At 42.4% G+C, this 64,073-nt stretch overlaps 16 protein-coding genes across 16 annotated transcripts; 8 read left to right on the forward strand and 8 right to left on the reverse strand.

Moving 5' to 3' along the window:
• Positions 1 to 7,877: 7,877 nt before the first annotated feature.
• BDW43DRAFT_294886 (ankyrin repeat-containing domain protein) lies at positions 7,878 to 9,800 on the forward strand. The gene is made up of 3 exons (XM_032043998.1): positions 7,878 to 8,043; positions 8,131 to 8,305; positions 8,368 to 9,800. Exons 2-3 carry the CDS (start codon positions 8,185 to 8,187, stop codon positions 9,174 to 9,176), a joined length of 930 nt encoding a protein of 309 aa, XP_031893933.1. The 5' UTR covers positions 7,878 to 8,043; positions 8,131 to 8,184; the 3' UTR covers positions 9,177 to 9,800.
• On the reverse strand, positions 9,153 to 9,800 carry BDW43DRAFT_294890 (uncharacterized protein). Its single transcript, XM_032043999.1, has 2 exons — positions 9,328 to 9,800; positions 9,153 to 9,275 (listed from the first exon to the last, which is right to left on the reverse strand). Exon 1 carries the CDS (start codon positions 9,637 to 9,639, stop codon positions 9,385 to 9,387), a length of 255 nt encoding a protein of 84 aa, XP_031893934.1. The 5' UTR covers positions 9,640 to 9,800; the 3' UTR covers positions 9,153 to 9,275; positions 9,328 to 9,384.
• Positions 9,801 to 11,895: 2,095 nt separating this feature from the next.
• BDW43DRAFT_294892 (GPI ethanolamine phosphate transferase 1) lies at positions 11,896 to 16,169 on the reverse strand. Its single transcript, XM_032044000.1, has 5 exons — positions 15,782 to 16,169; positions 14,167 to 15,722; positions 13,931 to 14,118; positions 13,628 to 13,881; positions 11,896 to 12,834 (listed from the first exon to the last, which is right to left on the reverse strand). Exons 1-5 carry the CDS (start codon positions 15,948 to 15,950, stop codon positions 11,999 to 12,001), a joined length of 3,003 nt encoding a protein of 1,000 aa, XP_031893935.1. The 5' UTR covers positions 15,951 to 16,169; the 3' UTR covers positions 11,896 to 11,998.
• Positions 16,170 to 18,487: 2,318 nt separating this feature from the next.
• BDW43DRAFT_20842 (ADC synthase) lies at positions 18,488 to 20,030 on the reverse strand. Its single transcript, XM_032039227.1, has one exon. The coding sequence runs from the start codon at positions 19,933 to 19,935 to the stop codon at positions 18,583 to 18,585; it is 1,353 nt and encodes a 450-aa protein (XP_031893936.1). The 5' UTR covers positions 19,936 to 20,030; the 3' UTR covers positions 18,488 to 18,582.
• Positions 20,031 to 20,495: 465 nt separating this feature from the next.
• Positions 20,496 to 22,008, reverse strand: BDW43DRAFT_20843 (uncharacterized protein). Its single transcript, XM_032039228.1, has 3 exons — positions 21,940 to 22,008; positions 21,294 to 21,893; positions 20,496 to 21,212 (listed from the first exon to the last, which is right to left on the reverse strand). Exons 1-3 carry the CDS (start codon positions 21,940 to 21,942, stop codon positions 20,931 to 20,933), a joined length of 885 nt encoding a protein of 294 aa, XP_031893937.1. The 5' UTR covers positions 21,943 to 22,008; the 3' UTR covers positions 20,496 to 20,930.
• Positions 22,009 to 23,335: 1,327 nt separating this feature from the next.
• Positions 23,336 to 24,989, forward strand: BDW43DRAFT_317141 (uncharacterized protein; the record flags this gene model as incomplete). Its single annotated transcript, XM_032048465.1, has 2 exons — positions 23,336 to 23,620; positions 23,676 to 24,989. 2 exons carry the CDS (start codon positions 23,336 to 23,338, stop codon positions 24,987 to 24,989), a joined length of 1,599 nt encoding a protein of 532 aa, XP_031893938.1.
• Positions 24,990 to 25,058: 69 nt separating this feature from the next.
• Positions 25,059 to 27,071, reverse strand: BDW43DRAFT_317970 (cytochrome P450). The gene is made up of 5 exons (XM_032048620.1): positions 26,505 to 27,071; positions 26,354 to 26,453; positions 26,231 to 26,299; positions 25,578 to 26,177; positions 25,059 to 25,518 (listed from the first exon to the last, which is right to left on the reverse strand). The coding sequence occupies exons 1-5, from the start codon at positions 26,859 to 26,861 to the stop codon at positions 25,094 to 25,096; spliced, it is 1,551 nt and encodes a 516-aa protein (XP_031893939.1). The 5' UTR covers positions 26,862 to 27,071; the 3' UTR covers positions 25,059 to 25,093.
• Positions 27,072 to 27,386: 315 nt separating this feature from the next.
• BDW43DRAFT_294909 (uncharacterized protein) lies at positions 27,387 to 28,279 on the forward strand. The gene is made up of 2 exons (XM_032044001.1): positions 27,387 to 27,718; positions 27,770 to 28,279. Exons 1-2 carry the CDS (start codon positions 27,553 to 27,555, stop codon positions 28,216 to 28,218), a joined length of 615 nt encoding a protein of 204 aa, XP_031893940.1. The 5' UTR covers positions 27,387 to 27,552; the 3' UTR covers positions 28,219 to 28,279.
• Positions 28,266 to 29,978, reverse strand: BDW43DRAFT_294911 (polyprenyl synthetase family protein). Its single transcript, XM_032044002.1, has 3 exons — positions 29,291 to 29,978; positions 28,669 to 29,238; positions 28,266 to 28,618 (listed from the first exon to the last, which is right to left on the reverse strand). The coding sequence occupies exons 1-3, from the start codon at positions 29,963 to 29,965 to the stop codon at positions 28,301 to 28,303; spliced, it is 1,563 nt and encodes a 520-aa protein (XP_031893941.1). The 5' UTR covers positions 29,966 to 29,978; the 3' UTR covers positions 28,266 to 28,300.
• A 65-nt stretch (positions 29,979 to 30,043) lies between these two features.
• On the reverse strand, positions 30,044 to 30,813 carry BDW43DRAFT_294912 (uncharacterized protein). The gene has a single exon (XM_032044003.1). The coding sequence runs from the start codon at positions 30,647 to 30,649 to the stop codon at positions 30,332 to 30,334; it is 318 nt and encodes a 105-aa protein (XP_031893942.1). The 5' UTR covers positions 30,650 to 30,813; the 3' UTR covers positions 30,044 to 30,331.
• A 105-nt stretch (positions 30,814 to 30,918) lies between these two features.
• On the forward strand, positions 30,919 to 33,176 carry BDW43DRAFT_20871 (putative P450 monooxygenase). The gene is made up of 4 exons (XM_032039229.1): positions 30,919 to 31,451; positions 31,517 to 32,150; positions 32,235 to 32,808; positions 32,891 to 33,176. Exons 1-4 carry the CDS (start codon positions 31,196 to 31,198, stop codon positions 33,116 to 33,118), a joined length of 1,692 nt encoding a protein of 563 aa, XP_031893943.1. The 5' UTR covers positions 30,919 to 31,195; the 3' UTR covers positions 33,119 to 33,176.
• A 1,962-nt stretch (positions 33,177 to 35,138) lies between these two features.
• On the reverse strand, positions 35,139 to 37,694 carry BDW43DRAFT_20884 (flavin-containing monooxygenase). Its single transcript, XM_032039232.1, has one exon. The coding sequence runs from the start codon at positions 37,549 to 37,551 to the stop codon at positions 35,545 to 35,547; it is 2,007 nt and encodes a 668-aa protein (XP_031893944.1). The 5' UTR covers positions 37,552 to 37,694; the 3' UTR covers positions 35,139 to 35,544.
• A 7,158-nt stretch (positions 37,695 to 44,852) lies between these two features.
• BDW43DRAFT_317149 (uncharacterized protein) lies at positions 44,853 to 45,206 on the forward strand (the record flags this gene model as incomplete). Its single annotated transcript, XM_032048466.1, has 1 exon — positions 44,853 to 45,206. The coding sequence occupies one exon, from the start codon at positions 44,853 to 44,855 to the stop codon at positions 45,204 to 45,206; it is 354 nt and encodes a 117-aa protein (XP_031893945.1).
• Positions 45,207 to 47,213: 2,007 nt separating this feature from the next.
• Positions 47,214 to 47,597, forward strand: BDW43DRAFT_317151 (uncharacterized protein; the record flags this gene model as incomplete). Its single annotated transcript, XM_032048467.1, has 1 exon — positions 47,214 to 47,597. The coding sequence occupies one exon, from the start codon at positions 47,214 to 47,216 to the stop codon at positions 47,595 to 47,597; it is 384 nt and encodes a 127-aa protein (XP_031893946.1).
• Positions 47,598 to 56,698: 9,101 nt separating this feature from the next.
• Positions 56,699 to 56,985, forward strand: BDW43DRAFT_317152 (uncharacterized protein; the record flags this gene model as incomplete). Its single annotated transcript, XM_032048468.1, has 2 exons — positions 56,699 to 56,898; positions 56,946 to 56,985. 2 exons carry the CDS (start codon positions 56,699 to 56,701, stop codon positions 56,983 to 56,985), a joined length of 240 nt encoding a protein of 79 aa, XP_031893947.1.
• Positions 56,986 to 63,685: 6,700 nt separating this feature from the next.
• On the forward strand, positions 63,686 to 64,059 carry BDW43DRAFT_20910 (uncharacterized protein). The gene has a single exon (XM_032039236.1). The coding sequence runs from the start codon at positions 63,722 to 63,724 to the stop codon at positions 63,926 to 63,928; it is 207 nt and encodes a 68-aa protein (XP_031893948.1). The 5' UTR covers positions 63,686 to 63,721; the 3' UTR covers positions 63,929 to 64,059.
• The last annotated feature ends 14 nt before the right edge of the window (positions 64,060 to 64,073 follow it).

Raw genomic sequence — 64,073 nt, forward strand, 5'->3', positions numbered from 1 at the left:
AAAATATTCTATAATATATATATAATACTATAGCTCTAGATTAGAGTTCTTTAAATAGCTAATAAATTAAAACTATCTTAATTAATATAATCTTATAAAAAAGACTGTATATACAGGATATATATTAATATAATTTTAATAAAATATCACTAGTAAATTACTGTGGTAAGTATTATAATCCTTATAAATATAGTCTTATTATTTCCATATATTTAAGAATCTACAGAAAAATCTAGTATCTAATAAATATATATTTATTATATATTTATATTAGATTATATTAGAAACTTACTCTTCTATAACTACTTTTAGAAGATTATTAATCTTGTTATTTAATACTGTACCTGATAATTCATGAAATGAATTAAGATTCTGAATATTAACTTAATTATAGATTCTGTCTTTACTAACTATATATAGTATATACTCACTGTATATCTTAACTAAGCTATATTTATATACTTAATATCAAGTTTATTATATAGTATTATTATCTGACTTTAAAAGAATTAGTATTTTAATAATTTTAGGTTAACTAGTATAATATATTATAAATTAAATCTATATATATTTAGTATAAGTAATCTATATACTCTATATACTAGAATTATATCTTAGATATCTCTCTAGTAAAGATCTTATATATAGCTTGTTAAAGCAAATTAGTAGGATCTATATAAGAAAGATAGAAATTCTGACAGTATATAAAATATAGAATTCCTGGAGATCCTGTATAAGAATACTCCAGTATTAAGAAGTAGTTCTAAATCTTATTTATTATAATTTTATTATAACTACATGAAGCCATAATAATTCTATTATAAAGAAAGATATTCTAGCTTATTATTAGAATATATTTTATATAAATATAGTATATACTAAGTATAGGCAATGACAATATCTACCTTATAAATCCCTATTAAAAGTGTATTTAAAGAAATATCTAAATTAAGTATATTATTATCTGATTTAGAATCTAAGTTAGTAATACTATTGCTAGTTATACTTCTGAAGTCTTTATCCTGGTCTAAGTATATATAAACTGAAGTAGCTGAGTCTAGAGCAGTCTAGAATTATATTTTAGCATATCTAATATATATATAAACAGAAAATATATAAATATATCTTATTAACTAGAATATTGTTTATTTAATTAACAATTCTTTAGTCTAAAATATCTTTAGATATACTGCTATTTTTATCTGAATCTTATAGTATATTAAAATACAGATAATCTACTCTGTACTATAAAAACCAATTTAGGTATATATATATACTAAAATTAAGCGATAATAACTAAAGGTGATTATAGTCTGAAATACTCTTGGCATAAGCTTAGCATAGTTCAAAAATATGTCTGGAAGAGGTTATTATGGTTTGAATGCTTAGTCATTTGTCGGACCACGATGAGCATTTTTCCGGTTCCGATGTTGAACCACGCCGAGCTAATTTCGAACCACGCCGAGCTGTAAGCCCGACTGACCTGACTAACCTGACCATGACTGACCTGACCAACATGATCATGACTGACCTGGCCATGACCGACCTGACCGACATGGCCAACACGACCATGATCGGACCGGACAGACCGGACCAAACTGGCCAACTGGTTCAGGACTGACTGGACCATACCCGAGCGGACGGATTGAATCATGGCTATAGGAACCGGGTACAGGCCTCCAGAGATTAGATGATCAATCTGGCGGCTCACAGGGAATCTGGTGGGCTGCCTGAGGCATGCCATTATTAAGGTAAAAGGACCGGGTTCTAACTGGATCCGGTATAGACTACCCGTTCAGCGGTGCTTGGCAGACCCCAACAAAACAAGACCCTAATGAAATTGGACCGGGACTGGTCAGACCACAATAACACAGCAGGGTGAATCGGACCGGGATAGAAAATTAGAGTAAAAATTCAGAAAAATTCACATCTAAAAATGATGCCGATTGACCCCGAATGGACTGACTTTGGGGGTGGGGATATGAAAACCCTTATCCCCACCCCCCCGGGTGGAGATCCTTCCCCGGCCACCGGCCACTCAGAACCCGTCCCGGGGACGGACCCACCCATCCCCTCCCCTGGGGACGGTCCGGACTAGAAGTAGGAAGAAATGGACGACATTGACTCTGATGCTGCGGAAGAACCTTTTACAAGCATTCTGTCGATGAATGGCTTGGTAAGGTTCAATGAACGCGACCACAGCTAAAGCGTCAGGTCGATCATTTCCTGGAAACCATCCGGTCCTCCAGCGGGGTATCTGGGCCTGAAGGTCCGTGAAGTTCGAGATCTGGAAAGCATATTTGCTCAGCCTCGAATTGACCACCACCTTGCGTACGGCACGGGTTTGGCCTTATCAGGTGCGGATAGGCTGTTGATCGATGTAGGTTGCTTCATGGGCACTGACATTCGAAAATTGATCCTCGATGGTTACCTCGCTGAGATTAGTTGGAATATCCCAAGTAACTCCTGAATCTGCTGGTAAAAGCCAACTAGAGCGCTAAAACTGACGATAGTTTATCTTAGGTCAAGATATCGAGAGGAGTAAGTTTTGCTTAGAAGCGCCCTGGATATTGTATATCTAACTTCCCTTCGTGTTCCCAGGGTTCTTAGTCTGAGACATATTCTTTGCAAAAAGAGATGTTGGACCCCAACTTCTCCGAAAAGAACGGCGATTTCCAGGATGCATACCATTCGTCTCCACAGCGAACGTGATCCATTTGTTTGGTCTCAAGTTCAGGAGACTTTTTTCCGAAGCCTAGCATATTTAGCGAAGCCATGGGGCAGGATATGGAGCTGTTAAGTTGGCCTGCAAGAGGATGAGTTTCAATCTGGTTACCAGCAAACCAAAGGAAAGGCGCACGATTTACGACAAAGGAATTTCGCAATTCTGCTTGGAAACACCATGGAGCTTGGCAGACATCAATTTTGAAGTAAACTCGTGGGATACGAAGAGATACGGGCCCCTCGAAAAGACAAACAATGGGTACTACAATGGAGCATCCACATATCCTACATCATTCATGAGATTCATTTGTTTTGAGAGATCACAACAGAGTTCCATATCTCGCATGCCCATTACTTCCTGCTAGAAGAAATAATCTTCCTCAATCCATCAGGAAAGTCTGTTTCTGAGGGTTCCCCTCTTAGCAAAGAGTCTGGGGACCGATTGTACTATAGAGGTAGTTTCTCTTCTGACTGGCAGTAGGACGGATGATCTCCTCAAACAGAATGATGTCCTGATCGTTCGAATGGGAACCCTCCGGAACACGCACGACTCCGCTCTACCCGGCTCATTACGGAAATCCCAGTGTATCTGCACATTGGCCTGTCCACGTGGTTGGGCCGCTCGCGTCTGGTTTCAGTATCCGGCTCAGCTGGCCTGCTTCATCATTGACTCCCGCTCGGATGGTATGCTGCGCCGCCGCATATGCGAGAACATTAACTAACCCTAGCATTTTCATAGGACGGATTCAGCCCGTGAGAAATTCGTAGATGAATTTGGTAGATCAGAACATCTGGAGAGCATCTATACCTGATCGTTATGCTATTATTATCCTACAGCAAACTTTTCACCGAGCAGAAGACAGTTCAGGCTACACAAGGCCTGTTGACGCGGGTTGAGCTCTCTGTGCCCTCCCGTTCATTTTGTTCATTCGACTGACATCCATCCCTTCACTGAAATGCAATCAATCGTCATATTGACAATTCAGAGCAATGAGAGTGTCTTTTTAACAGTTGATGCCCCTTCAATTCGTAAAGTGATCAAACAAGCGCCATGTCTCTTCCCGCGACATTTGCCCCTGCAAGAACACCCACAGATAATTACATCCTCTGCTCTTGTCTCCTTGCACTCCCCAGTGATTTTGTTAGTATGCCTTTCATCCCCAGGGTACGCAGGGGTCATGTCCTAAGATGTATTGCTTTTCAATCAGTTCTGGCAGCAAAATTTCCTTACCTATCAAAAAAAGCTATATTTATTAAGGCAACGGCCCTTAATTATAATAATGATGGAATAAGTGGCCTGTTCCCCCCGTACTAAAGAGTGCACCGCCTCTGCACTATCGGGAAAGTATCTCTCCTTACCATGCACATGTTAAGTCGCATAGTAGACGTGCGTCCACTGGCTGGATAGCCAAAGCATAAAGATCCAATTTTAACGACAAAACACGGAAGTTCAACAAACAGATCAACAAGCAGACACAAACAGTCTTGGAGAGTTCATCTGACATTGTCAAAATCTCCTTGCGCGACCAATCAAAGGTTCTCTACATGTTCTTAAGTGAGATTCAGATGTTGATGTGATCATCCCCACAGATTCCTTCTTATAGGCTAGCATCACATAATTTTTCTTTGGGTTCTTACCTTTGATGGCCACGCCACAATTCCGGAAGGGGACTAATGACCGCCACCAAAACTTCTAGGGTCCAAATATTGGTTACCGTCGCTTATCCTGACTATGGAGCTCCTTTTGCGTTCGAGACAAAGGAAGGACCACATGTGATGTATATAACCTTATCTCACCTCTTCTCAGGGGAGAAAACATAAAGAATGAAAGTTGGATCGTGTGGTTATCAAAACCCCTAGGAAATCTCCATCCACGTTTATTGAATCCACAAAGGACGCTCCTATAGCCGTCGCTACTGTTCGATCTGTCTTTGCGAAATTTATCAACGGCAAAGAATACAGCGTCAGACACTTCATATTTACAGTTGGGCCTCATAGAGTGGAGCAAGAAAGAGGCCTTTTTGGCATACCACATCTGGCTTGATGCTGTGCCCTTGCTAACCGACCGGGATGTGGGGGCTTGCTACCAGATACCATGGTACACGGCATTCAGAGACCTGCCCCGGAGTAACAAAGCAGAGGCCCATTTTGAAGATTAATCATACCTTATCAGATGTACTTCTCGATGATCTCTGTCAAAAGGATCAAACCTCCGTCGCGTCAGGTTCAAGCCAAGACTTACTTGGAAATGTATCCCGTGGGAACCAGCTCCTCGAGGTCCTTCCTGAGCCCCGTGCCATCGTCACTACCATCGCCACTGGGGTCATCCATCCTACAGGAGCCCGTATTGTGGGACCACCATTTTCGCCGAGCTGATCTACCCCGGTCGTGATGTTCTCACGAGGTACTCGGGATTTTGCGTCTTGCAAAACCTTGCCCAAGTGTAGGAATAATGGCACAGCTGAATAAGGCCATCGAGCTCGTCCTCTGTCAGTGGGTACGAACTACGTCATGCATACTGAGACGCACAATACGTGGGTAGAGTTCTTCCTGCTTTCCTTTAGCTCGAAGGTGAAGGTAATGCGAACCCAGGATTCACCAGCCGGTGGTCAGAAGGCAGCCAGAAGCTTTGTTTCGAGGAGTTGAATGTGTAAACTCCATTCTTATGCTCGACAAGGATATAGAAATCACACATATGTAAGACAGACAAGTCGAAAGCAGCATTTATGGGACGCTCAGCCTTCTCCATCAGGGTAGAACGTTGGCGACCATCGCAGCCGGCCATTTACAGAGGATTGTCTACCTATCGCCGAGTTCAACGCGATGCTTTAACACCGGTGCTGGGTGGTGAGACCTTGGTTGGAGACTGTTTAGGCTGCAATTACCCCCTTCAACAGTCTCAGCTCTACTATTATCCAATGAAGGATCATTATTGATACAGTTAACCTTGGTATGACGTTGAAGCTAATCTACATCCGGTAGGAGGTAAAAAGCACGAGATTGGTTCTCGGCCCGAGCCCTCCACAACACTCTTGTTTGCGGGATGACACTGTGGACGAAGGTTTATGCTTCCGCCTCCCCCGTGAGAACCATCACAGCCAGTGCAAAGCTGCGGCGGCTGGACGTCCATGGTCCGATCGTCTACCATGACACTAAATGAGCAGTGGAACACCCTGCCAGGATAGGTAGATGGTCCCTAAATTTGACCATGTTGAGGGAACATTGGCTAGAACTACTGGAACTGGGGCCAGCTGCTGAGCACGAGGACGCGCAATTGCGTTCACGGCTAAGACAATCCCAGTTTAGATCTCTGACGGAGATATGTAGGTACCCCAAGGGGATTCCCCCACGCATTTCGCTCCCCAATCGCCAAGGTGGTCGGATACATAGTTGTGCGCAACACGTCAACCACTAGCTCCTCCCGTGAGCGGCCAAGAAAAAAGAAACCAAGACAAACCGGATAAAGCAAACCGATATTGCGCGGCAGCAGCTTGGCTACCAACAACTGCGCACAATTGTCACAGGCCGAGTTATGGAATCAACCGGTCACACTGAACGAGGCAGACACAGATTGTGTGTGATTTCGTCTTCCCTGGCGATTGACAGACGTAAGCGTTTCCTGTTGGAGATCCACCAAATTTTAGGTAAATATAATATAGGTAAAGATCGGCATGGAACCGCGGGACGATCCTGGCTCCACCAGGCCCCTGTATCGTTGATTGGTAGCTCGCAGACCAGGGGGAGGACCGTTCTCCACTGGTAAGTACAACTCTGGCCGTGGGCGAACCGCCGGTGGAAGGAAGGCCGGAGAGCCATTCTATTCTTGTGCGCCCCACCACATACTCTGCCATAGAGGCTAGATCCTGGACGTCAATGTCAAAAGATACAGATGAGATCGATAAACGGGACAAAGAGACGGGAGTAGAGGGGTTGCAGGGCGGATAGTTTGAAGTAGGAACTTGTGTGGCGTTTTTTTCAAGGTGAACTTAAGGGCAGGATCCTCGTAGCTTCCCGAAATACGCTTCCAGGCTCTGGCCCCATTGCCCGCATGGGCTCGTCACTAGAGAAACGATCTAACCCTTGAGCTGGCTTTATTGTCAGTAATCTGCGTTCTCGGAGAAAAGGATATACCCGCATCTGTCTAGCACGATGTAACTCAGGGCAAGGATTATTCCTACCGAATTTTGAGTTCACAAACCGGTCTACGCGCACAGGATCTGCTCAAGTTTCGCAACAGACAAGGCGATGCTATCCATGCTCGATGCTGATAACAGGTGATCGAGATTAAGCGGACGGACGACTTTTATCCAGAGAGTATAATCTGTGGTGTACTTCTCGATCGCAGGGTACTTATGGTTTACCAAGCGTCTCTTAGGTATAACAAGGGTCTTTTTCCTGAAAAGAGAAACCAGGGGTTATGGAGCTCGATTATGGGGTAATGCGATCCTCACCAAAAGTACTAGACTGCGCCGTAATATCCCCCTTAGCTTCCACCACAAACGGCCTGGGAGGCGATTGGACGTTAATTCTGATACTACATTTATATATATAACTGTTAGCTGCGCTAAAAATACTAGGATAATATAATAGCTATAAACTAGGTTAGGGAAGCTAATATAACTATAAGTAGCCTTGCTAAGTACTTAGGTAAAATACCATCCATAGTCGCTTACAATCTTTATAGAGGTATTAAATCTCTATCTATATTAGATAATTTAAACCTCGTTACTATCGTATGATCATAGAAGTAGCGAGGCTTTTAGCCCCTAAAGACTTAGTAGGTGGTATGCTTGATATTCAGCCCACCAAATTACCAGAACGACCAGCGGAGATATTCTCGCTTCTCACTTACACGGTGGGGACGCACTAATTATGTATGTATGCATATTCCTAGGCCAGTAGGAAAAGAGACAGTGAGAAGGTGCGTGCAGGGGTGAAATCCAACAAGGTGCTCGACAAATCCCTTAGCAGGATAAGTCTCCAGCTAGCGTTCACGACGCTTGTTGGAAGACAAGGCTGAGATGTGAAGTGGTCCATTTTTGCCAAGGTGCAGGCAGGGTAAAGATGCCAGCATTTAACCATTCTATATGGAGGATAGTATAATTTGCTCAGTCATCCTATTGGTGGCATCTGCAACTGATAACAATTGATCTTCAGAGTCAGCCTGAATCCTTCAGTTGTTTATTGAACAGATTGAATGAACATAAATATGGCACCAACTCCATCCTCACCCACCCGCCCACTGACTCTTTTACTACTTACGACTAATGATACCACGACAACTGGGATATAACATCAGTACCATTCATAGGCGATAAAGTAAGTACTGAACCTTAGCTCCTGTATCAATCCTGGTGCCTGGTATAAGTGATCCTCACCTAACTGACAGGCGTTATCCTTGTATAGACTGATCCTTTGCATATTATATTCTTGCAAGACTACTCAGCAACGCTCGGCAGAATGCTGTGCAGTTCATGTGGTTCACCAGCAACGACACAAGATTCCAGCATCCCTAGAGCAAATACGACGGTGGCGGATCGCCGTCGTGAGCAGAATCGCCTGGCCCAACAACGTTTCCGACGTTAGTCAAACGATCCACCATAAAACGTTGATAATACTGACTTTCCGTCCGCTCGTGATAAGAGAAAAATCGAGGACGTAGAGCCTCACCCGCGCAAGATCAATCGAATCCACAAACCAGCGCCTCAAATGCCCTTGACGACATCAATCCAATAGCCCCCAGCGCATTGACGCCAGTCACACCACCTAGCATAATCTGTTCGAGTCGGAGGCAGTCCTCGATAAGCCGTTTCGAGGACAGTCGAGGAGACAGTGTGATTGATGATTTCTTTCTGGATCCTAACGCCAACTGCGGGACGAACAAAGATATTACGCCCGACTTCTGGACATCGACACTGAAAGGGACGGCTCCCTTTGCTGCTGCTACTACTCCCCTTGCCCTCCCTTCGGAGCTGAGAGACTGTCAAGAACGTCATACAACAAGGAACCCGAGTGATCCTGTCGATAACAACGAAAGTGGCAGAGCGCGAGCAGGACAGACTGTGCTTCATCGAGCAGTGCAGACGGGGAATAGCAAAGTCGTCCGCCTTTTACTCGAGCATAACGCAGATTGCAACTCGAAGGATAACGCTGGTCTTACACCTCTGTTGTGCGCGGTAATTGGGGGCCATGAAGAAATATTAGAGCTATTGCTATCGCACGGGGCCGGTATGGGCCATGTTGATAATGCTCATTGGTCGGCCCTTCATTGGGCTGTGTTCCATAATCGTCATAGGATACTGGAACGGCTTCTGAGCTGCTGCGGTGGGGACTCTTCGTTGCTCAACATACGAAACAAGGATGGAGAAACACCACTATCAGTTGCGGTTGGTGCTGGAAGTGAGGTGGCTGTGAAGCTGTTGCTAGAATTTGGGGCCACGGTCAACCTATAGTGAGTATTTAGATCTCCGCGTATAAAAGTCACCACCATAATCGCAAATAAATTAGCACATATCATCTTTTGCCCCCAAGCCTAAAATCGATTCTTCGTTCTTTCATTCTATCAGTGCGTCCTACCCACCTCTCTGGACGGAAAGTACTGACACCCCGGCCGTATACGTCCTCATCTCGTCCTCCGACGGCGGCGTTCATACAGATTGTTCATCCGGGCGGGATGTACAATCCTGATAGCTCAATCTTAGTCTGATCCATGACTCGAGGCATAGCGAATCCCACACCAGCTTGTAACCGCAATGCCTCGTTGATTGTTGCCTTGAAAAGTGGGAGCTGAACGGCCGGAAAATCGGATAATTTCCCGCTCTCCACGGCTTGGTCAACCACCTTCCGAAGCTCTTTATATATGTTAGAAGCATTTTTGCAAGGTAATAGAAGTAAGATTGCTTTCAGCTTAATCATTGTGGTTGCGTCTGCGCCTGCTGCCCTACCGAAAGGGGTGTAGCAGCAGATTTTAATAATATGCGTGATTTATGTAACGTATTTCCCGGGTCATCCGGCCACCCGGCCACCCGGCCACTGTAGAATAACTGGTAAGATATTCGTATGAAACGATATCAAAACGATCAGATTTTGATGCCTATCCTGCTATCTCACTTGCCTATCTAGGTGGGAATCATGAGGCTATTTATATGTGGTCTGATCACCATAGTATTCACATACTTCCGCAGGTGGTCAATTCATCAAGCATAGGTCAGGTGCCTGCGATACTAGGTAATTTCATGGGCGTATTCAATAGCCACCCTACGCGTTTTGTACGCGCCTCAAATTTTAAAGCAATTCAAGAACCAGTCATACCACCAAAAATGCCTAAATCATCAAAATCTCTAGTGGAACAAGAAGGCATGATCTGCTGGCTATATCAGCTATTAAAAACGAACAATTCGACAGTATTCAGAAGGCTGCTGAAGTTTATAATGTGCCTCGTTCTACATTGACTGATCGCTTAAAAGGAAGCATTTTTAAGTCTCAAGTGTGCTCAGAGAATCATAAATTGACTATCTCTGAAGAAGAATCGCTTGTACAGTGGATTATATCCCTAGATTAACGTGAAGCAAGTTCTCGGTCTGCTTATATATAAGAAATAGCTAATCTTCTGCTTGCTAAGCGTGATCCTACTGTTATTTCTACTCTGATTGGCAAAAACTGGGTTTTAATCTTTATTAGGCGCAGGCCTGAGCTGAAAATGTTCTTTATATACAGATTTAACTATCAGCGTGCTAAAGCTGAAGATTCTAAGGTTCTGCGTGCCTGGTTCTAGCAGATAAACGAGGTTATTCAGCAGTATGGTATTACATCGAGTGATATCTATAATTTTGATGAAATAGGATTTATAATGGGTCTAGTAGCTACTGCTAAGGTAGTTACTAGATCTGATATGAAAGGAAACCCTTTTTTTATACAGCCAGGGAACTAGAAATAGGTCATCTCTATAGAATATATAAGTTCTAATAGATGGGCTCTATCTCCCTGTATTGTTTTCAAAGGCAAAGTGTATATAGAGGCCTGGTATAAGAATTAAAATATCTTATCTGATTAGAGAATTAAAATAAGTCCTAATGATTAGACAAGCAATGAAATTGTTCTACCCTGGCTATAGAATTATTTTATACCTGCTACTACAGACTGATCTGTAGGACGATATCCCCTACTTGTTCTTGATAGCCATAATAGTTATCTTATGCCTCAATTTAATCAGATTTGCTCAGAGAATGATATTATACTAATCTGCATGCCTGCTTATACTTCTCATAAGCTTCAACCGCTTGATACTACCTGCTTTTTATTTCTAAAAAAGGTGTACGGAAAATCAGTTAAATCTAAAATACGCTGTAAAATCAATCATATTGATAAAGATAATTTTTTATCAGCCTATCCTAAGGCACGCACACTTGTCTTTACTAGCAGCAATATCTATAGCGCTTTTCAAGCAACTGAATTAGTTCCTTTTAATCCTGAGCAGGTTCTTGCTTAAATTACTGTGCAGCTTAAAACTTCTACACCTCCAGACAGCAGACCAAGTAGTTAAGGCAGCTCAGCGTCTAAAACACCTTATACTGTGAAACAGCTGAATAAATCAGAATCTAGATTAAAAAAGCTGTTGAGAAATTGATCTAGAAGTCCTGATTCTCCTGTTAAACTGAATTTAAATCAGATTTTAAAAGGTGCTGAACAGGCTCTAGCTGAGATAACTATTTTGAAGCATTAAATTGAGCAATACCAGGCTACTCATGAAAAGCAGCTTAAAAAGCAAAAGCACTCTAAAAAGCAGCTTCAAATAGAATCAGGTATATCAGTTCAGGAAGCAAGAGCGCTTATAGAAAGCAGAAAACATGCAGATGAAGCCATACAGGCAGATGGGGCTTTACCTGCTGAATCGGCTCCTAGACGCGCCCCACCTAGGTGTTCTGGTTGCAATGTACAGGGTCATAGGATTACAAACTGCCCGAATCGATAGAACTACTCATTATTCTATAGAAATGCAATTATATGGTGTTTTGTATGGCTTCAATTTTAGAAGGGCGGCCGGGTGGCCGGATGACCCGGGAAATACGTTAGTGATCGCTTGTTGGAAGCCCTCGGCCTGCCGAAAAACAATGTTTAGACGATGCCGCAGCTGAGACGGGGATAGTTGTTTTGAATATGGCGTCGTGATCTGATTGACTGCATGGCATATTAGTAAATTATTTATTAATATTATATATAGTAAACGTCCGCCTATCTAGGTATCCTTCATTATACCTAGCGGATTCCCTTTACTCTACATATCGTCTTGAAACTCCACACCTCTAACAAACACCTCCGACAAAGCCTCTAACCCCGCAACAAAAACACATAACGCAGAAGCAATAATAAACATGCTAATACTCTCTCCAATCTCCAGCCAGCTCCCCTCATCTCTTACTGCCCAGAAGAAGCGCAGAGTCATGTAGTCACCGATGCCCATGACAACCGTGAACAGACTCCCACCTTGAAGCTTCAGTCTCTTGGTCAGAAATCCAAGGTTGGCAGAAACCAGGGCGAAAGGAGCCAGAATCTTGAAGATGAGAAGAGCCGCCTGGCTGAAGGGATCGAAGATGGGAAGTAGCCGGTAGACAGCGTCCAGCGAGAATGAGGAGACCGAGGCGATGTTTCCAGTGCTGAAGAAGGCGGAGTGCAGCAGGAAGAGGAAGAACAGACAGACTCTTACATCTGAAAGGATGAGACTCCTGTAGTTCCCCTCTACGGCAGCCTTTTCTCTCTGCTTCGCTGCCTCAACGGCTGTTGCAAGCGGTGTTGAAATTTCCTCTTTCAGGGCCTTTTTCGTGTTGAAGGCGTAATCATTAGCTGCGGCGTTCCTGGCGTTGCCCGGTGGACGAGAATCGTCGCTGGACATGATGTTGCGGGTACTGCCGTTCTTAGAGCGTTGATGTATTCTGTGTTCGAGTTGGACCCAGCAAAAGAGGGTGATAACAATGCCGAAGTAAAAGAGTCCTTCGTAGGAGATTGTGAGGATGATGAAGAGTGGCCCGAGTGCGAGGAAAATGATCATATGGCGGTGGAGATAATGTTTTCGTGGACGCAAGACATGGGCAAAGGGCAGGACGAGGGATGCAACTGTTTACATAGTTGTTAGCGTGGCAACAGACTCCAAGGACATATGCAAGTAAGCTAAACGTGATCAAATCCTCTGCGATTGAGACGCAATGTCGAACCGGAGACTGAGCATAATCCATAAGGTTCTCCTCGATTGAAGTAGCGTGCCTGTTGGGGGAGATCCTGTTTTCCTGATTGTTGTTATAGCACGAAGTCATTGATCTGCTGAGGACCAATGTCCCTTGGTAGCATAGCCAACGGCGGCGTATAGATAATCTTGGTCCAGATCCAGGTAGCTGTCCTTTTAATCTAAGCTGATATCCTCTGAGCTCTTTGCACCCTTCTCACATTGAGACTGTCGCGCCACCAAGCTGAGCAGCAGCAATCTCGTCTTGCAGGTAAACGATGAGTTTGTGACGGGGCAAGGCGTATGTACAATCGTACCAATATACTTCGTCTCGTGCTTCCAGCCACCACTTGCGCGCCTTGAAGAGTAGTCTGAGCAGCACTCGGAAGCATATCTCAAAGCCGATGCCGTAGACAATGCTAGTGAGAGACAGAAGATCAAGAATACACCCAGCCAAATCCTCGTACAAAGACTTTGTGCCCTGAACGATCATCAGGGTTGCTCCATGACCGTCAAGGCATCTCCCAGTCATTGCACGTTGCTGGCAAATATGCTCATAGCCCGTAGTTGATGTCGATTCTCGCATACAATAATGTGAATCGATGTCGCGTATCGCATAAGCCATCCAGTTGGCGTTTCCAATGTCTAGCAACAGCTGCAAGGAAAAGAAACCAAAACAGTACTTACCCAGCGTAGCCCACCCAGCAATCTGTGTTCCCAGCGGAAGTCCCTGCTTCGTCTGTAAAGAAGCCACACTCGACCTCGTGACAAGCATTGCAAGAGCAACCAGTCCGACCTGCAAACCAAGAATAGCTCTTGACACACCATCGGCATCTGCTGTGCTCAGCCCATCTTTTGAGGGCACAGTCTGTACCAATAGTCTATTTTCAAACGCAATATACAAAAAGCCGATTAGAAGGATTAGGGTGCCACCGACAGAGCTGAGATAGAGTCAGCTATAGGATAATATGTTGTATGGGCTCTACGTACATGAGGGTTATATCCTCCAATTTGTTAGCTGGTAGAAGAGTGAACACGCTCATAGCAGCGCAGGAAAGTGCCCATGTAGTGCAGAGGAAAAAGTTTGTCTTGACGAAGTCTGTACCGTAGAGCAGTGGCCAAGCGGTAGCGGTCAGGTAGACAATCGTATAGACCTGTCGATTGTAGTAGCTTTGAACCTGTGAAACTCGTAAGCAGGCATTGATTGTTGGAACTCGGGTACTCACCATGACTTCCAGCAATGCCAGATATGCAGCGATCTTCAATGGAAACTTAACTGTATCACTCTTCGAAAACTGCGAAAACAACTTTTTCTTGCCTTCGGCCAACGCCCTCGACCGCGCAAAAACCTCTTCCCAAAACAAGACTGGAAAGAAGGCGTACGCGTAGTATGTGATCGGTGATGCCTGGAAAATGAGCAGACTGTAAAGCCCGACCAGGATCGAGGCAAAAGCTATAATGAGTCCGGGTGGCCTCTGCACATCGATCTTGCCATCGAGCACGTAGACATCTACGGCTGTCGTGAAAGCGAATGCGATCCAGCCAAGATAGCCTGCTGTGACCAGCGTTCGCAGAAATAGCCACGCATAGGTCTGCAGGTACCTTAGACCCTGCAAGGCAATCTTAATCAGCTCGTCAGATTGCTTCATTGCGGTCGTGTAATCTTGTTCCCGGATGAGTTCCTCAATGGCTGCTAGACGATTCTCGACGTTGGTTTCAGTAAAGTCAGAGTAAGGCTTGTAATGTAGGACTTCGGCCATCTTCTCCCGCTCCTTAACATGATACATCTCCAAAATCTCTTTCGCATTAACAAGCAGAGCCTTTGCTTTCTGCTCATCAGTGGCGTCCAGAAACGATAGCGGGAGCTCTCCAACCGAGTTGACCGGAAATTCCAGGCCAGCAAGGTACGCCATAAGAGCCGCGATATCCGCCTGAGCAACATCATGGCGGTAAACATGATCCAGCTGCCAGTCACTCGAGAAGCCATCTTCATGACCCGGGGCCTTGCCACTCTTCACCGTCCTCGGCTTCGCAACTCCAGACCCCCAAGCAATCAGTGGCGTCCTCGTATTATCCGGGTGTCCATCTCCATGACTCCCCCAGTCACTAATCCCATGGTCTGCGGTGAAAATAAAAGCCGTCTTATCATCCCCATAAAACTGATTAACAATTTCCGTAATCTCCTGTACACCCTGATCCACAATCTGGATATTCCTCAAATACTCCTGCGAATACGGCCGATGCGCATGCCCAGTCGTATCCAGGCCCAGCAAATGCAAGAAAAACACAATCCTATCTTGCCTTAGCCTCGCATTCAACTCTTCGTCCGTGCCAGCGTCCTCGAACAGCTTCTTAACGCGATCAAAAACCCAGTGATCCAGCTCCGTAGCATCTTTACTGCAATCCTCAAATTCAGCCTCATACATCTGATCTTCGACTCGGCCTGGTACAGCACCGGCGGAGAACATGGGCAATATATCCGGACTCCCCCAGCTCCAGGTATGTCGACTTCTGTTGAAGACGCTGTCGAAGGTGACCGGGTTGAGTTTCCATCCTGTTGTTACTGCTGCCACGTCTTCGTACAACCCCGCGATGAGGGCGACATGACCAGGTCGGGATTCGGTGGGGACGCGGGTGTGGGAGACGCCGAAAGTGCCGTGTTTGAGGACTCGAGAGCGGAGGAAAGGCGCCATGGGGACGACATCCTGCGCTGAAGAATCGTTTGTCGGCCTTGAAGGGTCGGGAAAGAATTGGAACGCTTTGTCGGCTCGGAGTCCATCACCTGCAAAGCTTAGGTCAGTATGCAACAGTCATGTGATGAGGAGAGAGCGATGAACGCACCGATATACAAAACCAATCGCCTGGCGGGAGGTTCAGGGGTATCGACTTTGTATGCGCGCATTCCATGCACAATCGGCGACACAAAGTAGATGTCGAAGATGGAGTAGATATAAATCACGTGGAACACGAACGCAATTCCAAGGAACCCGATGCGCCCAAGTCGTGCCATGGCGAGAGAAGATAGCGCTTTGCCTTGTGCAAGACAGCGAAAGCAGAGGAAGAGAAGGCGTCCAGGTTTGACAGGGATGGATGGCCGGAATTGGATGGACCGAATGCCCTTATACGGCTAGTACTGATTGGAGAGGAAGCTCGGTCGGAGCAAACTGAGTCCGCTATCCGAAGTCGGCGCTTACTATAGTATAGAGATAGTCAGGAAAATGTACATGCTGTGGAATCCCCAATTATTAGGCAGAAGCTGTTCCAAGTAAGCTGCTAAGCCTACCCTCTTTAATTAGTCTGATCGGGGTAAGCCCTGACGTAAGCAGTAAGCAAGTCGGCCACCTCTGTATCTCATACTAACCCAGCATTTTTCGAACTCCTATATCTCAGCCACCGTTAGCTCTATTGTAATAGGTCTTTACTTAAAGCTATATGTATACTTTTAGAGTATATATTTCGAAAATAATGATATAGAGGGAAACATATAATCTATAATACTAGTTTGAAATAAATTACCTAGCAATACAATGTAATATATCTTACCTGAAGATATATTAGCATATATTCTATAAGATTTGCATATTAAGATTAAATCTACTTTAATATGCCAATTTAACAATATAAAGCTGATTATATAAAGTTTGGCTATGGTATTAGATCTCAAAGATTGCTGGATCTGTGTGGGATACAGAGGTGGCCAACTTGCTTACATGGCCGACTCGCTTACCGCCTACGTAATGTTCCAATAGCTTAATAAGGCATTAACCTTAAACGTAATCCACAAGCGAGCGAGACACCCCTCAACCCCTGAAACTTGTCAACACACTAAATCATCATCATATTCAGCTTTTCATCTAATATGGCCTCAAATCATGCGGAATCAGCAGTTAAATTAGAAGATCGCATATCCCTTGCAGTTAAATCATTCAAAACTAGTCAGTTTAAGAGCATACGAGCAGCAGCAGCAGCATATGATGTTCCACGTTCCACTCTAGCCCATCGAATCAAGGGTCGAAAAGGGCGGAGTACTATACCCGCGAATTGCCAGAAGCTTAGCAATCTTGAGTAAGCTTCATTGAAGAAATGGATTTTGGATATGGATGAGCGCGGCCTACCACCTACCCATACTATTGTACGCAAGATGGCAGACCTATTACTTTCTCATCAGAAATTTGGCCTGACTACTGGAAAGAACTGGGTTAGCAACTTTGTCAAACGACATGATGATCTTATATCAGAATATACTCGCAAATATGACTACCAGCGTGCCAAATGCGAGGATCCAGAGATTATCAGTCAGTGGTTCAGTCTGGTTCAGAATACTATAGTGGAATATGGTGTAACTGAACAGGATATCTACAACTTTGACGAAACTGGCTTCCAGATGGGTGTGGCATCTACCGCACAGGTTATTACTGCATCCCGTCATCGAGCAAGCCGTATGAAAGCTATACAGCCAGGGAATCGCAAATGGGTGACTGCTATTGAATGTATTAATGCTTCTGGAGGGCCTCCTCTCCCCCAAATGATCATCTTCTCTGGTAAGGTCCATCAATCCCAATGGTATCAAGATATCAACACAGATTGGCTGATTGGTGTAAGCGACAATGGATGGACTAATAATGAGCTTGGATTACTATGGTTAGAAAATGTCTTTGAGAAGCATACTGCAATGCGTCCAATTGGGCGATATCGACTTCTGATCCTTGACGGCCACGCCAGCCATGAATCTGCAGAGTTTGATCTTTTCTGCAAGAATTATCAAATTATCCCTCTCTATAAGCCTTCTCATTCATCTCATAAACTGCAACCTCTTGATGTTAGCTGCTTTGCACCCCTAAAGAAGGCATATGGTATAGAGGTGACCACAAGCATTCAAAATGGCATTTGTCATATTGATAAGGAGAACTTTCTTGATCTTTATAAAGTATCAAGAAAGGCCTTATCGTAAGAGAATATCCGCAGTGGATTTAATGCGTCTGGTTTAGTTTTAAATCTTCAAAGGATGCTGGATAAACTCACTATCAAGCGTATCCCCCCCAATCTACTTCCCATGGGCCTTCAGATCAGGGATGGACTGCAAAGACCCCTTATACTACTGCTGAGATGCAAAAGCAGATGCAACATATAAAGCAGCTTATCCATCGCAACTCAGAGAGCCCGCCAAACGGAACATTCCGCCAGCTAGCTAAAGCAGCTGAATCTACCATGCATAAAGTCATTCTACTAGAGCATCAGATGACTGAGCTTCGCGCAGCAAATAATAAGCAGAAGCGAAAGCGCACAGCCCCTAGATCTTTTACTGCTATTGGAGGGGTTCTGACAGGGGCTGAAGGCCAGCAACTTGCTCAAGAAGCTATACAGATGATGGAGCTTGTCTTTAAGAGAAAGCGTGCACTCCCATAATGCAGTAATTGCCATCAAATTGGGCATATTAGAACTAGCTGCCGTAGTAAATAATACACTTTTAAGTGTAAAAATGGCTTCATTTTGATTGCATAGCAGTAAGATATCTGCTGGTTCGACCAGGCGATTTTAGGGTGCTGAGGGGGTGTCTCGCTCGCTTGTGGATTACGTTAGTTATCGCTTGCTTACTGTTAATCGACCAATTATTCTTTATTTCTATTATTGGTTGTGCCTTATTATTCACTCGAGGACGAGCCCTTGTCTCTGATCGACATCACGAAACCAGCAACGCTTCGCAGCTTCTCACACGTTTCTGTGAGCTCCCGATCCGGGTTCGACAAGGCTATGATTCCCGCTCCTGCTTGTAGCCAGCTACGTTCAGAATCTTGAAAGACCGAGCGAAGGACCAAGGATGCCTCGACTGATTTGGATCCCTCAAAAAACACAATAGCCCCTGAGTAGAGTTCGCGGGGACGAGTCTCTAGGCGAGAGATGGCCTCAATGGCCTTCATTTTAGGGATCCCGGTAGCCGTGATTGCTGGAAATAACACGTTCAAAGCGTCCCATACGTCATTGGACGGGCAGAGAGTTCCAGTGACTGTGGAAGCAAGATGCTGCACCTTTCCACGTTGCTTCACAGACATGAGATCGGCCACGACCACAGTGCCATCCGCGCAAAACCGATTCATTTCCCGCATTGCTTCCTGGACTGAGATGATGTGCTCCATGACTTCCTTGGGGTCATTAAGGAGATCATTCCGTAGCCGCGACCGCTCCTTTTCCGTGCCTACATTAGCCCTAGTTCCGGCAAGCGGCTCGGTGGTGACTTTCCCATCCTGAAAAGACATGACAAGCTCAGGACTAAATCCGGTAGCGCTGAAACCATTGTGGTCAACCAAAAATGCGCGCCTAGGCGTGTTGCCGCGTCGTCCGCATACTAGAGTTCCGACCATATCGACCTTGTATGACAGATCTATAGCCCGAGAGGCAATGACTTTTCGATATAAGCCTCTGCTGATCTCGCCCAGTGCTTGCTGCACGACATCCCGATACTGGTCTCCATTTGTTGACTCATCAGGCCGGCCGTGCGTATAAAAGCTCGGAAAAGGATGGGAGAGTGCTGTTTGGATGACTCGCAAATCATTTTCTGTCCAATTACGGAGCGAGACCGCGCCCTTCTGGACACGGACTTGCAACCGCGGGACTAAAAGACTGACCAATGGCCACGAGCCCGGCTCAAACTCAACACCATTGATGTAAGCAGAGTAGTTGAAGCCGATCTGGCCGGATATCATCCCTCCATCCTGGGCATAGCGAGAAGTAAAGGCCGCAGTGACCTTCTTAATAGTATCTCCAGTTATTTCAGTAGACGAGCTAGTGGTGTCCGTCTCAATTGTCGCTGTTTCGCCAGGCGGATCGATGGTGAAAGACGCTTGGCTGTCCACGCCGACATGCCATGTCGATTCGCGTTCGTAAGCGTACACAGAATGTCCCGCATATGCGATCAGGATCTTCGCCACTGCCTCGACACGTGCATCTGCTGATGTGCCTAAAGGGATGGTGAAGGTATCATCTGGAAACACTGCCATGGTGCAATCGATGTTTGTTATAAAGGAAAGAGTGCCATCTTGCTGTGGATCGATCGATCTATCGATGTATATATGGATATATAAATGGAGTAAGGATAGTAAGCATTACTCGTAATACTCTTATCTTCGTCGTAAGTGGTACGATCACGTGGATAGGACCGCAAGGCAAAAAGCCCGTGCATGCTGAGACTATGCTGACGAGTTCACATGAGGCGAATAGCAGAGCTAACAACTTGAAGCTGTATAGTGATTTGAATCCCAGTCAAGCTTATCTTGCTTTCCTTCCATCGTCAGCTTACTGTTGTGAATCAAGTCTCAATCGAGAAGACACTAGAGCTTCGCATACGGAATTTATTCCGTATTGAGTCAGATTGATTGGAAATCAATCTGATATTCAACTTGTAAAATTAAACTTCCTCTGAATCACAACACTTACAACAACCATTCAATGTACTAATCATCATGTGCCAATAGTATTGTCATAAGGAACAAAGACTTTGCTCCAATCAGACCAACCCGGGTAAAGGAAGATGGAGTCGGTGGAGGGTTCTTTAGCTGAAGGAAATCAGTAGTGACAAGTTTGCGTTGGAGCGTGTGGCCTTTATGCCTTACTGATGCCTTACTACCTTAATTCATATCACGTGATATCAAACGCCCTTTGAATCTGTATGAATGACGGTGCTATGAGAAACGAGAAACCTCCTTGGAAAGAGATGTGAATTGGTGATGAATAAGGAGTACAAAGCCTTCCATATCTGACTGGCTCACAAATCTGTCAGTGTACCTTGCTCCTTAAAAGATCCCTGCACTTCACCACACTCGCCGTTGTTCGTTTCTGCTCTTGTCTAGGTTCGGCGTTGCTGTACTTATACTTTCTAAAACGCGTCTCGTCACTATCTGTGCCCCCAATCCCTTCTGCAAAGTTCAACCGGCCAGTACCATTCGTTACTATCAGACTTCTTCCCCCGGCTCACTCAGGATAGCGTCGTCCCACCTCATGACGCAGCGAGCTTGCGCAACTCATTCTTTAGAATCTTCCCGGTCACGCTCTTCGGAATAGCATCAATAAACCGAATATCGCAGTAATTGACTTTATAGCGGGTAAGGCGGTGACACAGTTGCTGCTTCAGCTCCTCGGCGGTAACATTCGGATGAGCACGTACAATAAACGCTATAGGATGCTCTCCAGACTCCAGATTGGAACCGGAACCGATAACTCCAGCATCCCTCACGTCAGGCAATGCCATAAATGCATCCTCGAGCTCAGGAGGAGCTACCTACAAGTATAAGGCCGAGATGTTAGCGATCTTCGGACACATAGTATATATGCATATGGCTCTTGGCTGGCGGTCTCATACCTGGAAGCCATTGACTTTGAATATGTCTTTCTCGCGGTCCACCACGTACACTTTCCTATTTTCAACATAACCAATGTCTCCCGTTTTCAGCCAGTAGTGCTCTTTATCTTCAAACGCTCGTTCGGTCGCTTCCTCGTTACCCCAGTAGCACGACATGCCATAGGGGCTGTGGGCATATATTTCGCCGACCTCCTTGCCGCTTGGCAATGTCTCACGAGTTGTGCTCAACTTGATCTCACAACCAGGCAATAAGCGACCAATAGAGGATGTGTCATCGCTCTCTGGATACTTGAAAGTTGTCATCCAGCCGCACTCCATCATACCCCAGACTTGAGTGATTCGCGGAGGGTTGGTCTGATCAAAAAGCTTAAGAAATTTGGCTCTCAACTCTGGTACCAGCGCCGCGCCACCGCTATAAATCGTGCGAAGTGACTGGAGCTGCTTCCGCGCTTCAGATGTGTTGTTTATAAGCCTGACCATCATTGGTGGCGGAGCAAAAGTCTCTGTGATATTGAACTCCTGGATCTTTTGAGGATATAGGACATCATCATAGCGTTTCATGAAATACGATGGAATGCCGAGTCGAAGAGCATTGATGATCTAGAGGGTTAGTAAGAAGCCAAGTCGACGAAAGAAAGCGACCTACCATCTCTGGAGCTGAAAGGCCGTGGAAGATGGGAGTGCAGTAAAGCCGCCGCACTTGGTAGGGTTTAGGATTTTCCTCTATCGCGGCACTCTCGAGCACCATAGACCGTTGTGTACGTGCGGCCATCTTCGGTCGACCAGTAGTACCTGACGTCGATGCGAGAGTAGAGACAGATTGAAGATCAATAGCACGGATTGTAGCATACAGGCTCTCTACACTTGACTTTCTTTGGAGGCCATGAAGAGTTCGAAATTCCTGAGGTGAGGTGCTACTTCCATAACTCGGTTCGAACAAGATATCGGTGAAGATAATAATTTCTGCCGAGCCAGCAGCGGCGCGCACAGTTTCCAGATGCTCCTCTCTAGTAATCACATACTTGGTGTCGGAAACTCGAATGTGATGCTCCAGTTCAGGAACTGTATATGCAGTGTTTGTGCCTGTCCAGCGGCATGACGAGCCGTAGATGGCCAGCACCAAGATCGGGTAAAGGATGTCGTTTGCAAGATGGAGACACACGGTTGTGTTCTTCTCGAATACACCGACGAGAGAAGCAATAAGCCCAACAGCCTTGTTCTTGGATATAGACCGTGGTGGGTCAGACTCGGAGGCGTCTATCAGTACTGGCTTCGTCGGGTCGTACTGACCAGACAGCGCCCACTCAACGATACTACAGCAGTCCGGCTGGAGTTCCTTTGTGATCTGTATGGCCATTGCGTGTACAAGTGGGTTGGGTGTAGGCGTGACGGGATATAAATGTACGTATAGGATTTATTAGAGGTCTGTCGAATATGACCTGGTTAGCAGGGATATTAAGAGATAACGACATCACGTCGCGTAGATAATGTCGAAGGAGTATAGTAGTTACTGGTACTCACGTATTTGAAATGAGGTTTAAGAAATCTAGGAGGGAACTAAGCGCAGCAACAAGTGCAAGGAAGAAAATAGTGCAAATGAGCTGCTTGATAGTCGACCTTGCGCATCTAACACTATATATCTGTTACTACTGGCATCGGCATGACACGCTCTAACTTAGCCGAAAATAATAAAGCTACAGAACTTTACGCTAATATTAGCTTGTATTGTAAACTCTTAGTACCTCTAAAAGAACAGTACCAGGATTATTGTAAGCGCTTATGATTACGGCTAAGCATGTATATGCGTTTGGACCCCAGCAACGCTTACGTGCTTAACAGGCAATTGTATGCGCTGCTTAACTTTACGAGATTATCTTCATGTCCTCCTTGAGCCGGGCCGCCTTCGTTGACCTCAAAGTATTAGGAGCTAAAACAAAAGCGATCGTCATCAAGATTCCAAAAGGGCAAAATCTTTAAAAACACACCACATCCTTGTACTGTGGAGCATTCTGGACGGTCTTGTTTCAACGATTCGGTTCAAAATGGCATATGTGGCATTTCGACAAATCGGTTTATTTATAACGGCATGCATAAACGGTCTCAAGCCGCTACTATCACCATTGATTGGAACGCAGCAGCAATCCAGCTGTTCAGACAATACTATTATATACCAAATCTCTAGAAATGACGAAGCTTTTAGGGACCACGTCAAATACTTTGCATTCGAATTCGATAATGTGTTGGACCCAGATCTGATACAGAGCTCTCTGAAGAGGCTTCTTGAAATCGATCATTGGCGCAAGATCGGTGGCCGGATAAAGTTGAATGTAAGGAATTTAATTCGATCTCTAATTGAAATAATGTGTCTTGACCGTTGCTTAGGGAAATGGTCGAATCACGCTACATGTGCCGAAGCATTTCGACTCGCAGAACCCAGCATTTACCTTCCATCATGAAAAGTTCGACATGGCGGTTTCTGAGCACATTATTGCTGCGAAGTTTCCCCCAATCAAGCAAACCCAACAATCAATAGTTTATCCAAACGACGATTTTCTAGCGACTTTCGCGCGGACAAAGCAGGCACCTAAGAGTATTCATGAGTTCGTCAAATCTGGGAGTCCGGTACTAAGTGTACTGGTTTCATCCTTTACGGACGCCACAATTGTTGGGCTTTGCTGGCCACATATCCTCATGGACGGTCTCGGATATAGCGAGTTCTTACACAACTGGTCGCTCGTTTTAGCTGGTGAAGAGGACAAAGTCACTAAGCCGATCGATATCAACTGTGACCCAATGTGGGAGATGGCTGATCCAGCACGTTTCGATATCGAGGAGGACTGGGCTTTTGGTCGGCATCAGCTCCAAGGAGTCGATCTTCTCTGGTTCCAACTACGGTATTTATGGAACGCCATCTTTAGTTCACCGCCTGAAAGGCGCCTAATTATGATCTCAAATGATGCTTTTCATCGACTTGTGGACAATACAAGGCTAGAGCTGAAGAAATGGGCCGAAGAGCAAGGCGAATCAAAACCACCTTTTATTAGCGACGGTGATATCTTGACTGGCTGGATAATGAAAGCTGCGAACAAGCATAAGACATCGCGCTCATCACGACCTACAATCCTCGGTCAAGCGTTCAATCTCCGACCATACTTACGAGAGGATGTCATTAATCCCCCCGAAGCCGTACAAGAAGACGTTAATCGCAAAGGAGTCTACATCTCAAACATGGTCTCCGCAGTCTATACACTCCTACCGCGAGGATTTTTACAAGATGAACCGGTCTTTCGAATTGCCCTTGAACAGCGAAAGGCAGTACAGCAACAAACAACGGAGAATCAAGTGTTGGGCTTATTACGACACCACCGAGAGACCTTTCAACGGACTGGCAAATACCAACCAATTTTCGGCACGCACGACAGCGACCTGTATTTTGTGACAAATGCGATCAAGCTTCAGCTTCAGCATGTGATTGATCTCTCGCCAGCAATAGTCAAGGATTCGGCAGAAGGAGATAATAAGGGTATAACTCGCAGCAACCTTACTTCTTATGTGTCTGGGTTTCAAAAGCCCAATGCTGTGTTTCCTGGTATTATTATACTGAAAGGAAAAGACCAATTCGGGAACATTTGGCTGAACCCTACGTTACGTCGAGATTGCTGGAGGGGTGTAGAAGAAGAGGTCCAGAGACTGTGAATATTAATAGAATGTATGGTTTAGGTACGTGCATCTTGTTACCATCAACCTAGCATAAAAAATTAGGTGCTCAAGAAATTATACCCTAAACCTCTAGCTATCTATTATATCCCTATTTCTTTCTTGCGCCGTTTAACGCTTATTTTCACGGAGAAGTCAAAGTTGCAGGTAAAACCATGATCGAATGCCCTTGGCGTCTGGCCTTCCTCTAACTTCAACTCGTATTTCAACAAGATGGCAGCCAATGCAATTTTGATTTCGTTCCCTGCGAAAAAACGGCCAGGGCAGGCGTGAACACCGTAACCAAATGCGATCTGTTCAGGCGACGTCGTTATAAGTTGAGCTATATCCCGCTTCTTAGGATCTTCGCGCATTCGAAGGAAACGATATCCGTCCCATTTTCCTGGGGATGTAGGATGGACTTTGGAGTCCCACATCTTGCTCGAATCAACGATTATGCTTTGGCCTTTGGGAATCACGGTGCCATCGGATAGAACTACTTGCTCAGTGGCTATCCGGCCCATTGATGCTAAGGAAACCCTTGTTAGTGGAGTCCGACATAGTAGCATAGATGCTTGGTCTTCTTACCCATGGACAATGGTTTCAAGCGCTGACTCTCTTTGATACAACTGTCGAGAAGTTTCATTTTACCAAATGAAGTCGTTTTTAACCCGTTATCCTCGCTGAGAATCGAAATTATTTCTTCTCGTAGTGGCTCGATGATCTGAGGGTGCATCGCAATATCCGCAAGCGTTTGGCACAGCAGATCTGTTGTTGTATGGATGGCCACCGTTGAAAGCGATAATTGGACAATTTGGGGATCGAATGATTCGGCATTTGCTGCATCTTCGAACCAAGAAATTGCGTCGTTGAATTCTGATGCCTGACCTTCTGTGGATTTGGCCTTGAGTCTCGTACGTTCTTGGATAACGGGTTGAATCAGTTCTCGGGCTTTTTGTATTAAAGCACGACTCATTCGACATTTACTAAGGAATAAGTTCGCAATTGGCCGTATCCAAGGAGACCATAATCGAAGGTCTTGTGCAGCTAGGAATGCTATTACTGCATACTCTCTTGTAACCTGTAGCCATTCTTCGTTGCGGCAGAGCTTAGTTCCGAGGAAAACCCGTGAGGAAAGGCGAGAGATTAACTTGAGAATAGTGCCTTGGAGAGGCAATTCGTGCCATTCTATATATGTCAGTTAGGTTAAGGAGTCGAGTCAACATCGTGTGTATGTATACCTGTATCTTCACCAAGCAAATCAGCTAGGGCTAACGAAGTCTCCTCAGCTAGGGGTGCAGTGACCTTCGCTGAACATTATATTAGCGATATTGTTGGTATGGGTTTTTATAGAAAGCACTCACCCAACTGTTTGGTCAGATCCTTATTAATTACGGTCGTGACGAGCTGGTTGTTATTATCATCACGGAACACCTCAAAGCCCGGTAGGCGACCATGCATCATCTTTAATCATGTTAGAAACAGTGATTGCGCTGGGATAATAGATTTACAAACCCTTTCAACCCGCTGACGCAAGTGGAATCTCTTATCGTTTCGGATTTCGTTTGCCATACTTCCTGGCAGTACTATAACCGTTCCAGTATCGGTATAAACCGAAACAGGTTTGTCTGGATTTTCTTCAAACCAATTATGTAGCATCTGCCTGGCATTGCCTAGGAATACCTTCTTCACGCGTTCATCAGAGAACTCGAAGAAACCTTTCGCATTCAATACCGGCACGTTTGACGGAACGTGCCAGTAGAATATAGCCAGAACCACCACTAAAAAGGCCGCCACATAAGGAAGAGGCCTGGACTGCAGTATTGGGACAGCATTCCACTGCTCTTCAAGTTTTGAAGTCATGTGGTCCATGATCAACCCGTAACCCGTAGCAATGCGTGATGATCAATAGCCGTCGGCATGGAATTTATACTCTCTTAGTTTAGAGGCGTAGCCGGCGCGATATAGCGTTGTGCAATCTCGATAATTCTAGCTAATATAAGGGTATGTATTCGGAGTTATTGCGACGTCCACAGAGATGTGCATAATAACATGCGCTTAGTTTAAAGAAGCGTATTATTTATCTCAGCCCCCACGACAGTTAGACAGCGACAGTTAATTAGGGGTTAATGATGACGGCGCTTAATCTTACATCTACTTTTTAGCTTAGCGATAATGACTTTGTAATTAGTTACGCTCTTTTAGATTATTACCTTAATAGGTAATTGCTGACATATAAAGCTGTAAGCACTAAGACTCGCTGACGTGCCTTAGCCTGCGCCTCATACTTGCATACTATTGGCAGCGCACAGCTAGAGCCAAGTAATTATTACATGCATGGATTAATGGCCATTTCATTAGCCTTTGAGCCTGCATTATTATTCACGTTATGAGTCTATTACACCGCGTGATCTTCATCACTTTGCTCATTTAGGTATTGTTTATCTATAATATCGAAAGCCACTTTTCAGGCAACAATTTAAGAAAACTTGCTAAGGATTAAAGAGTTATGCTTTCCTTTTTTAGCCCTTGATCTCTTTCCACGGGGGCATCATACAGTAAGATGACACTTTACCAAGAAATCGCCTCCTGGGTAGCACCTAGGAAGCGAGAAATATCCCCGGTGCCAAAACTTGGATACCCTCCACCAAGTCATCGCTTACTACAATTTCCGCAACTCAGCCCTAAACCATGTATCCTTGTTTTCCTTCGGCACTGTGGATGCCCATGTACGTCGTCCTAACAAGCGCACTTAAAGCATACTAACCCGGCAATGTTAGTTGCCGAAAAAGCGTGTATCGATGTTTGCAACTTAGATGCTGTGCGTAAGGGTAGAATCAAGGTCATATTGGTATCTCATTCATCTGAGGAGGCCACAAATCGCTGGTGGAAAGAAGTTCAGCAAAGTGGTCGGTTACCTGCCGATTTTGGAAATCAAAAACTGGCGGTGTCTGTCATTATCGATGATGAACTGGAACTATACGCTGCCTGGGGCCTTGGGGTGGCTAAAACAGAACATGTCTTGAATTTAGCCACGGTGTCTGCGGCAATATCACTAGGATGGAGGGAGGGACTTTGGGATCGCGCGACGGAAAGCGGATCTCGGTGGCAGACCTCTGGCGCATACGGTATCGATAGATTTGGAATTGTTAAATGGGTGCATGTCCCAAGACTGGCGAGTGATCTGGCGGGCTTTGAGGATGCTCAAGCAGTATTACTGGAAAGCTGAACAAAGTGCTATTATCGATCTTCTACAGTGCTAGTCCTGGTTTGTAGTAGGAAGTGAACAGCTCCTAGAAATGGATAACTCGTTACACCCACAATCTCCTTAGAACTAATTCGAGGATGGGATTCTCAGACCCGAATTCAGCTTCAAGCAATTTCAGCTCTTTGAGTATGTCCTCTTGCATGTCCTGGAGCAGCAAGAAAGTGGAGTCGAGGGCTCCTCCTTTTCTCATTTTTCCCAATATCAGTCTTTTCAATCCCATCGGCATCTCTCCAACCCCTTTGTGCTGTAGTATACCCTTTATCATAATCTGTTCGGGATCAGAGCCGGTGAGACAGTGGATGAGCGGCAAGGAAATCTTGCCCTCATCCAGGTCCTCGCAAAAGCCTTTTTGACTAGTGTACTGTTGCACGTTAGCTCTGTTTCGCAACACAGTTGAGTATTCAGTCTTACTTCGTCTGACATGAGGTTCTGGTAATCGTCGCGGATTTGGAAATAGCGCCCAAGTAATGTGACGAATCGGCGCGCATCAATGTGCTCGGCCTTCCTGCTAGATTCGCCTTGCATCAGCCGAACACACAATCGAAAGAGACCGCCCGTCTTATGGTCAATCATCGTCATGTACTCGTCAATGGTGGGCACGTGAGTGTGATATTTCCAATACAGGTCCAGAGCTTGTCCACAGTGTAGGTTCTTCAACTCCTCTATAAAGACCCCTATAGTGTGTGGGCTCTGAAGCTTCTGGAGTTCCTCGAAAGCACACACAAAAATGTAGTTGGCTGAGTTTATCGTTTGTCCTACTCCAAACAAAGTATGAGCAGTAGGGTTTCCCCTACGCAGCATTGAGTTGTCCTCAATGTCGTCAAGCATGAGAGATGAATGGTGGAGCATGCCAATAATAGATTTGATAGATGATGAAGCTGCCGCTGGGACTTCTAGCCAAGAGTCCAGGGCGTCGATGAAGGTCTCCCTAATCTTTTTCGAGGGAAGGGTGTTGATGTAGTTGTAGGGAGCTTTGACAGCCTATCTACAGAGTTAGACCTCATTCATTGGAGGGAAATGAGCTGATGCTTACATCGTCGGAAGGTTTTTGCAGCAGATGTTGAGTACCGCTGCTAATGCAGCCATTTTCATGTTTTGAGCCATTGACTCCATTCACCTTGTAATCGGTTACCTTGGGTGATGGTGTTCCTGGGGCTACAGCTCCATTGACTTGAGACGACTTGACGCCATTTGTTGCAACAGCCCCGTTGACAGGTACCGCAGAATTGTCTTCTTGATGACCATTGGCCAACGCATGTTTCCATTGGAAGACGCCGTCGACCAGCACATATTCCGGTTGTTTCAAGTCTTCTTTGGTTGGGTAGCGTGGAGCGAAGATACTCCAGAATTCGGAACCCGAGGCCGCATACTGGGCTGCCATGATGTATTTGCGATGAGCGTCGGAGATGGCTCCCTCCCTCTGTTCCAGCTTCCTAACCAAGAATAAGTGTCGCTCCTGAAGTTCCACGTATTTTTCTCGAAGTCTCTCTATAGCTTCGATGTCTGAGCATTTATACTGCCGCATCAGGATGCAGACTGCATTAAATGGGATCTCTGAGCCTTGTGTCTCAAGGTGGTATTTCAGCTCTTTCGGCCAGCTATGGCAGTCATTGATAAGAGCAGCGGTATATAGAGCTGTATTGGCAATTTCGGACAGCTTTTCTTTTTCTGCCTGTGTGAGACGAATCCCTATGCCAAAACACGACATATCTTGAAATACACTGTTTCAAATTAGCCACATGTGTAACAGCGGATGTCTGTTATCTTCTTACTCGAGACCGCAGTTCACCAGTCGAATGGGGAGATACTCTTCTATAGAAGAGATGCCGGAAGGCGGAGATGTTGCTATCTGCAGGCCATTACTGTAAGTGGTCATGACGTCCATAGCCAGATCGCGGTCCATCGTCATCATCTCGACTAAAATGCTGGCTTGAAACTGCTTTGTTTTGATTGCTACATTTGTTCCGTCGCTTGTCGAATCACCGGGGCCTTGTAGCGAACGCTGGAGACCGGCGTTGAACGCGGTCACTGTCTTAATGTCGACAACGTCATAGTAGTCTAGCGGTTGTCAACTCTATGTCTTTGAAATCATGTTTGCGGGCCTACCGTCATTCATTATAGTAAAGTCGGTGAACCTCGTCATGATCTGCAGCCTTTCAGGCAAGCACTCTGGTATGGTAAAGGCAACAACATGAACTGGGCCCAGAACAGGATAGTCCCCTATCGTCTTAGCGTTCAATTCCACATCAACCTTGGATACAAAGTCATGTCGAATCTTGTGTGCTGCTTCCAGGCATAGAGCATGATCACGATGGACTGCCGTGGGAAATCTGGTTAATGTACCCGACTGTTTGACAACATCTTGGGGCATGTGTGTCGCGTATGTTGTCATGACTGCTCTAAAGATAAACTGGCAAGCAATAGCAAGGATTCAAAAATGGTCGAAACTAAGCGTATTGGCATGCGGGTATCACAGTTGGTCTTCGAGCTAGGTAGGAGAGAGCAGCATAGAATAGTACTGGGTAGACAATAAGTTTGCATCACAGACGAGAGTTGCTGGTCTCGGTGCGTCTTTTTGTTCTATAATACCTAATTAAGTGCAATCGGCGGCTCGTAGGTGGTGATTATCGACGTTGTCATCTTTCATGTTTTGGTGCCGTCGGCCTGCAGGCGCTATTATGCGGTAAGCATAAGCCTTATAAGATGTAAGCATTGAACCGATGCTGACAAGTGCCAAAGTTTAAGCTAGTAATCCAAGTCTTCGCTATATTGTGCAAGACAGACCAGATACATGGAAAGAACTCATACCTTGATGAATACAGAGTCTGAAGTCTGTCTTCGCCTACTCTCTTGCACCATTCTTTCCCTTTGACTTATAGCAACAACTCCATGTCATATTAAACGCTCTAAAGGCAAAGTCGGACCAAGCTCTAGTATCATGGCCATTACAACTTCATTTACTGGCAGTCTACTAAGTTCGTTGGAGACTCGGGACCTGATACGATATACCTTATTCGGCCTGGCATATCTCGTCATAGTGGACATTATTTGGCGGATCATCTACTATCGTTACTTTCATCCTTTAGGACGCTATCCAGGGCCATGGCTCGCCAGCATCACCCGGCTTTGGCTGGCGTGGCACCATTTTTGGGGCACCGAGCTGCACACGCAATGGATGCTTATCAAGAAACATGGTATGTCAACGCCAAGCACGTTTTCCTTTTCTAAGAACGAAATCCATGCCAACTTTTAACCCAAGGCCCAGTAATCCGCGTCACACCTACCATGTTACTCATCGCGGATAGCAAGGCCATGCCCGCCGTCTTCCACCGTCGGGACACCAAATCCCGGTTTTACTTGCAGGGCTACGTTGGCAAAAGTAACAGTATTCTGCTTCGAGAGCCAGGTGCGCACGCTGCACATAGGCGCCTGATCGGGGCTCCATATGCGCTCGCGAATATTCAAAGAATGGAGCCCCTTCTCGACAAGCACATCTTACACTGGATTAGTAGCATAGATGAAAGATTTGTGGAGCAGAAAAAGCCGGTGGATTTTTCGCAGTGGTCTCATTATCTGGCATATGACACCATCACAGACTTGGGGTTCAGGAATCCTCTTGGCTTCATCAAGTCTGGCTCCGACGTTGGCGGTCTCATCGAGGGGTTCCGTGTAGGCATGCTCATCTTTGGTGTAGCAGGTCGCATATATCCCTTTACCGAAATGCTGCTCAACTCTTGGCTGAAGAAGTGGCTGGTCGTCCGCACGGAACAGAAACTAGGCTTCGCTGTTGTCATGGAGAAGGCTGGAGCTATTCTCGCTGAGCGTAGCAGGCGCATCAAGGAGCACGGCCAAAGGGCTCGGAAAGGAGAGAAGGCCTATGATCTTTTACAATCGTGAGTAAATAACCCCTTTTTCTTTACTGGCTGCTCCATACGGCCGGGCTACTGCTGACAAACGCTTACCTGGCACGTCTGTAGCTTTATGGACGCTCGTACACCCGATGGCGACCATCTCTCCGAGGACACAATCATCTCGGAGATCTTTGTGATTCTCGGGGCCGGCTCGGATGGTTTTGGCAGCGCGTCAACAGCCTTCATGGTCTCGGTACTTTCGCGACCAGCTATTTTCAAGCGCCTCATGAACGAAATCGAGGATGCCATTGCTGCCGGCAAGCTGAGCTATCCAGTCCCGACGTATACCGAGGTATCGCAGCACCTTCCGTTCTATGCCGCTTGCATAAAGGAAGCACTTCGACTGAACCCGAGCGGCGCCACTCTTCTCCCTCGCGTGGTTTGCCCAGGTGACCCGGATCTAATCGTCAATGGTCGCCAAGTCCCAATTGGCACCGAAGTGGCCATGAATCCATGGATTGCTCATCGGGACAAGAATCTGTACGGAGACGACGCTGAGGAATTTTACCCAGACCGATGGCTCGGTGACCCAGTGGCTGCCAAGGTATATGAGAAATACAATCTCGCTTGGGGATATGGCACGCGTGTCTGCCTGGGTAAGCCTTTTGCCATGATGGAGCTCTACAAGGGACCGCTTTCGGTGAGTACATAGTCGTTGTTTGCCCCTTGAGCTATTCCCCAACAGCATAAAGGCAAAGATGCTGACAGTAGCGGGAAAATAGTTGCTACTTAACTTTGATGTTACTCTCGCCGAAGTAGGGCCAGACACGCCACCGCCGCATTCAGAAATGTATGCGACGGTGAAGGTTTGGGGAGATGTATGGCTGCAACTGCAGCGAAGTAACCGCTGGTCAGACATGGGCAACAAGATGGCACAGAACAAGCTTGCGGATAGGAACAGAAACGAGGACGTTGCTGGTGGTATTCCTCTTCCCGAGGATTTGCAGTGATTTGGAGTCAACAATGTCAACATTTGGAGGTCCCTTAGTCAGCATACCGTACTTGATCACCTGACGCACGTCCCCACCTGCCGCACGAATTTCTGTATGGCAACCAACATTAAAAATGAAGCTTTAAAGCAACATACTAAATAAATTATACTTAGATTTTTTGATGAAGCAGAGATATGATGCTACTAAAGCTATATACAGCTTTTTTTCAATCCCGGAATCGTTGTGGGAGGTGTATTTGTCTTCCACGACGATTTATAGATATACAGCCCTCCCCATCAATCTTAGGCTCTGGAATAGTAATATCTTGCTTCTTTTGAGATATAGCTGGCTTAGGACACTTCTTCTTGCCTTTTTGGACCACTTTGAAGTCATTTTGAAGCTGGTTATCAGTCTTCTTAGCCAGGCGCTCTTCCTTCTTTTGGCGCTTCTTTTACTCTGCTTCAAGGAGGCGTAATTCTTTATTAGCTACTCTGATTTGCTTTCTTTCCTCAACTAAGCGTTGCTTCTCTTGCTTCTCTTGCTGCCGGTGAAGCTTTTCTTGCTCTTTAGATACCTTAGCAAGCTCTATAGCAGCTTCCTTTTCATTCTGAAGCTGCCGCGCTTGTTGTATCTTGCCTGGCAAATAAAATACAGCATAGCCATCCTCTGGAGCTCTCAATTTAAATAAAAGAGATTTCCCACGCTGCCGCTTCTTCTTCTCATTTAGAAGAGTATTCTCGAGATCCTCGCAGCGTAGCTTTAGCAAGATATTCTCTGTTAAGAGATGGTGCATTGTAGAACTAAGTTTTTTTGATCTCTCATCATAAATATCAGAAACAACCTGTCGAAGAAGCTTTTCAATTCTTCTCCAGTCATCTGCATGTAATATAGACTGGGATGACTCACTGCTAGATGGCCGTTGATCGTCTTCTTTACTAAACCGCTTTAGAACAATCTCGGGGTCCCAGGGCGATATACCAACAGATTTCCATGCAGAATTGATATTTTTAGATGATAAAGCTCTTTCCCAGCTCGGCTAAAACAGACAGAAGAAGTCATGCTTTGTAATATGACTTAGATCCTGGAACACATGTAAAAAGTTCTCCAATTCGTTGCTATAGGCTGTAGAAAGCGGCCCGAAGATACCAATATCAAGAGGCTGTAGGGAGTGTGTTGAATGCGGTGGATAAGTCATTAAATAAATTCGATTCTCTGTACAGAAGTTTATAAACTTCATTGTAATATGGGATCCATGGCCATCAAGAATTAGAAGCCTCCATTGTCTCTGTGCCTTGCTCTTTGTCTCCGGATTGAATAGATCTCGAATCCATACAAATCTAACATTATCATTTGTCCAGTCACTTACTAAAGAGGTAAAGAAGCAGCGGTGCTTTGTAGTATCAAAATCCTGGAACCAGGAATCTTGTAGATTGCTTGAAGCTGCCTGGTAAATAAGCCCCGGTGGTAGAGCTGTTCCATCCGCGCAAATACAAGCAATAGTAGTAATCCATTCTCGATTACCATCTTGTAGGCGCTGCTTTATTCCATCCTGCTCATAGCGGCGCCTGGAAAAGATTCTTTTACCCTTAGATAGCACTCCAATAAGAAATTCTTTTTCATCCATATTATACATATTTTCAGGCTGTATTTCATATTCCTTGATCTTTCTGGCGAGTAACTCAAAGTATAGAGTATACTTAAATGCAGAATCAGCCCTCTTGCGTGTAGAATTAATCCCAGTAGTATAGCGAGAGATCAGCTTATTTTAATACTTCTTTAGAAAACGGCTTGGCCAGTGCTTTCCAGGCTTTATTCCTGAGATCTCTTTCGCAAAATTCCGAAGCATCTCAGAGATAGGATACAGGCCTCTCTCAGAGAGTTTATTAATGTAACTTATAAGAGTTTTGGCTTGCTGGCTGTTGAGTAATCGCTGGTTTTCATATTGGTTCTCTTTTGAATGCATAACACCCCGGTGACGCCTTGAGAGAGTTGTACGATCAACACCGAACCTTTTCGCCACTTCCGCATATTTAAATGATTCTCCTGGATTTAGGGATTCTAAAAAAGCAAGCGCCTCATCAATTGAACCCATATTGACAGAGTTGTGATGGTTTGAAGTTGAAGTCAAAAAGTCGGTGTATATAGAAATCCGTGCGGCAGGTGGGGACGTGCGTCAGGTGATCAAGTACGGTACTAGACCACGTGTTCGAGTAGCTTCATCTTCAACATCAGTTAGCTTGACCACCAATTCATCTTCTTCCTTCAAGGCTTTCTCTTTATCCGGTCCTCTGAGACATCACTATGATAGTGGCGGTTTCACTTGAACCGAACGGGCTGAGAGTTGCCGTAGATAGCACCAGAAGCTTTGCGGGCACAATATAAACTTTGTAAGGAGCATCAACCAGAGAGCGTTCTTCACACCTAAGTATCGCTAATAAACCAATCTAGTCTACCTGTACCCCTGATACGTGCAACCCTTCTAGCTCGCCATCCCGGCTCCTCCATTCCTCCAAGACATCCATGAAATTATTCAGCCCTGCCGGCCAGGGCCCTGCCGGCGCCGCAAGCATCTGTTCTTCTCTTGACATGTTATCCAAAGATCCTTCGGCGTTGTAGTACGAAGGCGTGCATCCGGCCATGGGTGCTAGGGTCGGTGCCCCAACCATGACGCGCCTGGACCAGTCTTGCTCTGCCTCTTGCGTCGCCTCAATGACCACCTTGGCAGTCGGCTGGGCCCTGCCAATCCGCCGAGTACTTTCAGAGATGATCTTAGCAATGTGCCGGGCAAAGGTTTCCAGAGTAGGTGTATAGTTAGGCGATGCACCCGCTTGGTTAGCGCCCGCGAAGAACATGTTAGGGAAGCCCTTTGTGCAGATGGCATGTACTGTAGCTACTCCCTTGGACCATTTGTCCTCCATGTCCAAGCCGGCTCGCCCGATGACTTTGACGCCGCACCGAGCTCCTGGGCTGCCGAGCACACCCTGCTCGAAACCCGTTGACCAGATAAGCACATCCACGTCATACGTTCTGCCATTTGCCATGACGCCAGTCTCAGTCAATCTCTCAACGCCCTTCCCATTCGTATCCACGAGTTTGACGTTGGGCAGATTGAAAACTTGGAGGTACTCGTCGTGGAACGCCGGCCGCTTACACCACCCTGGGTACCACGCCTTGAGCTTCTCGGCGACCTCTTGGTCGTGGACAAGCTCGTCAACCCTTGCTCGGATCCTCTCCGCGCGCGGCATGTCCAACCGATGCAAGTTGGCGACGTGATCAGGAATCTCATCTATGCCTATTGTTTTGGCTCCACCCGTCAGAACGCTGAAAGAGGGAAAGCTTGTCCAGCTATCCGATACTAGGTCCACAGGCTCCGGTGGCTGCGTGTTGGCTAGGAAGGATGCAAAGTTCCGACTTCGAGCCATCTGCCAACCGGGTCCCGTAGAGATCTTCTGCTTCCACTCCTTCTCATCAGTTGCCTTCTGGGCTCGAACGTCAACCGATGCCGGCGTTCTTTGAAATACTAGCAGTTCTTTGCTCCACCTGGCTAGGTGTGGCACCGCTTGGACAGCAGAGGCCCCGGTGCCTATGATGCCAACCCTCTTATCCTGCAGTTTGCTCATCTCTGGCGCTTCTTGGCTCCCGCCCGTGACATTGTAGTCCCAGCGTGAAGTCATGAAGCTCGGACCCTGGAAGTTTCCCCAGCCGGGGAGTTTTGGCAGCTTCGGACGGTTGAGCAGTCCTGGCACCAGCATGACAAAGTCGGCACGCACACTCGCCGTTGTTGTCTCTCCTGAGAAGGCTTTCTGGGTCATTTTGACAGTCCACCCGGCGGTGTTGTCATCCCAGGTGCATTGACTGATGACGGTGCGGAACATGGCTCGGCCGTCCAAAGACCATTGCCGCGCAACACGGTTCGCCTGCTCCCGAAGCTCCTCGCCATAGGCGTATTTATGCTTGGGCATGTATCCTGTTTCTTCCAACAGTGGCATGTATATGTAACTCTCGACATCGCACATGATACCAGGGTACCGATTCCAGTACCACGCCCCACCGAATCCTGCCGCAGCGTCGACTATCACAATATGTTCTGGTTGAAATCCGGCATCAATCAACCGCACCGCGAAGAACAGGCCGCCTATGCCAGCGCCCAGGATCACAAACTTGAAGTGGTCATTTTCCTTCAGCGTCAGAGATGCAGTTGATCCATCATCCCAAGGATCCTTTAGGAAGCGTGTATAACTTGGCTCTTCGGTATCTCCCAGATTGATGTATTGGGTAAGGCCGTCGGGCCTGAGCCGCTTTTTCCTCTCTTCTTGATATTTCTCCTGAGTCTTTAAGGCCGTCGCAGGATCGATAGCTTCATATCCGTTGGAGATATGCGATTTTGCTTGCTCACCGTTTACACCATTAGTGGCTGGCGTAGCAGTGCCATTCGAAATTGTAGTTGTCATGATTCGAGCAATGTTGGAGTTGTTAGAAACGATGAAATTGTCAAAGAGGCATGTATTCACGCTAAAGGACGACGAAAAGCGCTGTGGTGGCGAATATTATCCTATTCTCTATGTATTACTACTGGCCTCAGCGTAATATACCCTAACTTCAGTTCAAAGGAATAGAACTCCAGTAGTTTACGCTAGTGCTTACCATGCGTAAGCTTGGAAATCTAATAATGCATTTAGCTCGATATTGGACTATGGATTACTGTGCAGTATACGTAAGCTCTTACATCTATGGTTACCGATAAGCATTACGCCGACCCCGACTTCCCAGTGTCCGTGCCCTATAATAAACGATGTTATTTGAACTGGCCCATGTGGGTCAATCAGGTAAGACTCTTACCTAAGTTGAGGAGGAGAATCATAACGTAATTCCCAACCGAGTCGGACACCCGAGCGAGCCGGACACCTCTGTATTCCATATAAAACGGCACGCATCAAGGCTATGATATCTCAACAACCAAGCATCTACAGGGTCTAAGTTCAGGTAGGAGGTATTAGTATAGTCATACAGAGTTATCCTTATAAGCTACAGTCTCCTAGTATATGTAAGTGCTCTGGTAACATAAATTACATCTGTGTTTTTGGTGATATTGTTGTGATTCAGAGGAAATTAATTATATTTATTATTCTCTTGTGAAAACATGAGGGTTTATATACAAGTTGAATATCAGATTGATTGGAAATCAATCTGATCCAATACGGAATAAATTCCGTATGCGAAGCTCTATTGTCTTCTCGATTGAGCCTTGATTCACAACATTCCCCCTCAGGATCGCCTTGCTTGCATGGAGATAATGCACTGGCGAGAATCGACTAGGCCTCGGTAAAACCACTGAAAAATCCCTCTGGGAGAAAAAGTGGAAAGAGCGCCCCTGTACGATTACAGGTCCTGCTTTGGACCTTTTGCAACACTGGCAGACCAATTAACTGACAGAAGCTTGCAAATTCCTTTAGCCCCAAAGGTTTGGTAAGTCCATCTGCAGATTGCTGCTTGGTCGGAATATATTGAATGTTGATCTCTCCAGCGTCCAGTACGGATCGCTGATAATGAAACTTAACGTTGAAATGTTTGGTTCGTTTATGGAACTCTGGGTTCCGAGACAAGGCAATAGCAGGTTGATTGTCCGCCATAACGTGTGTCACCGGTGACCGGTAGAGATTGGTTTCGTCCAGAAAAGTGCGCAGCCATTGGAGGTGTAGAATGGCGTTATATTGGCCAATATACTCGGCATGAGTAGTGGACGTGGCGATTTCCCTCTGTTTCTTGGATGACCAGGAGACTGGTCCTCCCGCAAGCTTGAAGACATATCCCGATGTAGAGTATGCCCCATTGGTTACGACTGATCCACCGAAATCGGCATCCGTGTAGCCGATCAGATCTCCTTTTCGATATGTGATTTTCACACTTTGGGAAGCTTTCAAATACCGGAGAAGACGCTGCAGTGCGGCTTGGTGATGCGATTGGGGTCGAGACACGAAGCGACTCAGAGTTGCGACCGCAAACGCAATATCTGGTCGGGTTCCGATCATCAGATACATCAGTGCACCAATGGCCGAACTGTAGCGGGCTTTGGCCGGATCATCAAGGTCCCGCTCGTCTGGTTTTGTGTCCAGGGAGCTTTTCGGAGTCATGGAGTGTTCTTGGGCTGGCAGGCCTCCATGCAGAAATCAGATAATATCTTTTGGATATACTGTTGCTGATGAAGTAAGACAGACCAATCGTTGTGAAATTCGAATTGGATACCAAGGAAAGTACGCGGGGTTCCCATATCATTCAGTTTGAATTCTGATTCGAGAGCGTCCTTGACGAGATGAATCTCTTGATTACTGGCTCCGGTCACCAGGAAGTCATCGACATAGACACAAACCACACAGTTCTCCTCGTAGAAGATGCAGTTGTCTGACTGTGCCATGGCGAAACCGTGCGCCTTCAGGACTCGATGCGCATACTGGTACCAAATCCGAGGAGCCATGGAAGAGTATTGTATTAAAAATGGAATGTTGGCTAGTCAGACCTCAAGGTGACACCAATGACAACGAGGTGAAGACTGGCTTCTCAAGCCCGCCGAGATTCCTCCCCCGGGCGCTCCTTCTGCCTAGAGATTAGGAGACGGGAAGTGCTGAACTTCCGCGGCCCGGTCCGAGATATACACAGACGCAAGCCCCAATAAGGGAATCAAGACACCAGAGCCGGTACACACCATATTAGGGCTTGGAGGGGATGGTTTCAATAAATTGTTTGATAGGAATTGTTGTTGATCGTTCTTGCCTTTGGCGCAGGGCAATGCGTACGTCATCAGCTGGTTTTGTGATCTCCACTGCTAGTGAGTATTCTGCAAAAGTTTTCTGGGAGGTTGAGGGACTTGACGTTATATATCGTCTATTTCCTTCCACTCCCTGAGAGCCGAGGTGAGGATTTGGTATCTGGGTAATCAGGGCCTAAGGCTATGTCGCGGAGCTCAACACATTTTTCCATTAAAGCCAGGGCATCATAAATCTTGCCTTGGGATTTCCAGGTAAAAGCGATATAGTGCATGCTGACCAGAGTATCAGGATGATCTGGTCACATAATCTTAGAGCAAAGATTGAGTTCCTCAGCCTCCAACTTTTCTGTTTTCTATCGTCCCTGCTTCCAGTATGTCGACGCCAGGCTGCCTATACTGATTAGAGTATCGATGTGCTCTGACCCCAGTTTCTGAGAACACAGCTTTAGTTCTTGTGCCTGTAGCTTTTCTGCCTCCTTCTATCGTCCTTGATTCCGGTATGTTAATGCCAGGTTGCCCAAGCTGGATAGAGTATCGGAATACTCTAGCCCCAGTATTTGTTTCCGAGTCTCTACTATCTGTCTATATAGCAGCTCTGCTTTATTATATCTTTATCTTGATAGAGGCAACCTCCAACCTTCGGTAGAGAAACCATTTTCGGGTGACAGATAGTTGAAGCATTAGAATAAACCGATATTTAAGGTAAAAACGAAATATTCAAAGCAATGTGGGAGTATGACTGTAGATATATATATAATTGACAAGTAGTAAGGGCCGCGCCTTGCGCGGCCTGCACACAGTCAAATACAGATAACTAAATTCCTGGCATGCTGATTGAAAAATCTGCTCGCCAGTTGTCATTATAACTTCAAAAAAAAATGGAATACAGGACCTTCTTCTCTATCTGTGTAACATATCAAGCAGTCTTCTAGGCGTCACCTAGACTTATTAAGCCCGGCCCAAGAAACCCAGCCCAACCCGGCCCAACCCGCCAAGAAATGGGCTGGGTTGGCCAATGCAATAACCCGCCATGGGCCCCCGCGGGTGATTCACATATATATATATTGACCTGTGGGTGGTTTGTATATCATCCTAACCCGGCCCAAACGCAACGGGCTGGGTTGAAGAACCTCAAAAACCCGGCCCAACCCGCGGGCCTAACAAGTCTAGCGTCACTATAGAACATAAAATAGACAATATACTATACAGTACCTTAAACGATCTTCTCTTGCCCGTAGACCATAGGGCCTGAAGCCCTTGAACGACGTGCTGGTCGCGCTGCAGTTGGGTATCAGAGGTCATTGTTGTCTTGTAGTTGGGAAGACCAGTCAGGCAAGGATAGACAGTTATTATTCAGGGTAAAGATAGCGGAGGACCTCTTTTTCTTCTTCTTATGCTTACTATCAGACAGGGGGTTCTTAGCAGGTTATTTATCTATAGTAATAGAGAACAGCTCTGTAGAGAATGTGGCATGAGATATAGAAGCAGTAAAAGCTGAAGATAAAGATAAAGTATCTAAGTCAATATTAGTATAGTATTATAGTATAGTATTAAGTATTGTACTGATAATGGGAATATCTACTGAGTCACTTGCTTGGGAAGAAATCGGGATAGAAGAATTAAGCTAAATCTGGCAGAATAATAAGTTCTGTAATCATTCACTTAATCCTTTACTTCATCATTTACTCTACTATTCACTGTATCATTCACTCTATCATTCACTTGATTATTCACTTGATTAACCATGACTGACCTGACCGACCTGACCATGACCGGACCGACCTGACCATAACTGACCTGACCAGCGCAACCATGACCGAGCTGACCATGACCAGCGCAAACGTGACCAACCTGACCTGACTGACCAGACTAACCTGACCATGACTGATCTGACCATAACTGACCAGACTAACCTCACCATGACCGATCGGACCATAACTGACCTGATCAACATGATCATGACTGACCTGGCTGTGACCGACCTGACCGACATGGCCAACATGACCATGATCGGACTGGACGGACCGGACCAAACTGGCCAACTGGTTCAGGACTGACTGGACCATACCCGAGCGGACGGATTGAACCATGGCTATGGAAACCGGGTACAGGCCTCCAGAGGTTATATGATCAATCTGGCGGCTCGCAGGTGATCTGGTAGGCTGCCTGAGGCATGCTATTATTAGGGTAACCGGACCGGGTTCTAACTGGATCCGGTATAGACTACCCGTTCAGCGGTGCTTGGCAGACCCCAACAAAACAAGACCCTAATGAAATCAGACCCAGACCGGTCCAACCACAGATTATACTACAGGGTGAATCAGACTGGATAGGAAATTAGAGTAAAAAATAAGAAAAATTCACATCCAAAAATCATCCTGATTGACCCGGAATTGAGTGACTTTGGGGGAGGGTATATAAAAACCCTGTACCCTCCCCCCCCCGGTGGGGGCCCGCCGTGGGTAATCCACCACTCAGCGGCCGCCCTGGGGCCGGACCCACCCGTACCCTCCCCCAGGGTACGGTCCGGACTAGAAGTAGTAATTATTATTTATTATCTATTAATCTGATTATTTTCGACTGATCAAAATTTCGCATCTATCAATATAAATCTTACTGATCCATTAGCAGTCCCTGACTTACCTTATTACTACAAATTATACCCTGATTCATTATTATACTCCTGACTAACCGAACCAACCTGATCATCACCAATAACATGATTAATATCCCTGATCTAACCTGACCAATCTGACTATGATTACTATAACCTGACCAATCATTACCTGTTCTGACTGATCTGACTTATATACTGACTTGACCTGATAAACCTAATTACCCATTACAGAAATACTGAATTACTTATATTTTAGTAAATATATATATTCTCTACTTAACTGCCTGATTAAATATCATTGTACTACATTACTTTCTAACTTATATAAAACTGATCTGACTGACCTGACCAACATTACTATAACCAATACCACCATGACCTGAATCACCGCACCACCACCACCACCACCACCATAACTCACCATAACTAACCTGACTAACCTGACCTGACCATAATCAGCATGACCATGACCTAATTTATCATTACTGATTATCACTGACATAACCATCACCGACCTGACCATGATTGATCTGACTGAACCAACATAATATGAAACCTGACCATGACCACTACCACCATTACCTGAATGACCGCATAACCATGACTGACTGACCACTATTATCTAAATAACTGCACTACCACTACTATGATCTGAATGACATGACCAATATAACATAAAACTGACTGAACCTGACCTGTATGACCTTATTGACCTGACCAATATCACCATGACCTGAATTACCATGACTGACCTGACCAGCGCAACCATGACTGATCTGACCGTGACTGACCTGACCAGCGCAACTGTGACCGATCTGACCATGACCGATCTGACCATGACCGATCTGACCATGACTGATCTGACCGTGACCGACCTGACCTGACTGATCTGACCTGACTGACCTGACTGACCTGACTGACCTGACTGACCTGACTGACCTGACTGACCTGACTGATCTGACCTGACTGATCTGACTGTGACCGACCTGATCATGACTAACCTAACTAGACTAGATAAACTAATAACTAAGCTAGTTCCTGAGCTGATTGCTGAGCTGATTACATGGAGACATACGCAGTAAGTGGCCGCAGAATCACTCCCACTACCTAAACACTTTTTACTTTTGTTTGAATGGATATTCAATTGCGCTAGGATAAACAAAGTCTAGATTGTTAGCCTCCTCCATTCAACTAGTTCGGTGGTAATCTACATTTTTAATAGCCGGTTAGTGGTTAAATCTCGCCTAAGGTAGATATAAGCCAGAGAATCTTGTCTTAAAACAAAACATATCTCAGTAGCCATGAATGATTTTCTTGCCACGATCATAATTCTTGTACTATTCTTGGGAGCAGGTCACCCTGTTACCTCTGCTTCCCTGACCCTTCTGGCCAATATTGTTGGACCTTTCGCTCCTGAGTAATTTCGCCAGTCGTGTTTAGGCCTCGAAATGGTCCGACTCAGGTTCCAAAGGTCGGAACCTCGAACCTGAACCTGAGGTTCTCAGGTTCCAACTTTTCGAACCTGAATCGGATCGCGGTTCTATCAGGTTCGACTCAGGTTCGAACCTGAAGGAACCTGATTTGCATAATTTTGCCAAGAGTTGCCTTTTTCGGATGGATAAAATGATGATTCATCATGATTTTTGACTGTAATTTACCGCTGTTCTGGTCAGTATATCATACATATAACGATGTAGCCATATATGTTGTGAAATTATATGAAATCCTTTTGTATATACAATATTTAGCATAGAAAATATCATATCTAGTCAGATTAAGTGTGCCCGAGGCTCTTAATGGGTAAGTCTAAGAGAAGTTGTTATTGGTGCTGTGTATGGAGTGAGATATATATCTTCCACCAGGTACCAAACGCTGTATCAACGTTCCCTTTTATATATTTGACAGCCACCATTGGAATCAAATTAGCTTCTTGGAAGTTTATAGAAGAATACTAATGTCTAAGTGCAATTTTTTATTCATTTTAATATATATTTACTCTGTATATTCTGTATATCTTCAAAGCGGCAAGACGATTTACTCATGGTCAAGGACTTAGGCAAAAATTAGATTGAAATATCAGATCCAGAGTGATTCTATCAGGTTCCAAGTCAGGTTCTTCAGGTTCTAATGCAGGTTCCTCAGGTTCGACTCAGGTTCAAACCTGACAGAACCTGAGTGAGTGGGTCTCACTGACCAATTATGACACATAGAGATAGATAGTCTATATATCAAAATAGATGTATCCATGCCTTCATTCACTCGCGTTAGTAACCAATTTTCTAAATTTTTACTGTTTCTCTCAGCTCTGGCTTTATCTCTCTCTAGTAAGTCTCTCACGGTCCTCCTCTATTATCCTGACTCTATTATTTACGATGTCTCAGAGTCAAATCTCTCAGTTCTCTGATAATTATCCCTCATCTATCTATAAGGACACTCCTCTAGATAATTATCCCTTGTTTCTATCTGATGATCCACAGCCATTCATCCCTGATGCTTCATACAGCCAGCAGACGCCTGCTTCTACACCTGATACTGAATTTACCCGGCCTCCAGTACCGCCCTCCATCCCTAGTACCCTCGAACGCGTTGGCCCCGAGAAACAGAAGACTTATCTCCTCTGGACAGAGATGGTAAATGATGAATTTGTCGCATGGTGGTTAAAGACCGAGTTTGGAAGTCGAATGAAGCGGAATATTTATGAGAATAAGCACCAGGCAGAGTGTTAGAAGCATTTTCACCAGGTCGCCTCTATTCAAGATGGGTATCCAAAGGTTATATGTAAAATGTGCGGCAAAATCCTTAACCATCCAGCAAATGGCCATCGTGGAACATCTTCTATGAATAAACATTTCTCGCAAGGGGTTAACTGCCGGAGGACAGCGCCTCATTCACAAGATATTAGAAGGCTCATGCAAGAAGGGGTATTAATATATTTATCTCTATTAATTTATTTTATCTTTACTAATTTCTATTTGTCTTAGGCATATCTAGCCTCTCAAAAACCTATCTTCACTCCACAAGCTTGGATGGAGAGGATAATCACATTTGTTACCAACTTACGACTGCCATTTCAACTTGTTGAGCATCCTCAGTTTCGTGCCCTTATTAAGATGGCCCGGCTTGCGCCATCTATACCTGAAATCCCTTCCGCATATACAGTTCGATGTCATCTTCGGGAGATGGTTAAAGAACGACAACAGAATCTTCTTTGCAAGCTTCCTACAGGCGCTAAGCTCTCTATTGCATTAGATTGCTGGACCTCACCTTTTCGCCAGGCCTTTATGGCTGTCACAGGCTACTTTATTGATGAGGATTGGAACTATCGCGAGATCTTGCTTGGCTTTGAACCACTTTCTGGAACACATACTGGAGCTAATCTAAGCATAGTTCTCTACAACCTACTTCAAAAGCATGCAATTGAGGACCGGATCTTGACTGTTACCACTGACAACGCGTCTAATAACTCAATATTGATAGAGAATATCCAGGACTCTCTTCTGTTACTTGAGCTACCAAATCAGACCCCAATCATTCGTATACCATGTATGGCACATGTTATTCAATTAAGTCTGAAAGAGCTTCTTGGTAAGATGGAAGCAAATCCAAGAAATGAAAGAGAAGAGATGGAATGGACTAAAGAACAGAGAGAGGATCTACAAGAGCATCAAGAAATTGTACATACTCTTAACAAAGTAAGTTACTCTCCCTAGTATTATCTCAGGCTATACTTACAATATACTAGGTACGGCAGCTCGCAGTCTATATTAATAAAAGTCCCCAACGCTGAGAGGCCTTCCAGAATCTTCAGGTAACTAGCCCAAAGCTTATACCAATGCAAGATGTCAGAACTCGCTGGAATTCAACATATCTGATGCTTCGACGCGCTAAATGGCTACAATCTGTTTTTGACGAGTTCTGCGCGCAGTACAGTTGTCATGACCTACAGCTAAGCCCGGAGGAATGGCGGCAGATTGATTATCTTCTTATAATCACCCAGCCTTTCTTTACCTTTACAACCACTCTCTCAAAGAGCAAGGATATCACTGTTTACACTATCTTTGGTATCTACAACAAATTATTCAGTCATCTAGAGAGATCTATAGCGCAGCTTGCACGAAAAAAGGTTAACTGGAAGACAGTAATGCTATCTGCCCTGAAGCAGGCCAAGTTGAAGCTATCTGAGTATTATACCATAACTGATGATATTCCTGGTGATCTCTATGCAATTGGTACAATCCTGGCACCGCAGAACAAGCTTCATTTCTTTTCTACTAAGGAGTGGGAGCCGTGCTGGCGTGTACGATACCGCAAGAGCCTTGAGGACTACCTTGTGCCTTATCAACAGCGATATTCTGATACACAGCCTGTATCTAATGGCCATTCTTCAGCAGATCAGATCTCTGATATTGATATGCTTATCACACCAACTGCATCATTCCAGCCACAGACAAACGCCCACAGTGAACTTGCGTGATATCTTGGAAGCAGTATGCTACTCTCTCTAATATCTTATGTTTAACTTTCTCATCTTATTTCTAGGCACTCGTCTGATCAATCCGCGGCTTTTCTGGAAGGATCAACAGCATGAATTTCCTATCCTTGCAAGCCTGGCATGAGATGTTCTTACAACTCCTGCTACTGGTTCTGGTGTTGAGCGGCTATTCAACTCAGCTTGTGATATATGTCACTACCGTCGAGGCTCTCTGAAACCAAAAACAATTGCAGATCTTATGATGTTTATGTGCACATCAAAATTTGATATTGAATCAGAGCAGCTAACCTTTGTTGATGAATATCTTACTACCCAGGAGATTCAGGTAATGAATGAAGAAAAAGATGCCGGTAAGCCTGGGGATAAGTTTGATCCAATCAGTGACAATGAAGAAGATGCACCAGAAGCTATATCTCCACAGATACAGCCACCCAGTAAGCGTGCGCTTGGTAAAAGACCAAGGACTGAAGCCACAGAGGAACAGGGGCTATTGATTGAACTGGATAATGAGGATGATGAGGATGAAATTCCTCTACCTGACATCAACAACCAGCATGGTGAAAGTAATACGCAGAGGCGAACATCAGGGAGGATTCCAAAGCGTTTAAAGCGAGATGAAGATTAATTTGTGTATCATAAGCCTTAAAAATATTACAATTTAAAACTGAAAGCTCCTGTCTGATCTTTTCGTGGCTTCACCTAAACGGTAATCTAAATACCCAAAAATACAGAGGAAAACTGCATAATATATGCATAGCCGTCTCTTAGGTCAGCAGCCCCACACGCCCTTCGGCGTGTTGGTCTGCCTCACCTCAACGCAAATTCCCATCTCAACGCAAAAAACGAAGCTATTCAGAGCTCCTATATAACACCACCATGCCTGATTCCTATTCTGATATTGAGACACGTATCCTAAAGGCCTGTGAAGCCGCTCGAGGCCAAAAAAATCCGAATATCTCTATATTAGCGCGTCAATTTGACGTTCCTTATCACTGACTCCAAGCATATATTCATGGCTGAGCTACACGAAGCACACGCCCTGTTCCTAAAAAGACCCTTGATGATTTATAAGAGAAGGTGCTGATTTGTTAGATTTGTCAGCTTGATAATCTATATAGTTCACCTACAGCCGGAATGATTGAGCAGAGTGCCAACCAAATACTGCAGCAGAATACAACTGATGGGCTACCCTATACAGTTAATAAGAACTGGGTATATTCCTTTATTAAACGCCTCCCGGAGGAGTTTAAGCTTATTCAGCAAAAGCCAAAAGATAAGAAGCGCCTTGATATAGAAGATATAGATATTCTTTAACACTGGTATAACTGCTTAGAGCCATTTATCAAGCAGATTCCCTCCAAAAATATATATAACTTTAATAAAACCGGTTTCCAACTAGGATAAGGAAAGACTCAAAAGGTTGTGACTGCTATGCCTCTGCAAGCTGCAAGGGGGAATCTAACTAAAGAAATAGGCAAATTAATCTCTGTAATTAAGTATATTACAGTAGACAGTTTTAGTCTTCTTCCATACTTTATCTTCAAAGAAAAACATCATCTTGAGCGGTGGTATAATATAGATATTCCAGAGGAATATTGAATAGCTCTATTTCCTAAAGGCTATACTACAGATAAGATTAGCCTTGACTGGATTCAATACTTCCACCGTTATACAAAATGCCGTATCTCTACCAAAAAAGATGTTTAACTATTACTTTTTGATAGCCACAAGTCCCATCTTACCTATAAATTTCTTTAATTCTGTGGTCAACACTATATTATATCTTACTGTTTTCCTCCTTATATAATGCATCTTATACAATCTCTTGATAGATAACCTTTTCAGGTCTATAAGCACTTTTATTACAAGAGAAATAATGAACTTGCTCAAAGAGATACTGAGATAGATAATAAGAGTAATTTCTTAAAAGAGATTTATTCTATTCATATAACAACTTTTAAATAATATACAGTTCAGGATGCCTTTAAGAAGCGAGGCCTATATCTCTTGAATTCAGAGAAGATAATAAAGCCTCTATATAAGGCTTTAGAGACTGCTCCAGGGCTTGAGATAATTATAACACTATTACCACCACTATCAAGCTTATCGCTGCCATCTACAATACAAGGACTTTGTTGAAGTATTAGGAAAGCACAGAGCTTTATTGATAATAGCCCTGAGCTTGATCAAAGCTTTGTATAATGCCTTGACCGTGTATTCCAGAGTTCACTAGAAGCTACTGAACTAGCTGCTTAGCTTAAAGATAATCTATAACAACAACTTTAATACTGAAAGCCTCAAGATAGACGGAAATCATAGAAAAGGATCCAATATAATGGGCCACTAACTGTATATAATATAAAATGCTGAATTGCGGATTGTACTGAGATAGAAAGACTAAAGGATCTTAGACAGATTGGAAAAAGAGAAACTTTAGAACACAATAAACTACCACAACAGGCAGATCCAGGGGATCTGCCTAGTATAGAAGCCAGTCAGGTGGATAAAGAGGGCCCTAGACTACCATTTTGGATAGATACTCAAGGCAATGTTGTGTAGGAGCTTGAATAGCTTCAAATTTTGCGTTGAGGTGGGAATTTGCGTTGAGGTGAGGCAGACCAACACGCCGAAGGGCGGGTGGGGCTGCTGACCTAAGAGACGGCTATAGGCTACCCGGGGTTATCAAACATGACAAACATAAATTATGAAAATTTCACTATGTTTTACCTCTGTAAAGTCCCCTTTTCTCTATGTATTTTTAGTATCTATCTATTATATATATATCGAAAGTTGTGTTTTTTCCGCTATTCTTCCTGTTGTTCTGTTTTCTCATTGGTTGGTTATCTCACCGCTTGCGGTTATTCTGCTGTTCGGCTCCCCACCACTTTCGTTACTCTTTACACCGCTTTTATTATTCTGCCAGTTCTGCTTTGCCTTCTATATTGTTGTCATTTCTCTACAGTTATTTCTCTATACTACCCTCTGTTTTCTTCTTCCTGTCCTCTTCTCTAGCCCTTTTTGAGTTCTCTGGCGTGTCTCTCTCTTTTGACTTTTCCCAGCTGTATTTTTATCCCTTTCTTTTTGGCTTCTTCCCTGCCTGCTTCGGGGTCCATAGCTCCTGTATGGTTTGAATATATGCTTCACTGAAATACTGTTGCACTTCCCAGCTCTTATTACTTTCTTAGTCTCTCTTCTCTGTCTTCTCCATCTCTCGCTTCCGCTGCAGAAGTTTAGTAGTCAACTGCCGGGATACCTGGCTGTCTTAGTATATCAACATCTCAGTTGGTTCCTTGACTTACTATATCATATAATACTTACTTTCTAGAGTAGTCTTCACATTTATAGCGCCTGTTATCTTAAATAAATATATACTTAGGTATCGCGTCTTCCGCTTGCATGTGTATCTTTTATTCTCTTATACAGTATATACAGATTCTCCTGTTGCTTTGACTCTCTATATTTAGTATCTTTGCTAGGATTAGCTCTCTGCTTGATACTGGCTAGCTTGGTGCTTTTTCACTGATCTTTATATTATCTGTATGTTTAAATTCAGGAATATGTCTACAGGGCTCTCTAATATCCAGTTCCTGTGTTTAAGTTATAGTATTCTGCCATTCTTGTAGTCTCTCTCTAATATCTACCAGGTCCTTTTCTGGGAATGTAATCTGATATAGTAGATTATAGATAATACTGCTTATTATCTAAAAGCTCTATTCTCTGTTATCTATTTTGCTATACTTTAACATACTGTAGTGCTTTGTTAATAGTCTGGCTAGGTATATCTGTGGTATAGAATTTGCAGTATAGAGTTATTATTTTCAGGATTTACTAATCTGTATTTCTCATACTATTTTAGTATATTTCTCTGCGCCTTTCTTATAGGGTTATCTATCTGAGATCTCTTGTTCTATAGTACAGATTTTATAATATATACAGGATTTATAACTCTTTAGTTTCTATACTGCTGTGTTTCTTACTATATTAGCTCTTATTACTTCTTTATTCACGCGGCTTGTAGACTTCTACTTATGCCTATTTAAAGGCCTGCGGCTTTCTTCTTCTATATATTTTTTATATAGTAAAAAAAAAGTTTTTTGCTATTTATTTTCAATATAACTGATTATTCTTCCTGCCAGTATTATAGTGCCTGTATTCTGTACCAATGCCGTTTACCCCGGTGCTCCTCTTACCAGAATGCTATCTTGCGTGGCAAACCTGCATTTCTAGATATCCAGCAGCACTGTTCTACCTGCAGTTCATACTTTACTGTATCTAGAAAAAGTACCAGGTATAGTACATATCTTAAGAATAGCTATCTATCTACACCCCTGTCACAGAAGAGAGCTATATCAGTTAAGTCTAATATCTCTATAGATTCATTAACGCGTGTGCTTTTACAGGTTAGTATTACTGATTCTATCTCTTGGCGGCCTGACTTTATCCCGGAACCCTCTCCAGATCCTATACCAGATACTATATACTGATCTGATCCTTCTACTTGGCTGCCTATAACTAAGGCTTACAGGGTGTGTAGTAAGCGCTGGTTCACTACTGCTTCTGGCAGGTATTATTATTATTATACTGCTGCTGCCTGGTCTGCTAATCACACATAGCCTATTTCTCTTGGTTGGCGCTTATTAACTACTCTATGGCAGTCTCTGGATCTTGGCTAACTGGACTGTAAGTATCCCCATTACAGTGCCCTGTACTGGCATGCTGAGCTCTATCCATCACCAATGACCACTGCTCTATTCTAGAAGAGGTATTGCCGCACAGGATGCTTGCCTGCTTATCCCATGCCTAAGCCCCCCTGTATTATATGCCATTGGTTGAACACAAATATCTCTCAGTCTAGACTCTTTTGGAAATGGATCTGTATCTTGAACTCCGCCATTTCCTATATCTCTATAGGCTACTGCCATAATCCCTACTTAGAGCCCTGCGAGACTTTATATATCTTTCAGCTATAGGATATAATTTACTATTTATAAAGGCTCCTGCAGGACTCTGTTCTGTCTTATGCTTAGCTCTATTTTATAGATATAGAGTCTGCCAATATCTTGCAGTTAGAATGCTATCTACTTCTTAAGTATTGTCCAGTAGTTCTAGAGAAGCTTAATTAAATACTTTATCAGTATAATTCTTTTTATAGGATCTTTTTTTAAGTATATAAGATACTTAACCAGTTTCCTGATAAATTCTTTTTTTAATTGTTATCTCAAGTATGTCTATATATTAACACTATTATATATAGTAGTTCCTGACTTATATAGCTTTATTTAATCTCTAATTATACTGTAGGCTATCAGTATAATCTTCTCTCTATCTCCTCTAAGTTAGATGCCTTTATCCCTAATATTGTCAATAAATATTATACTGGTAGCTATTATAATATCCAGCTTTATCTAAGGAAGGCCCTGATTTATCAAGCCTAGGATCATTCTGCTCTACTTTCTAATCTCCAGGCTACTGCTATAATTAATGTAAATAAGATCCTTATCTATTTAGAGAACAGCCCTGTGCCTAATATTGATCCTGAGAATCCTGAGACTTCTCCTGCTATTATTGACAACAGTACTTCTCCACATTCCCAGTATCTATTCTTTATCTATTCTGAGCATGTCCTCTATGGCCCCCTAGCCTACTCTATTTTCTATTCTACCAGTGGCTGCAGCTACCATTGCTATATTAAGCTATCTGGATTAACAAAATCTGGATATACCTGCAAAAACACTAATATTATTTCTATAATATTCTACTGTTGGCTTCTCTACACTTACAGGCAGGACTTCAATATCTTGCACTGCAGTAGTATACTATTCCAGCAGTGATTAGTAGATATCTTTCTGACTAATAATCTTAAGAATATAGAGTTCTACCAGTTTAATCAGGGACAGTTACAGGCTGAGAAATACTTAACTGTAATAAAGATATTCTCTAAGTATACCAAGCCTGATCAGATTAGTTGTCAGTATATCCTGCCCTTAACTATTAAAGGTAGTATTTGATTTATATAACAGTGCTACCAGGATTCAATAGCTATTATATAATACTTTAGTAATTCCTTTTTTTTTATAATATTTATATATAATTCTTACTGGCTAGAGATCTTGGCTAAGCAATTTATTAATTCTTTTAATATATTAATTCAGACTTGGTATAAGTATCCTGACTTAGTCTATTAAGTCTTTTAGCTAAAGTTAAAGGCTTTACTGTAGGATTTTACTGGTAAAAATAGTATTCTTAGTCTGTACCTAGCGCATATCTAGATTATAGAATATCAGAAGCAAGGGATATCTTATATACATATTCTTCTATAGCTGGAAGCTGACTAGAGATATAATTAACCAGAGTTAGTGGATAAGATAATATTTGCTGAGCTTTCTGATCCAAGTATATTATAAGGCTGTCTCTTATATAGTATTGTTATAAAGCATTTAATACATGGCCCTTGCAGCAAGTATAATCCCAATGCTCTCTGTATAGACTGGCAAGACAGCAAGCAGTATTGTACTAAAGGATTTTCCTGGACTTTCTCTATAGAAACTGTTATCTCTGAAAATGCTTATCCAGTCTACTGCCACCGCGATAACTTGCTATTTATCTTTCTGATACCATACTCTACATGCTTAGGCGAGATAATAGTAATTAGTAATAAGTAGACAATACTGTATAATCCTTATCTTGCTGCAAAATATATGGCCTATATTAATATAGAGATATGCAGCAGTATCAAGGCTATTAAGTATATCCATAAGTATATCTATAAGGACCCTGACCGTGATACTGCTGAATTTAAGATTAATAAGATCTAAGAGTATCTTAATAGTTATTATATAGGCTTCTCTGAGATAGTTTAGCACCTGTTTAAGTTTTCTATTAATAGTATAACTCTATCAGTACAAAGCTTAGTTATCCACTGTGAAGATAAGTATACAGTTACTTATAATCCTAGTACTACTATAGAGGATACTGCTGTTAAGATTAATAAGCAGACTTCTCTCTTAGTAAAGTTCTTTCAGTACTGCCATAATAATCCCGGTATTGACTTTACCTATCAGGATACTTCCTTATATCTTATATAGAATAAAAAGCGCTGGAAAAAGTACATGCAATAGAGTATTTTATAGATTAGTTATATCTATTTAGTAAATCTCCTATAGGATAAAGTTTATTATCTCTATTATCTTCTTACCAAGGTTAAAGGCCCTAAGAGTTATAAGGATCTGTATACTATATCTCTTACTCTAGATAAGATATTGATTAGAGAGTATAAAATTTATTAACTAGTTACTAAAAGTAACTCTTTTTAAATTACTATTTATTATATCTTTCAGGACATGTGCTATGCTCGAAATATTATTCCCCAGAATAATAAATGGTCAGTATATTTTAGTAAAGTAATTATACTCTGTACTGGCTGGGAGCTGCGCTGGATATTTATATCTATAATACTGTATAATAATCTTAATAATACCCGGCCTATTTAGAATAAGTTTCAGAAGTATTTCTGTGAATGTCTTATAGAAAAAATTAAGTGATTTAATTTAGTCTATAATCCTAATATCATTTCTATATCTTATCTGGACTATAGTCTTTTTCTTATTACTGGCTATCTATATATTAAGAATAAGACTCTTTCTAACTTTAATTTATTTTCTTATATTAATAACTGGGATAAACTTCTTGCTAATCCTCTCCTGTATCAGGAACTAGATTATAACCTGGAGGAATAAGCTTACCTTACTTAGAACTATAAGATCTCTCTAAATAATGACTAGCACACTGCCTATATATATATTCTATCTAAGATAGAATCAGATCTCTATAATACTCATTTCTTTCTTCATGGCCCTGGGGGCACTGGAAAGATCTTTCTATACTGCATGCTCTGTGCTAGGCTGCGCGCCTAAGAAAAGGTAGTGCTATATATTGCTTCTACTGGAATTACTTCTCTTCTATTATCCAGTGGTTATACCGCCCATAAGCGTTTTAATCTTCCATTAGATCCTGTACCAGATATCCAGGGCTTTATTAGCCGTGATATATATATAGACTGACTTATACAGTATATGTCCTTGATTATTTAGGATAAGATATCTATAATATATAAGGAGCACTTTAATATTATTGATCATAATCTCTATAATCTAAGAAAGGATCTACCTGGCAGCAGCTATCTCTTTAATGGTATGCCAGTGATTCTTGATAGTAATTTCTAACAGATCCTGTCTATTATCCAACAGGGTACATATTCTGAGACTATACATGCATGCCTGCAGCACACTTTAATCTGGCTGAAGTTAGAGCAGTTACAGTTGCGCCAAAATATATAATTAGATTCAGAATCTAGCCCAGAGAATCTCTGCTTAGGGACCTGGCTACAGGAGATATCATATAATCCCTAATACTACAGTCTAATAACTTTTTCTAACAGACTCTATATAACAATATCTCTTTCCACTTTTATAGAGTAAATATATTCCTCGGCTGACATGATTACTGTGTCTTTAAATCCAGACTTCTTTACTGGTTATGTGATCCTTTTAGTTTATAATAAGAGTATCTATGAGCTTAATGATATGCTTCTAGATAGGATGCCCAGGACCATGACAATTTTATATTCCTTTGATAGCTGTATTATAGATAATGATAATTAGGTATATCCTGATAAGATACTACCAGAGTTCCTTAATAGTCTTAGGGATAATAATTTACTGCTAGTAAATCTACGCCTAAAGATTAGTGCTTTAATTATTATTCTGCAGAATATTGACTCTCTTAATAGTCTCTGCAATAGTACCTGTTATACAGTGAGCTGTTTTATATCACACTGTCTAGAGATCTGTCTTAATATTCTTGGGCTTAGTAATCCTTACTGTCTTATCTATCGCTGCAAGCTTACTGCAGATTGGAATAGGCTTTCCTTTACTTTTATTCAGTATTAATTTCCTGTTAGGCTGGTATATGCCATGACTATTAATAAAGTCCAGGATTAATCATTATCCTATATAGGTGTTGATCTCTGTGTTCAGCCTTTTAGTCATAGTCAGCTGTATATGGCTCTGTCATGGATAACCAATGCTAAGAATATCTCTATTTTGGTGTCCCCGGATAATCTTAATAAGCAGATAGATAATATTGTCTATCCTGAGATGCTGAAGGATTTCTCTCCCGGTAGTCCTTTTTAAGATATTAAGGGACCCCCTGGAATCAGTCTTTAACTGATTCTTTGCCTGACTTGCCTCCATGTCTTGGCCGCTGTGGGCCTTATAGTGTACTATTTCTTTGATTGCATCATTTGCAGGATTTACAGGATTTATAGACTTTGCAGGATTTACTATATTTGCTTCCATTATTATGCTCTATTACCCTCACCGCCATTTTTATAGCTATCTAATAGGATCTGGTGAGTTCCTTTCAGCTCAGTATCTACCCTTTTAGGAAGATATCTATGCCGTGTCAGGCTTTGCATTATTAACTCCACTGTATTTCTAGTAATCTCATGTCTCTTGCATAATCTGCATGTCTTACTTTCTTAGCCTAGAATCTCTTATTTAAATAGTCCTTAACTTGCAACTTATTTCTTTAATAGACTATATTTCTCCTTCTGTTCTTTAAGTTATTATATCAGATACCAATACTATTCACTGCAACTTTACCGCGATTATATCTATTAACAAGGCCCTGGCTATAACACAGACTGTTTCGCTTTTACAATTTACTATGTTCTCTGATGGCCCGGAGTATACATTCCTCAGGGACTTGGTAATCCCGGAGGAGATGCCATACATGGTGACCTACTATAATAAGTTCAGGTTACCCTATGTCCCCCAGCAAGTAGTTATAGTCAACGGCCAACTTAGTGCTCAAGAAAATGCTGCTAGGTTTCCTACCTTGCAAGTCTGTACTGATATAATAGCACTGTAAGTGTTATATCTATAACTTAGAGCTACTTACTGATTATTATTAGATTTGTTAGGCGCACCTTACAGCGCCTGCGGGTGATATAGTAGCACGTGCGGGTCACGTGCTACCCGCTGCGGTAAAACCTTTACCGCACCCCAATGGCTTCAGAAACCAGTGATCAACCTCTGTGTATGGTAGTAGATCGTTCAATAGAAACCCAGTCCTCTGCTCCTGCCACCTGCGGCGCTGTAGCACGCTATTCCCCTACTACCTGCGGCTCTCTGAGCTGCAATTAACAATTTTGATCACTCTTTTGGGTTCTCTTATCCCCGAATAGCCCGTTATGGCACCGCAGACGCGCAGGGCAGTAGCTCCTGCGGGAGACACTGGATTGAATATCCAAAGCCCCAGGGAACTGCATGACCCAATAACCTCAGAATCGACCCCCGTGATGATAGCCGCAGCTACTATATCGCAACCCCACGGAAATATAACTGTGTAAGCAGGATCAGGAAGTATCTCTTTATTAATAATAAGGATCCCAAGTCCTGCCCTAGAGGAAGAAATATGGCTTATAGAGCAAGAATATTAGTAGATCTAACTAGAGCTGCAAAAGCAGAAACTTAATTGCCTAATCAAGTAAAAAAAGCAAAAGCTGCAGGAAGTAACTGAATATATAGAGACAGAACTATTATATCCTGAACCAGAATTAAATAAAGTAAACAGAAATAATATAATATAAGTCCAGAAAGTATAGATATCTTTTTCCTGTAGGCCTCCTAGCTGATTAGCAATGAGCGGAGAATACTATAGAAGAAATATAAAAGAATATACTATATTTATAGCCTGTATAAAGAATTACTTTACTATTAATTAATACTATTTTATTAATAATATAATAAAGATTATGGATAGTATCTTCTATCTATCAGCAAATCTTATATATCTGTGGGATTAATATACTAATAAACAGGAATATAATCCTACTTAAAGCAAGTTCTGTGACTTTCTTCTATAGCAGTTAAATAACCCTATTAATTTATAGCAGAATGCGAACCAGAAATACTATAATATAAAATAATAATCCTATTAAACTATACAGGAATTTACTGTATTTATTATATAATGGGAAGCGCAACTTCCAGAATCTTATACTGAATTATAATAAAAGAACTATCTTTAGATATAAGTCCTAGAAGAGCTGCAGCAAGAATCACTAAAATATCTGAATAAGTCTGATAAATATAAAAACTTTATAGTATATCTCTAAACTATTAAGAATAGTCTGCTATATTACAGGCTAAACCAAGAAAAATAGTATATTAACTAATATATATTAATGCTATTATTCCTGTAATAGAAACAAAATCTTAGAAAGAGATTATTATTTAACAGAACTTTATTACTGAATCTAAACTGTAACCTGCAGGAACAGAAGTCTAATATAGATAATAGAATAAGCTATAGAAATAACAAGAGTAGTTCACTAGATAAATACTATTATTATAGATATTTCAGATACTAGAGTAGAGATTACTGCATAACTAGATCTAAACTAATAATAACTGCAGCTAATATACTAAAAAACTAGATACCCAAAACCGCAATACAGCTACAGTTCTAGAGATTAAGACTAATTAAAAACTAAATAACTTAATAAGTATATAGATAAAGCTATATATGCTAGCAGGCCAGAAAAAAGCTAAAGTATTAATTAATAGTAAAGCCCAAGTAATCCTGATAAACTAGATATAGATAAAAGAAAACCTACCTACAGTATAGAAAATATCTAGAAAGATTATGGTACTAGACAGGTATAAGATCCCCTTATATAGTAAATACTAGATCACTATAGATACAGAGAATTACCAGAATATCAGGCAGGAAATAGTTTTCACTATGGATATAGTAAATATAAAGAACTATAATATTATTCTTAGCTATCTATAGCTATAGAAAGTAAATTCCCTGATTAACTAGTAAGCCTATAACTTTATCTATAGAGGCAGCTGCAGCAGTGATCCTATATCAATAGTTTTAAGTATAGTGATAGTCTAAGCAGTAGAGAAAGATCTTCCTATCTATATAGCCTATATAAATATCTATAAAGATAAGACTAAGATACAGACTGCTAGCATAGCAGCAATAACTAAAGAAGTAGAGCCAGAGATACTAAAGAAGTACCTGGAATTTTAGAAAGTCTTCTTTAAAGTAGAAATAGAGAAACTATCTCTATATACAGAATATAATTATATAATTGAATTAATCTCTGGAAAACAGCTACTATACCGGCTGATTTACTTTCTCTTTAAAAAGAAGCTTAAAGTACTCTAAGAATATATTACTACTGTATTTAAAAAAAAATAGATAAAATCCTTAAAAAGCCTAGCAGGAATATCTATTATATTTATACTAAAGAAAGATAGCAGCCTATAGCTATATATAGATTACTATAGATTAAATAAAATCATAATTAAGAACTGCTATCTACTATTACTAGTTAATAAAATAATAGATTATCTAGTAGAAGTAATAATTTACACTAAGTTAGATCTGCAAGATATATATTATTATATTTATATTAAGATAGAAGATAAGTGAAAAACTACTTTCTATATTTATTATAGCTATTTTAAATATTAGATAATATCTTTTAGCCTAGCTAATATACCTGTAATATTTTAAGTATATATTAATAAGGCTCTCAGTAATCTACTTGATATATGCTATATAGTCTATCTAGATAATATTCTTATCTATTTAATATTAGAAGCTTAGTATATATAATATATACAGGCAGTCCTGGAATAACTACAGCAGTATTAGTTATATACTAAACTAAGTAAGTATAAGTTCTATACTATATATATAAGCTATCTAGGATTTATTATTATACTACAGGATATTAAAATGGAGTCTGAGTAGATAGAAACTATAGACTTATAGTCTAAGCCTACTACAGCACGGGAGATCCTAATATTTACCAGCTTTATAAACTTCTATTATAGATTTATTAAGAAATACTTATATATAGCACTATCTCTAACAGACCTTATAAGAGATCTAGAAAACAGAAAGAAAGCTAAAAATAAGTTATATAAATCTACAGAAGATAAAAAGAATTTCTATTAGTAAAAGTATAACTTTCTAGATAAAAAAATTAAGCTTCTACTAAAGATAAAAAAAGTATTTAAAAAATTAAAAAAGATCTTTAAAAAAGTACCAGTTCTTAAGTATTTTAATCCTGCACTATAAATTATATTAGAAATAGATATATCTGACTTTACTATAAATACAATAATCTCTTAATTATATAGTAATAGAGCATAATATTCCATTACTTTCTATTCTAGAAAAATAATAGATACAGAATATAAATATAGAATATATAATAAGAAGCTCCTTATAATTATTAAGGCATTTAAAATATAGTAGTACTATCTGGAAGAGAGTAGATATCCTGTTACTGTTAAGTCTAACTATACTAATCTCAGTAGCTTTATACAGCTATTACTAAAGCAGCTGAATAGATATCAGACTTATTAGATAAAGCTGCTCAGTATATTTAATTTTAAAATAGAGCACTGTTTAGAAAATAAAAATCCTATAGATATATCTAGTTAAAGACCTGACTATATATCTACTAAAGAAGAAATTAATCTGCAGTTAATACTGCTAACTCTACAGACAAAGCTATAGCAGGCAATAGAGAAGACTATAAATTAGAAAAATATATTTAATAGAAAAAGTCCTGTATTCCAAGCAGAATAGGCAAAAAGACACTAAAGTAAAAAAGAAAATATTTAAGAATAATAAATTCCTGCAGGAGATTAAAATATATCTGTAGATAAGAATTATACTACCAGTATTACTAGTATTCTAGACTACTAAATACTATGGATTATAGTTACCAAAGTAATTAGATCTGAATCAGTATACTCTAATCTTACAGAATTAATAATAAAGCTTATCCGCTGTATCTAATAGAAGAATATAAAAATAAAAAATCAATACCTATATATATAGCAAGAGAGTCAGAAAAAGTAAGGTAATTTATTCTGGGAAATAGATAAAGACAGGCTTCTTAGATATAAGAATATAGTTTATATACCTAAAATTAAAGCAATAATTCAAGAAATTATAAGAATAAATTATAATCTACTGCAGAAAAGTTATACTGGTTTTAACTGTATCTATAATATTATTAGATATAAGTATTATTGGTATAATATATATACTGATATAAAAGAATATATAAAAATATATAATATCTATTAATATATTAAAGTATATAAATATATATCTTATAAGAAATTAGCTCCGCTTCTAATCTCTATAAGACCAGAAGATATTATAACTATAGATTTTATTACAGGATTACTCTCTAGTAAGTAATAGAGAAAGATCTATAATATATTATTAGTTATAGTAGACATACTGACTAAATATACTATCTATATTCTATATAATAAAGATATTAATACACTATATTTTATAGAGTTAATATATACTATAATAGTTTCTATATTTGGGAATCTATAATATCTGGTAACTAATAGAGATATAGTATTTACCAGTCACTACTGAACAGTGTTATATAACTATTTAGGAATAAAGTAGAAACTGTCTATTGCTTTCTATCTATAGATAGATAGGCAAACTGAGTATCAGAACTAAATACTAGAGTATTATCTATACATGTATTACAATTTTCTTCAGGATAACTGGACTTACTGGCTACCAGCAGTGCAGTATATATATAATACTGTAATCTATAGTGCCACTAAGGTAATACCTTCCTATATATTAATAGGCTTCACACTAAATCTGCAGATTAATATTGATAATAGATTACTGTATATAAAAGCTCTAGAAGCAAAAGAAAGAGCTAAAGAGCTCTAGTAAGTATATAATATAGTAAAAAATATATTTAAGAAGTCTAAAACTACAATAGTAATATAGTATAATAAATATTATATAGATATACAGTTTAAGATAAAAGATAAAGTACTGGTATAGATAAAGAATATCTTTACTATATAACTGAATATTAAATTAGATTACTGCCAGTTAGAACTGTTTATAATTATTAATATATAGAAAATACAGTCTTATAAACTAAGGCTACTGCCATAATACTGCTACTTATATCCAGTTTTCCATGTCTTATTACTAGAGCCATATCACTAATAGAAAGATCAGAAGATATAGCTACCACCTATCCTAATTAATAGAGATAAAGAATAGAAGATAGAATATATCTTAATAGAAAAATATATCTAGAATAGAGAAATACTATATCTAGTCTAATAGACAGGATATATATCTGTAGATAATATCTGGAAATTATTGGAGCATATATAAGAAACTTAAGTATTAGATAAATATCAGTACATAAAAGAGAAGACTGACTGTACCTAGAGTACTGATATCTATAGTAGGCCTATAAAACCATGATATTACAGATACAGTTCACCAAGCAGCAGGAATAAATTACCAAAAAAAAAAAAAAAAACTATAGAAATATCTAAAGGCCACATCCTATCTATCCTAATTATAATCAAAAGACAAAAACACTCTATTCTCTATACCTATAGATTAGCTCCAGCGGAGTCCGCTTAGCGGAAGAGAACTCACTTAAAGAGAGAAATAAATATATCCAGCATATACTGGTAGAGAGAGCGGAGGCTTACAGGAGATAGAGTAGAAGAAGCCAGTAATCCTGAACCTAGGCCACCACTGCTGCGGCAGGCTGCACCAGGTGCCACATATACAGGACAAACAGTGGCATTAAGGGCACAAACCGCAGCTTTAAGAGCCTTCTTTATTATAACAGTAGACAGAGACTGTTTAAAGCAGTGACGTGCTACTAACACCGCGTCTACCTGTGTAATGGCCCCAGTAGACATCTACTGCACATATCAGTATAATCCAGTATTGGAGATCAGGAGATATTACTTGCCGGTACGCAACGGTAGTAACTACTTGTGCAATAGAAACAAACATAATGGCCCTTGTGGATCATGCAGGCAATACTTACCCCTGATAGGGCCGAACCGCAGTGCCAGAGACACTGCAGGCATCACTTCCTACTATTTTCAGGCAAGGAAATACCTGCGTTATCTTCTGAAGATAAAAAGACCTTATTCTCTAAAAAGAGAGAAAATAAGAGATCTTTCCTGCTCAAGAAAGCTGAAAGCATAATATTATCTCTGCTAAGGGAATCTAGTAACGCAACTGCTTTCTCTAAAGAGGGGACCGGAAACAGACTTGATAAAAAGCCTCCAAAAGAAGGGGACGCAGGAGAAGACGCAGGAGAAGATATAGTAGAGACTGAAGCCTGCTGGTAATATAGGTGACAGGCACAGTTCTTCTTCTTGCGCCTATTGGCGCGGCGGAGTATATAAGCGGCAGCAGATCAATATTTGGCCATCTATTAAATATACTAGTGGAATCAGCATACATATAAGCCCACAAACAAAGCTAAGAAGGAAGCAGGAAAGAGCTTAATATAGAACATAATTATCAGCAGGACAATAGATATAACAGTGCCACATCTAATAGCTCAGGAGACCTCAAAACTATAAGATACAGGCAACACAATAAGCAGAATAGGATACTGTGATCAGAATAGTCTAAACATGTGGTGTGAGGCGGAAAACAAGGCGCTTACTATAGGTATAGAAGAGATTAGTAATTAAGAAAAGGAATAAGAAACAGCACGTGAGAAATCACTGTATAGCAGATGATATCCAACATAAGTGGCGCCTAGGCAACAGAATCAGTGAATGGCACAACACAACTACAACACAATATCACTGCCTGATATCAAGCAAGTGAATGGAACCGAGCGTTTTATACCATAGAGCACGCGGCAGGAATCGGGATCGGACCCTGTACAACGCAACTAACATTCCTATACTTCCTGAAATGGAAAACATGAGGCTATCCCCAAGCATGAAATCACATACTGCTCAGAACCACCGAACGCCTACACCACGCGCCCGCAACCAACCCCGCATAAGCCAGGATTCTACGCTCGTATAAATGAGCACCTACGAAGCCCTGAGGCCAGGGCTTTCCGAGAGAGGGGGGTAATGTTAGGCGCACCTTACAGCGCCTGCGGGTGATATAGTAGCACGTGCGGGTCACGTGCTACCCGCTGCGGTAAAACCTTTACCGCACCCCAATG

Source organism: Aspergillus alliaceus, assembly GCF_009176365.1.
Source record: "Aspergillus alliaceus strain CBS 536.65 unplaced genomic scaffold BDW43scaffold_100, whole genome shotgun sequence".
NCBI classification, from domain to species: domain Eukaryota; kingdom Fungi; phylum Ascomycota; class Eurotiomycetes; order Eurotiales; family Aspergillaceae; genus Aspergillus; species Aspergillus alliaceus.

What these genes read in the sequence shown, in the direction of transcription:
- BDW43DRAFT_294886 (XM_032043998.1), top strand. Translation starts at nt 8,185, where the DNA reads ATGCTGTGCAGTTCATGTGGTTCACCAGCAACGACACAAGATTCCAGC. An exon ending in GGCCCAACAACGTTTCCGAC is followed by an intron (nt 8,306 to 8,367) that starts GTTAGTCAAACG and finishes GCTCGTGATAAG; the next exon opens with AGAAAAATCGAGGACGTAGA.
- BDW43DRAFT_294890 (XM_032043999.1), bottom strand. Translation starts at nt 9,639, where the DNA reads ATGATTAAGCTGAAAGCAATCTTACTTCTATTACCTTGCAAAAATGCT.
- BDW43DRAFT_294892 (XM_032044000.1), bottom strand. Translation starts at nt 15,950, where the DNA reads ATGGCACGACTTGGGCGCATCGGGTTCCTTGGAATTGCGTTCGTGTTC. An exon ending in TGGCATTGCTGGAAGTCATG is followed by an intron (nt 14,119 to 14,166) that starts GTGAGTACCCGA and finishes CGAGTTTCACAG; the next exon opens with GTTCAAAGCTACTACAATCG. An exon ending in TTGGAGGATATAACCCTCAT is followed by an intron (nt 13,882 to 13,930) that starts GTACGTAGAGCC and finishes ACTCTATCTCAG; the next exon opens with CTCTGTCGGTGGCACCCTAA.
- BDW43DRAFT_20842 (XM_032039227.1), bottom strand. Translation starts at nt 19,935, where the DNA reads ATGGCAGTGTTTCCAGATGATACCTTCACCATCCCTTTAGGCACATCA.
- BDW43DRAFT_20843 (XM_032039228.1), bottom strand. An exon ending in TCAAAGTCAATGGCTTCCAG is followed by an intron (nt 21,213 to 21,293) that starts GTATGAGACCGC and finishes TTATACTTGTAG; the next exon opens with GTAGCTCCTCCTGAGCTCGA.
- BDW43DRAFT_317970 (XM_032048620.1), bottom strand. Translation starts at nt 26,861, where the DNA reads ATGGACCACATGACTTCAAAACTTGAAGAGCAGTGGAATGCTGTCCCA. An exon ending in TGCGTCAGCGGGTTGAAAGG is followed by an intron (nt 26,454 to 26,504) that starts GTTTGTAAATCT and finishes ACATGATTAAAG; the next exon opens with ATGATGCATGGTCGCCTACC. An exon ending in TTTGCTTGGTGAAGATACAG is followed by an intron (nt 26,178 to 26,230) that starts GTATACATACAC and finishes TGACATATATAG; the next exon opens with AATGGCACGAATTGCCTCTC.
- BDW43DRAFT_294909 (XM_032044001.1), top strand. Translation starts at nt 27,553, where the DNA reads ATGACACTTTACCAAGAAATCGCCTCCTGGGTAGCACCTAGGAAGCGA. An exon ending in TCGGCACTGTGGATGCCCAT is followed by an intron (nt 27,719 to 27,769) that starts GTACGTCGTCCT and finishes CGGCAATGTTAG; the next exon opens with TTGCCGAAAAAGCGTGTATC.
- BDW43DRAFT_294911 (XM_032044002.1), bottom strand. Translation starts at nt 29,965, where the DNA reads ATGTCGTGTTTTGGCATAGGGATTCGTCTCACACAGGCAGAAAAAGAA. An exon ending in TGCAAAAACCTTCCGACGAT is followed by an intron (nt 29,239 to 29,290) that starts GTAAGCATCAGC and finishes CTCTGTAGATAG; the next exon opens with GCTGTCAAAGCTCCCTACAA. An exon ending in AGAACCTCATGTCAGACGAA is followed by an intron (nt 28,619 to 28,668) that starts GTAAGACTGAAT and finishes AACGTGCAACAG; the next exon opens with TACACTAGTCAAAAAGGCTT.
- BDW43DRAFT_294912 (XM_032044003.1), bottom strand. Translation starts at nt 30,649, where the DNA reads ATGACAACATACGCGACACACATGCCCCAAGATGTTGTCAAACAGTCG.
- BDW43DRAFT_20871 (XM_032039229.1), top strand. Translation starts at nt 31,196, where the DNA reads ATGGCCATTACAACTTCATTTACTGGCAGTCTACTAAGTTCGTTGGAG. An exon ending in GATGCTTATCAAGAAACATG is followed by an intron (nt 31,452 to 31,516) that starts GTATGTCAACGC and finishes TTTTAACCCAAG; the next exon opens with GCCCAGTAATCCGCGTCACA. An exon ending in TCTACAAGGGACCGCTTTCG is followed by an intron (nt 32,809 to 32,890) that starts GTGAGTACATAG and finishes GCGGGAAAATAG; the next exon opens with TTGCTACTTAACTTTGATGT.
- BDW43DRAFT_20884 (XM_032039232.1), bottom strand. Translation starts at nt 37,551, where the DNA reads ATGACAACTACAATTTCGAATGGCACTGCTACGCCAGCCACTAATGGT.
- BDW43DRAFT_20910 (XM_032039236.1), top strand. Translation starts at nt 63,722, where the DNA reads ATGGAACCGAGCGTTTTATACCATAGAGCACGCGGCAGGAATCGGGAT.